Source organism: Salvelinus fontinalis, chromosome 26, assembly GCF_029448725.1.
Source record: "Salvelinus fontinalis isolate EN_2023a chromosome 26, ASM2944872v1, whole genome shotgun sequence".
NCBI lineage: Eukaryota > Metazoa > Chordata > Actinopteri > Salmoniformes > Salmonidae > Salvelinus > Salvelinus fontinalis.
In genome coordinates this window covers 12,450,410-12,522,498 of record NC_074690.1, presented here as the reverse complement: position 1 = coordinate 12,522,498, position 72,089 = coordinate 12,450,410, and the positions used below count along the sequence as shown (strand labels likewise).

The 72,089-nt window shown below is 42.6% G+C and overlaps 2 protein-coding genes across 5 annotated transcripts in view; both read left to right on the top strand.

Moving 5' to 3' along the window:
- LOC129823653 (E3 ubiquitin-protein ligase rnf152-like) overlaps positions 1 to 472 on the top strand; it is a 1,542-nt gene extending 1,070 nt beyond the window's left edge. The window contains exon 1 of the mRNA XM_055882530.1: positions 1 to 472. This exon is cut by the window's left edge and continues 1,070 nt beyond it. Within this exon, the coding sequence (XP_055738505.1) occupies positions 1 to 83 (83 nt within the window). The 3' untranslated portion in view covers positions 84 to 472.
- Positions 473 to 20,376: 19,904 nt separating this feature from the next.
- Positions 20,377 to 63,116, top strand: LOC129823652 (paired box protein Pax-3-like). 4 transcript variants are annotated; one of them, XM_055882528.1, is made up of 9 exons: positions 20,377 to 21,034; positions 21,636 to 21,871; positions 22,410 to 22,536; positions 23,041 to 23,187; positions 36,096 to 36,295; positions 37,057 to 37,222; positions 38,014 to 38,237; positions 52,408 to 52,680; positions 60,300 to 63,116. In XM_055882528.1, exons 1-9 carry the CDS (start codon positions 20,950 to 20,952, stop codon positions 60,315 to 60,317), a joined length of 1,476 nt encoding a protein of 491 aa, XP_055738503.1. In that variant the 5' UTR covers positions 20,377 to 20,949; the 3' UTR covers positions 60,318 to 63,116. The 4 variants fall into 4 exon arrangements, with proteins under 4 accessions (XP_055738503.1, XP_055738504.1, XP_055738500.1 ...); XM_055882529.1 differs by having other exon boundaries at positions 20,378 to 21,034; positions 38,017 to 38,237; XM_055882525.1 differs by having other exon boundaries at positions 20,380 to 21,034; positions 22,407 to 22,536.
- Positions 63,117 to 72,089: the final 8,973 nt, after the last annotated feature.

The window sequence follows — 72,089 nt, the reverse complement described above, 5'->3', positions numbered from 1 at the left end:
GCTGGTTGAGATATAGGCCTGACCCGGAACCCGGGCGTGCTGCCTCCTCCAATGCCAGCAGGAGACATGTAAATGTTTTATGAGATTACATTTAAAATGTGTTCACTTCGTTGTATTAATTTATTGACGTGTCAGTTATTAAGTGTAGGGTATACTATATATACTCAAGTTTGTTATACACAGTAAGTAAGCCATGATACACTCCTTTCGGTAGTCTGGTTGACATAGAAGGGGAGTGTATCACATGCTAGTGATCCCATATTATTGCACCAATTTAATTGTGTAAAATCTCTGCCCTATTTAGTGTTGCATCACATTGTGTTCCTCATCTGCCTCTGGTGGGCCTGTCATATCACCCTGCATGTAGGCTAGGTCTTGACTCATAGTCAGATTGTGTGTTCTTCTGTGTCAAATGTGTCGCCCATATTCACATTAACCAAAGAATAAAGCTAGTGAACAAGTGTCATCTGCCCTTGCTGTCCTGGCTGTTATGTATAGGTTAGTACTATTTGATGGCAGAAAGGATTTAGAGCAGTTTCTTAGTTAGCCGGACCCTGGGATGTAGTCCTTCAGATGGTTTTATATGACATTGATTCAGGCAGTGATCCTTGAGTCTTGATCTGCCAGCCCTTTCCCTCCTTTCTGATCTGACATTACTGGATAAGTGTACATGTATTTGTAGTTCATATTGATTGTTATGACTACATTGCCTCACCAGTGCCCAGTTTTTTCAAGTTATCTATCTGGATTCCGCCTATCGGATAGGATTAAATGCATAGAAATAGAATGAACAGAACTCACAAATCATTGACATGAATGGGGACTACCGTTCTTTTTTATTACATTTCTATGCATTTAATCCTATCCGATAGCCGAATTCCGCATAGATAACCTTTGAAAAACTGGGCCCAGAGGGCGCGAATCCCAGGCTCAAATCAGAATAAGGATTACCACTGGCGCCCTCCTGTGGCTCATACAGTTACACCACTTGAAAATAAAACGACTGAATTATGTGCAGCTCACTGATGCTGCATGAATCTCAATGTATTTGTCACAATCTGTGATACACTAAGCTACTATAAAAGCCTATCATGGGAAACCTTTACACTGACAGAATGTACTGTTTTAGGTTCTGGTCTTATAAAGAGAACAATGCAGGGTTTTCCACATCATCAAGCAGAGATGGTAGGCTACCCAGATCCTCTACTTGCTATCCCTTTTTATTATTCTCTTGGTGGGAATTACACTCCCTGTCAAAGTGAATATTGTTCATACTAAAACATTTTCCATGGAGGTCCCTAGATGGAGAGATGAAATAATGACATTATTCACAATTAGATCAGGGAGAGATATGGAGTTCAAATGTTGATGGGGGAAATCTACTCCCACAATGGTGAAAGGTATTAGGTTACAGGTTGAGGCACCACTGGGTAAATGGTGGGACATTTCTAATAGCACTACAACGCGATAAGTATTTTTTTGTACACATGTGCACGCACAAAAGAAGAACACACACATACACGCATTTCTGACAAATGCCAAATGGGCTGGTCCATCTTTAGCTTAGTGCGCCTGTCTAAGATATGTTTTTTGTTGTTGCACAAAATGATCATTATCTGGCTAACAGTGGGGCTCCAGGGAAAAAATGGGCCTGAGGGCCGCGAGAAAAAAATAATGACCGTTATGGGGGCCTCGAGGGAAAAATGGACCAGTGTATTAGAAATGCAAGTTCCGATTTTTTTTTGTTGTCCAAGTCCGCCCTTGCATATACACACACACACATACACACACACACACACACACACACACACACACACTGAAACAAATTAACACACCAGGCCGAGCGTCAGGATAAAGTGACTAAGAGAGCAGTTGAAATCGGTGAGAGGGTAACATTTTGGAATTATATTGAATTCTGCTTATATCGTGCTATACAACAATAAACAAATGCTGAGACTCCAAAATCATTGATTGAGTGTTTTTGAAGTGACAGGTTGTCGCGAAATCTGTAGCCTATCTCCGCTGTACTGTATCAGCACAATGGACAGCGCCCTACACATTAAAGCAAGGCCGTTTTGGTAATGAATATAAGCTACAGGATAGATAGGGTAGTTCACCTATTACAAACATCTTATGTGAATTCAGCCGCACACACAGCTGTCTTACTAAAATAATGCAAACTAAATGCTGAAAGTAATAGCCTTGTTATTCATGCATGCAAACAAACATAGTGAATAGCAGTTTGACTTAGATTAAAGAGACAACTGTGAATGAATGCGAACAGAACAAAACAGCAGTACCAAATAAGCCCAGTAAACAAAACATCTGATCCATAAAGGCATGACACGAGCTATATTTAGGCTTGTCACATTAACAGTAAACAAACCCAGTAAACAAAACATCTGATCCATAAAGGCATGACACGAGCTATATTTAGGCTTGTCACATTAACAGTAAACAAACCCAGTAAACAAAACATCTGATCCATAAAGGCATGACACGAGCTATATTTAGGCTTGTCACATTAACAGTAAACAAACACAGTAAACAAAACATCTGATCCATAAAGGCATGACACGAGCTATATTTAGGCTTGTCACATTAACAGTAAACAAACCCAGTAAACAAAACATCTGATCCATAAAGGCATGACACGAGCTATATTTAGGCTTGTCACATTAACAGTAAACAAACCCAGTAAACAAAACATCTGATCCATAAAGGCATGACACGAGCTATATTTAGGCTTGTCACATTAACAGTAAACAAACACAGTAAACAAAACATCTGATCCATAAAGGCATGACACAAGCTATATTTAGGCTTGTCACATTAACAGTAAACAAATCCAGTAAATAAAACATCTGATCCATAAAGGCATGACACGAGCTATATTTAGGCTTGTCACATTAACAGTAAACAAACACAGTAAACAAAACATCTGATCCATAAAGGCATGACACGAGCTATATTTAGGCTTGTCACATTAACAGTAAACAAACACAGTAAATAAAAGGCGACTGGAGATCTAAATAACCAAAAGATGACATCCAGCCTGCTACAGTGAGATGCAGCCACGCACAGCTGTCTTGCCAAATAAATAGGCCTATAGGCCCTCTTCAAACATGGAAAACCGCTCATGAGTACAGCAACTCATTGTGATATGCACAATACACTTCTGTGGATCAAATTCGACCCATGTAATCAATGAAGCAATACCAGACTTCAATAAACACGTTTCCAATACGTATAGTTCTATTTACAACTACTTTCAACTAAATAGAATGTATCTATTTCTATTAGGGATCATACCGATATGTAGCTACAACGCATTCGGAAAGTAGTCAGACCTCTTTAACTTTTTCACATTTTGTTACATTACAGCCTTATTCTAAAATGTATTAAATTGTTTTTCCCCCTCATCAATCTACACACAATACCCCATGAAGCCAAAACAGGTTTTTAGACATTTTTGCAAATGTATTCAAATAAAAAAAACTGAAATAGGACATTTACATACAGTACCAGTCAAAAGTTTGGACACAACTACTCATTCATACTTTGAAGAATCTCAAATATAAAATATATTTTGATTTGTTTAACACTTTTTTGGTTACTACATGATTCCCTATGCGTTATGTCATAGTTTTGATTTATTCACTATTATTCTACAAAATAGTAAAAATAAAAGAAACCCCTGTAATGAGTAGGTGTGTCAACTTTTGATTGGTACTATAAGTATTCAGACCCTTTACTCAGTACTTTGTCGAAGCACCTTTGGCAGTGATTACAGCCTTGAGTCTTCTTGTGTATGACGCTACAAGCTTGGCACATCTGTATTTGGGGAGTTTCTCCCATTCTTCTCTGCAGATCCTCTCAAGCTCTGTCAGGTTGGATGGGGAGCATCATTGCACAGCTATTTTCAGGTCTCTCTAGAGATGTTCGATCAGGTTCAGGTTCGGGCTCTGGGTGGGCCACTCAAGGACAATCAAAGACTTGTCCCGAAGCCACTCCTGCGTTGTCTTGGCTGTGTGCTTAGGGTTGTTGTCCTGTTGGAAGGTGAACCTTCACCCCAGTCGGAGGTCCTGAGTGATCTGGAAAAGGTTTTCATCAAGGATCTCTCTGTACATTCATCTTTCCCTCGATCCTGACTAGTCTCCCAGTCCCTGCCACTGAAAAACATCCCCACAGCATTTTATTTTAATTTTATTTATTTAACCTTTATTTAACTAGGAAAGTCAGTTAAGAATAAATTCTTATTTACAATGACGGCCTACCCCGGCCAAACTCGGACGACGCTGGGCCAATTGTGCGCCGCCCTATGGGACTCCCAATCACAGCCAGATGTGATACAGCCTGGATACAAACCAGGGACTGTAGTGACGCCTCTTTTACTGAGATGCAGTGCCTTAGACCGCTTCGCCACTCGAGAATAGTGGTCTGGTGCCAGGTTTCCTATAGACGTGAAGCTTGGAATTCAGGCCAAAAAGTTCAATCTTGGTTTCATCAGACCAGAGAATCTTGTTTCTCATGGTCAGAGTCCTTTAGGTGCCTTTTAGCAAACTCCAAGCAGGCTGTCATGTGCCTTTTACTGAGGAGTGGCTTCCGTCTGGGCACTCTACCATAAAGGCTTGATTGGTGGAATGCTGCAGAGATGGTTGTCACTCTGGAAGGTTCTCCCATCTCCACAGAGGAACTCTGGAGCTCTGTCAGAGTTACCATCAGGTTCTTGTTCACCTCCCTAACCAAGGCCCTTCTCCTGAAATTGCTCAGTTTGGTCAGGGGCCAGCTCTAGGAAGAACCTTGGTGGTTCCAAACTTCTTGAATTTAAGAATGATGGAGGCCACTGTGTTCTTGGGAACGTTCAATGCTGCAGAAATGTTTTGGTTCCCTTCCCCAGATCTGTGCCCCGACACAATCCTGTTTCGGAGCTCTACGGACAATTCCTTCGACCGCATGGCTTGGTTTTTGCTCTGACGTGCACTGTCAACTGTGAGACCTTATATAGACAGGTGTGTGTGCCTTTCCAAATCATGTCCAATCAATTGAATTTACCACAGGTTGACTCCAATCAAGTTGTAGAAACATCTGTGTTGGAATGTGCAATAATTTGTATATATTTTTTCCGCTTTGTCATTATGGGGTATTGTGTAGATTGATGAACATTTTTTTTATTTAATCCATTTTAGAATAAGGCTTTAATGTAACAAAATGTGGAAAAGTCAAAGGGTCTGAATACTTTCCGAATGCACCATGGGCATCATTTGGTTTTTGCATTGGGAATTATATTGAATTCTGCTTATATCAAACTATATCACAATAAGCATAACAGTTCAATTTTTTATTTCACCTTTATTTGACCAGTTAGGCCAGTTGAGAACAAGTTCTCATTTACAACTGCAACCTGGCCAAGATAAAGCAAAACAGTGCGACAGAAACAACACAACTCTGTGAAGTTACACACAAACAAATGTACAGTCAATAACACAATAGAAAAAAATAGAAAAATCTATGTACAGTGTGTGCAAACGTAGGGAGGTAGGCAATAAATAGGCCGTAGAGGCGAAATAATTACAATTTAGCATTAACACTGGAGTGATAGATGTGCAGATGATGATGTGCAAGTAGAGATACTGGGGTGCAAAAGAGCAAGAGGGTAAGTAATAATATGGGGATGAGGTAGTTGAGTGTACTATTTACAGATTGGCTGTGTACAGGTACAGTGATCAGTAAGCTGCTCTGACAGCTGATGCTTAAAGTTAGAAAGGGAGATATAAGACTCCAGCTTCAGTGATTTCGTTCCAGTCATTGGAAGCAGAGCACTGGAAGGAAAGGCAGCCAAAAGGAAGTGTTGGCTTTGGGGATGACCAGTGAAATATACCTGCTGGTGCGCGTGCTATGGGTGGGTGTTGCTATGGTGACTAGTGAGCTGAGGTAAGGCAGGGCTTTACCTAGCAAAGACTTATAGATGACCTGGAGCCGGTGGGTTTGGCAACGAATATGTAGTGAGGGCCAGCCATCGAGAGCATACAGGTTGCAGTGGTGGGTATAGTGTTGGGGGCTATTTTGTAAATGACATCGCCGAAGTCAAGGATCGGTAGGATAGTCAGTTTTACGAGGGTATGTTTGGCAGCATGAGTAAAAGGAGGCTTTGTTGCGAAATAGGAAGCCGATTCTAGACTTCATTTTGGATTGGAGATGCTTAATGTGAGTCTGGAAGGAGAGTTTACAGTTTAACCAGACACCTAGGTATTTGTAGTTGTCCACATATTCTTGGTCAGAACCGTCCAGACTAGTGGTGCTAGTCGGGCGGGAGGGTGTGGGCAGCAATCGGTTGAAGAGCATGCACTTAGTTTTACTAGCATTTAAAAGCAGTTGGAGGCCACGGAAGGAGTGTTGCATGGTGTTGAAGCTCGTTTGGAGGTTTGTTAGCACAGTGTCCAAAGAAGGGCCAGATGTATACAGAATGATGTCGTCTGCGTAGAGGTGGATCAGAGAATCACCAGCAGCAAGAGCGAAATCATTGATATATACAGAGAAAAGAGTCGGCCCGAGAATTCAACCCTGTGGCACCCCCATAGAAACTGCCAGAGGTCCGGACAACAGGCCCTCCGATTTGACACATTGAACTCTGTCTGAGAAGTAGTTGGTGAACCAGACGAGGCAGTGATTTGAGAAGCCAAGGCTATTGAGTCTGCCGATAAGAAGGCGGCGATTGACAGAGTCGAAAGCCTTGGCCAGGTCGATGAAGACGGCTGCACAGTACTGTCTTTTATCGATGGTGGTTATGATATCGTTCAGGAACTTGAGCTTGGCTGAGGTGCACCCATGGCCAGTTCGGAAACCAGATTGCATAGTGGAGAAGGTACGGTGGGATTCGAAAATGGTTGGTGATCAGTTTGTTAACTTGGCTTTCAAATATTTTAGAAAGGCAGGGCAGGATGGAAATAGGCCTTTAATAGTTTGGATCTAGAGTGTCTCCCCTTTGAAGAGGAGAGACACTCTAGACCCAAACTGTTAAAGACCTATTAAAGACCTACAGTGGGGAGAACAAGTATTTGATACACTGCCGATTTTGCAGGTTTTCCTACTTACAAAGCATGTAGAGGTCTGTCATTTTTATCATAGGTACACTTCAACTGTGAGAGACGGAATCTAAAACAAAAATCCAGAAATTCACATTGTATGATTTTTAAGTAATTAATTTGCATTTTATTGCATGACATAAGTATTTGATACATCAGAAAAGCATAACTTAATATTTGGTACAGAAACCTTTGTTTGCAATTACAGAGATCATACGTTTCCTGTAGTTCTTGACCAGGTTTGCACATACTGCAGCAGGGATTTTGGCCCACTCCTCCATACAGACCTTCTCCGGATCCTTCAGGTTTCGGGGCTGTCGCTGGGCAATACGGACTTTCAGCTCCCTCCAAAGATTTTCTATTGGGTTCAGGTCTGGAGACTGGCTAGGCCACTCCAGGACCTTGAGATGCTTCTTACGGAGCCACTCCTTAGTTGCCCTGGCTGTGTGTTTCGGGTCGTTGTCATGCTGGAAGACCCAGCCACGACCCATCTTCAATGCTCTTACTGAGGGAAGGAGGTTGTTGGCCAAGATCTCACGATACATGGCCCCATCCATCCTCCCCTCAATACGGTGCAGTCGTCCTGTCCCCTTTGCAGAAAAGCATCCCCAAAGAATGATGTTTCCACATCCATGCTTCACGGTTGGGATGGTGTTCTTGGGGTTGTACTCATTCTCCTTCTTCCTCCAAACACGGCGAGTGGAGTTTAGACCAAAAAGCTCTATTTTTGTCTCATCATACCACATGACCTTCTCCCATTCCTCCTCTGGATCATCCAGATGGTCATTGGCAAACTTCAGACGGGCCTGGACTTGCGCTGGCTTGAGCAGGGGGACCTTGCGTGGGCTGCAGGATTTTAATCCATGACTGTGTAGTGTGTTACTAATGGTTTTCTTTGAGACTGTGGTCCCAGCTCTCTTCAGGTCATTGACCAGGTCCTGCCGTGTAGTTCTGGGCTGATCCCTCACCTTCCTCATGATCATTGATGCCCCACGAGGTGAGATCTTGCATGGAGCCCCAGACCGAGGGTGATTGACCGTCATCTTGAACTTCCATTTTCTAATAATTGCGCCAACAGTTGTTGCCTTCTCACCAAGCTGCTTGCCTATTGTCCTGTAGCCCATCCCAGCCTTGTGCAGGTCTACAATTTTATCCCTCATGTCCTTACACAGGTCTCTGGTCTTGACCATTGTGGAGAGGTTGGAGTCTGTTTGATTGAGTGTGTGGACAGGTGTCTTTTAAACAGGTAACGAGTTCAAACAGGTGCAGTTAATACAGGTAATGAGTGGAGAACAGGAGGGCTTTTTAAAGAAAAACTAACAGGTCTGTGAGAGCCGGAATTCTTACTGGTTGGTAGGTGATCAAATACTTATGTCATGCAATAAAATGCAAATTAATTACTTAAAAATCATACAATGTGATTTTCTGGATTTTTGTTTTAGATTCCTGTATTTCACATTTGAAGTGTACCTATGATAAAAATGACAGACACATGCTTTGTAAGTAGGATACACTGCCGATTTTGCAGGTTATCAAATACTTGTTCTCCCCACTGTATATCCAAGACGCACTACTCTCTGTAGCGTCTTGCAGTTGGATGTCAAGCAGTTACCATACCAAGCGGTGACGCAGCCAGTCACGATGCTCTCGATGGTGCAGCTGTAAAACATTTTGAGATTTTGAGGGCCCATGTCAAATCTTTTCAGCCTCCTGAGGAGAAAGATGCTTTGTCATGCAATGTTCATGACTGTGTTGGTGTGTTTGGACCATGATAGCATGTGATTCAGTATTACAGTAGTGTAATTATTTTAAAATTAACCAGCTTACGATGGCATTTGACATCAAGATGCCAACATCAGAGCGAGGATGACCCAGGCTCCTGCAGGGTGAAAGGTCAATTGAGGGCTTATGGTTTAGTTTAGGGTATACAGGAGGAGGGCCAAGGTGCTCACACAGTAGCCCGGGGGTATGGATGGAGGGCTATGCATGGGGTTGTAGGTATTGCCATATGAGTTCACCATAGGGATGATAAACTATAAACTCACCACTGTCTCCAGTCGTCATCCATGGTCATTAATAGTACTAAAGTAAACTGCTGCATGGCCTGAGGGCTCCCATGCCCCTCTACTCATCTTTCTCTCGTCTTCTCTTTCTCCTGCTCACCAAGTCCACTTTATAGGCTCACTGTCATGCAAAATGCCCCAAGTTTGAGCTCTGGGTGTAGGGCCTCAGATCGCATGTAATTGATAACATCAAACACATTAGAGGTAACGTAGCCATTGTTGAATGAGCTTAGGCCCACAAGTCCTACCTTACCTGTAGGCTATATGGGCAACCAATTGACCAATGACCAACTGCTTCAGATACAGTGTAACCATAATAATATTTTGTCCCTGAGAAGCTATTATTTGTTTGCAGCCTTTTTGCAAATATCCATATATGGCTGCATTGAGAGCTAACGTTCTGACTGGGCTATGCCGATAGGCTATTGTTTTAACATATATTATATATTGGGGACAGTATAGCCTAAAGAAAAATTGGCTATGACAGTACTTGGTGTATATAAAATCATGTTGTTACTTTCATGTGAGAATTACCGCCCCTGTCATAGTGGCAAACATTTATCTCTGGACTTAATACATCGTTGTTTACACACAAAGTAAATGGGAAATGGCTTTCAACCATTCCTTATTTATTTGAATGACCTGAAAACAGTGTGTAAAGTCATCACAGCAACAAGTTCCAACTGTAAACGCAGGGTATTCTGTCATCATAATGTGAGAATGATAAGGTTCCCACATTATGCACCATTGACTTTAAAAGGGATCATTGTAAAGACAAACTCGAAACCTCCAATATTGACGTTTTACTGATTCATTTCTTGCTATTAAAGGGTCAGATTGAACTAGACTTTTGAACAATATATTTATATTGGGCTACAATTTCCCAAAAACATAAGTCAGCTTTCATAATTGAAAGAACTCGTCAATAAATAAATGAATCAAAATACCTTGAGATGTGGGTTTATTATATCGAAAATGACATAATTTTGAGATCAGAACCAGACCAAATTCCTGACGGTACTTTTTTGTTTCCTCCCGGCCTATCCGTGACAGATTTGTTGTTATTCATTTTTTTAAATGAATTTTGCTCTCTGATACATCACAAGGATATTTTGGTTCTGAGCCTGCACTGAATACTATGAGTTTTATTTTATACACTGAAGCATTTTAGTCTTTATTTTTCGATGCATTTTGTTGAGGAAATTTCTGACTGATCGAGGAAATTTCTGACTTAGATTTTCCCCTTCACTAATTGATTTGACACGGATATCCAGTATCCCTTTCATGATAATCAAACTTCGTATCATAACTTTGTTTTTGCACCATTCCATCTTTTATGGCGATATAGAGTTTCAGTGAGTCCTTCATGTTCCGTTGATGTATTTGTGTAGGAGGAAAGGGGGATGTATCTCACCTCGAACCCTGTGAACAAAAACATTATCAGGCTGCATGCGGGGGTTGTTGCTGTAAGAGGTAGCCACGCCATTTCTTTAGAAAACTGCAAAGAAATCCAGTTTTCAGTGATCTCACTGTAGTGCATGTTTCAAATGTCACAATATATTATTATGCATTATTATTTGTATTATGATTGGCCATTATTATTATCATTATTACTACGTTATTAACAGGCCAACATGTTTTGTTAATGCACGATTGGAAGGTTAAGTCCTAGCCCGTAAAATGATCAATAATCGTATTATCAGATATTGTGAAAATTCTATATAACGTTTACCATATTAGTACATTTGATTATCACAAATAACGCATATGCCTCCGACCATAAAACATGGCTAATTGTCACAGTTCAACAAGACCACAAAACAGTCAAATGATCTCTCATGTCTATGTGTCAATAATCGACCATTTGCAAGCATGTGTTAGTTACACCAACGTGTGGTTGAACCGTAGGTCATGCATGGTCCTAATGTTGAATTAGTCGACCATTAGGCGAAGAAGTTCCACATGTAGACTTTTGTGCTGAAACTCTGAGAAAGAGAGCAATTTCTCCATACCATATTCCCCTCGTGCGTTCAATTGTCCGCGCGTTCCTGTAGAAAGACAACATTTGGAAGAGACTTTTCAGTTCCCAAAAAGGTGAACGTAAAAGCAGGCCTTCATTAACTATGGGATACCCCATTTCCATCTCTAAGATGTCTTTTGGCTAACAGTCATTCTTCTTCTAAGATGTCTTTTGGCTAACAGTCATTCTTCTGTTTTTTTTTAGATCTTAGGTGACAAAAACGACAGCAATGGTCATGGAACAGGGCTAGAAGAAAAGCCGCAAACAACCACATTCCTAATGATTTTTAATGCCGTAGCCTATACTAGTAATGGTCAATAAGAATGTTAACGATTATTATTATTATTATTATTATGCCTGTTTATCTCCATAGTTAACATTGTGTGATATGTTTTTTAAATCATACAATGTTTTATTATTAAAGGATATTTATCAGAAATAACAAGAGCCCCAATTATAATAATAATAATGATAATAATAGGCCTAATATTCCATGTATTTCTTAATATGTAGATATATGAATAAGACATACTAATCATCTGTTGCTCTTTTTTAACACCTCAAGGACATCGCTAAAAACGACATATAACGAAGTTATTCCCATTGATAAAGAAGTGACACCATTATGCAACTACTAGGCTCTGATTGACTTTAGGCATAGGGCCTACTCATCAGAAGCATTTAGTAGTGTTCAGCTATCCCAGCAAAATCAATTAAAATCAGATCTAATGACGCTCTCCCTTGTGGAGATTCCAGCTTGGTATGGCGGCTCCTTGCTCCACAGTGACGGCCTTAATCCGGTTAGGGAGCACCTGGGACCGCGACGCTCCATAATCACCTCTTATTAATAAGGGCCGCAGTGCCAACACAGTCTCACATTCAATTCGCGCATATATGTACAAAATTTATTTCAGCAGATTTCGTGCGTTTTTGTGCATTTTTGGGGTGGTTCAATTCGTTTGAAAATACACGAATTTCTGTGCTTAATTCGTACGAAAATACACGAATTTCTGTGCTACTTAATTCGTGCGAAAAGACACGAATTTAACCAGTAGGCGACACAAGCCTTTGCAACAACCATATAGACGCGATAATTTATATTTCATTTTTGTTCTTCTTAATGGCTAATTCAACGTCATGAATATACAGAAATGTTGTCTTTGTTTAACCATGTTTTAAAATGTGTCGTTGTATGCCTATATGTACTGCTTTAGACTTGCTGAACAGAATTTTTGAGAAAAGACGCACATTTACCTGCGACTTAATTCGTGGGAAATATTGTTTTATTAATGCCAATGCTGTTTTCTGTGCTTGATTTCGCTTAATAATTTGGATACTGGTGCACTTGTAATCAGAACGCCTTTTTGTCATGTAGGCAACCATACACGATTTTCTTCATAACCCATTTCATATTTTGTGGAGCCTAAATTACACCATTTTCTTCATAATGCATGTATTACATGTTAATGTAAAATAATGAATTATGTTGGCTTACACTTATGGCCTTTCCAAGGCCTTTCCATACCTTAAGGGAACATTTTAGCACTCGCCATATGGTTAGTGAGAAACGCCACATTGCAAATGTAAGGTCCCTTACTAGACGTCCTGCAACGTTTCTAAAATTCGCGGACGGCGTCGGGCCGTGAGCGGGGGAGAGATCTTTCAGGAAGTAATCAAACTAAATCTCTCGGACGTTCGGTTTCCGTTTTATAAAAATAACACATTTTGGTCATTTTTACGCAGTCTAGGAAATTCCCACCAGAGGGAAAATAAATAATATTGCAAATGCACAAGCACATTGCAAATGCATGTGGCCTTTTCTCCTAAACGGAAAATATTTCGAAGACGTAATGGACAGTTGGCCCCGAACAAGATGGCGTCGAGGCCTCAACGCTTTTTGAGTTATGGCCATTTTTCTGGGATTAAAGGTCAAAAACGTAAAGTAGGGTTCTAATTTGACCGCTTCACGTCAAAGTACATAAGCATACGGTGTCAGGAAAAAAAGAACCAGCCATTTATCTATCGTAATTTAAGAGAAATCGTACATTGACAAATTTGTCATGTTCACAAAAAGGAGTTAAAAAAAAAAAAGTTACAGATCCAGTTGCAGTGTGTTCAGACGAACATTTTTTAAGTGGGTCTCGAAGCTCTGCCACTGCATCGCAGTGCTAGCTGCGCCACCAGAGTCTCTGGGTTCGCGCCCAGGTTCTGCCGCAGCCGGCCGCGACCGGGAGGTCCGTTGGCCTAGCGTCGTCCGGGTTAGGGAGGGTTTGGCCGGTAGGGATATCCTTGTCTCATCGCGCTCCAGCGACTCCTGTGGCGGGCCGGGGCAGTGCGCGCTAGCCAAGTGGGCCATGTGCACGGCGTTTCCTCCAACACATTGGTGCGGCTGGCTTCCGGGTTGGAGGCGCGCTGTGTTAAGAAGCAGTGCGGCTTGGTTGGGTTGTGCTTCGGAGGACGCGTGGCTTTCGACCTTCGTCTCTCCTGAGCCCATACGGGAGTTGTAGCGATGAGACAAGATAGTAATTACTAGCGATTGGATACCACGAAGAAAAGGGGATAAGTGAAGGATGGAGTGAAAAAGTACGGTGCTTAAAGACACACAAAGCCTGCAATGGCATTGCCATTATCTCCAGGCCGTGCCGAGTTCAACGAGATGCCCCGCTTGACCGTAGCTAGCTCGGTCTGAGTGCAGCGACAGGGACAAGAAGAAGGACCCAAATGACCCTTTAACCTCAATTTCATATGTTTTTGCTTTTGGGAGACAGAGAGAGAACCGTTAAGGTTAGAAGCACAATTTGACCTCAGGAACGTTCCTAAGGTCCTCCCGATCTGTGCAAGCCTAACATTGACCGTGTGGCATTAACCCTTAATAGTTAAAAAAAGGTGTTTACATCAAACAGTTTACAATGACATCTCACCCCATAGGAATACATTGCCTGCTCCCCTAAATTCAACCTGAAGCCTATGTGGGTTAATAATGCCTTATGAACCTGTCTTCGATGACAATCCATCAGGCCACTAGGAGGTCTACCTGTGTCGATTCTAAGCTTCCTGGAGCAACCGGAAGTGGTTAAATCACCCTAAAAGTGTTTGCCATACCCAACCTGCAGTTTGAGAGAAATAGTGCATTCAACCCTATGTAAATCAGTGAGTTCTTAACGTATAGACTTAAAACTCAGGATTCTGTAAAAGCCCACTCCAATGAGGATATGTGTTTACTTTCAGCTTCCTGTGCCAACCGGAAGTGCCATAATTGGTGTCAAAAGGGCTGTTTCGAAGGGTTAAAAAAGTCAAATCTTTCCAAAACTTAATATATGTGAATAGGCAACCCTCATGAACTGTAAATCAGTCATTCATCCCATCAGATTTCAAGGAAAAATGTACACACCCACACAGAAAGGATGGAGTGACACACTGAGGGGCTTAGAGGCAGACAGTGCCTGCAATAGTTACTTTTGTTTGAACTTTTAAAGAACCGTTAGACCTAGAGTTCTGAAACTTTACAAACCTGTTCTAGAGCTCAGGTCGATTAAGCACCGTGAGTTATGTGGCTCTAGAAGGTTCTCGGACCGATAAAAAGCCTCTGTGCATTTGCATTGACTTCAATTCGTTTTGAGCATTACAAAATTGTGACATTTAGAAAAGTCCCAGAGTTGCAAGACTAGGTGCATTGAAACCGGCTCGGCCCATAGAGACGGACCCCGACATTTCTGTCCGATAGCTCATTCAAGGACCCCGTAGCAAGGCATGGAAAAAAGTGGAATTTCAGCACCAATTAAGGTTTTGCTCAGGCACCGAATGACCTATCGAGCCGAAACTTGGGATTTGAGGTCGCTTCACATAGGGCTAAACATAATGTGAAAACTGGACCCGCAGCTAGAACATAACTACGTATTATTTGTTTTATTATGGTTTAAATGGAAGGCGCTGTGAATTTTGGGCCTGCTCTGAAATATGTGATAGTTGGCTTCTAAACGAGTTGGAAAAAGTGAGTTTGAAGTCAGATGGTATCAGTTTGGTGTCTGAAAATATCTAATTGGCTGATGGACACTGACTTGCTAGTTGACTTTTGTGCATTTGCAATATGTTTCAACAGTGAAAAAACACCAAAATAGCATTCTGAAATCACCACTAAAAATGACATCACCATAGCCGTGCCGAGATCAACGAGATGCCCCGCTTGACCGTAGCTTGCTCGGTCTGAGCGCAGCGACAGTGAAATGAAGATGACCCTTGACCTACATTTCAAGTCTTTTGCTTTTGGGAGACAGAGAGAGAACTGTTAAGGTTTAGAAGCACAATTTGACCTCAGGAACGTTCCTAAGGTCTCTGTGCAAGCCTAACATTGACCGTGTGGCATTAACCCTTAACAGTTAAAAGAAGGTGTTTACATCAAACAGTTTACAATGACATGTCTCCCTATAGGAACACATTGCCTGCACCCCTAAATTCAACCTGAAGCCTATGTGGGTTATGAATGTCTTATGAACCTGTCTTCAATGACAATCCATCAGGCCACTATGAGGTCTACCTGTGTCGATTCTAAGCTTCCTGGAGCAACCGGAAGTGATAAAATCACCCTAAAAGTGTTTTGCCATACCCAACCAGCAGTTTGTGATATATAGTGCATTCAACCCTGTGTAAATCAGTCAGTTCTTAACGTATAGACTTAAAACTCAGGATTCTCTAAAAGCATACCCCGATCAGGATAGGTGTTTACTTATAGCTTCCTGTGCCAACCAGAAGTGCCTTAAAATGGGGTCATAGGTGCTGTTTCGAAGGTTTAAAAAAGTCAGATCTTTCCAAAACTTTAAATGTGTGAATCGGTCAACCCTCATGAACTGTAAATCAGTAATTTCGCTAAACAGATGTCAAAGAAAAGCTCTCACACACACACACACACACACACACACACACACACACACACACACACACACACACACACACACACACACACACACACACACACACACACAGCAAGGATGGAGTGAAAAAGTATGGTGCTTAAAGACACACAGAGCCTTAAATGCTTTTAGGGGGGATCCAGACTTCCATACCCGCTCTGGGAGCGCTATACTACCGCCCCAAATCAATGGGTGCTGGCCTGAGTGATTTATGGAGGTTTTCAAAAAATATTCTGTTTTTTCTTCTGGAAAATATTTTATGTTTTTTCTTCTCGAGTCAATGGCCTGAGTGATTTATGGAGGTTTTCAAAAAATATTCTAAGTCCAAACTTTTCATGCACCTGGTATTTTTTTGGGGTTACCAGGCGTCATTTTTCAAAACGGTTGAAATTGCTTTTAGGGGGCATCCAGAGTGTCACATGACCGGATGAGTTAACTATTCTTGTTCTTCTTGTAACTTTCCGGTAGGCTAGAAGCTTTCCGGTGTTTAGCTGCTCGACACAGGTCGACGCAGGTATTGCACTTGATTTATCGTTATCGTAACCGTAGGTGCAGCCAAGTGGAAATACGAAAGCTTTCTAGCTATTTCGCACTGACGGTAATTTTAACACAAGAACGTTTCTAGTGAAAAGGTGCTTACACTCAGAGCCATGTATTTACACTCAGCCACCCTAGCCTTATTACGGGTTAACGTTTTGGTAATTTTGGTTGGCCAACAAAATGTAAGACTACAATGACTGCATACGTTTCCCCAAATGTTATATGAAAAAAAAATGTTTTGTTATTGATGGACAATGGCAAGGCTGCCATTGTATTTTCAGTTACATTCTGTTCAATAAAAATGGTTTACACGTTTATTTTTTAAGAAATACATGGAACTACAACCGAATAAAACACCATTAACCATCATGCATTGCTTACATTCATTCTATCCTGAAAAGTCTGTTCAGTAAAATCGAAAACAGTACATATAGGCATAAAACCACAATGTTTTAATAGGGATTAAATAAAGACAATATATATATAACCTCTTATGGTTAAATGGTTAAAAAAAGACAAAATATCTATATATTCATAACGTAAATACAGGCGATCGCGTCTATGGTTGTTGCAACGGCTTGAGTGTCGCCTACTGGTTAAATTCGTGTCTTTTCGCACGAATGAAGTAGCACAGAAATTCGTGTATTTTCGCACGAATTAAGCACAGAAATTCGTGTATTTTCAAACGAATTGAACCACCCCAAAAATGCACAAAAACGCACGAAATCTGCTGAAATAAATTTTGTACATATATGCGCGAATTGAATGTGAGGCTGGGCTGGCAGTGCACCCGGGCGCGCATTCAGAGATACGGAGATGGCAATTATGCCATCCAATATCCACTCTCGAATACACTTTTCTGTTTATACACAGAAGTATTTTTGTCAACAAAATTCAGCTGTGGTGAATATCAACCACAGTAATGTTGAAGGGCTCAATCTGTTGGAGTTGACCACGTTGTTATCGGCTTTTATAGAGCACAATAGTGTAATAGCTGCTGATATGCCTAAATCCCTTTAATGCAACAATTTTTTTTTTTTACAAAAAAGCTAATGTGGGATTATGAATTGTTGATCAAATTGACGATATTCCAGGCCCCAAACAGCCACGACTGCCACAAGTAGCCTGTAGGTGAAAATGCCCCCTTGAGAAATGTCACATTTCTGACAGAAAAATATTTAGATATGTGCATACTGGCTATCCTTAGGCAAACACATTTTGAACGGAAATAAGTGGGTAAAAATGTTTGTTGTTGTTGTTATTCAATAAAAGTAGAATCTTTAGAAAGGGGACGTTTTGCCCCGCTATCAGGTCAACCCCCCCCCCCCCCCCCCCTCTCTACGGCAAAGATGTTTTTTTGTAATTGACTCTTAAAAGCTAAGATATCGTATTTTTATTAAATAAATCAAATATCCGAACAAAATGGCATTGTACTATCTCACTATTAATATACCCGCTATGATGAGGTTTTGATCCACTGTCCCTCTTTTTATATTCACCCATCCTTGTCCAAATCATCCTGAAGTTTCTCAAAATGGATTGTGTAACTCAAAGAAGTTACTTACAGATGATTTGGACATGATTTGGAATATGCTAATATTAGGTACCATTGATTTACATTGATTACCTGTAAATAGATTTTTCTATTTTTCTTATCTTTTGTGTTGTTGACAGTACGTTTGTTTATGTGTAACTCTGTGTTGTTGTTTTTGTCGCACTGCTTGGCTTTATCTTGGCCAGGTCGTAGTTGTAAATGAGAACTTGTGCACAACTGGCCTACCGAAGGTCTCGATCACGACAAACCATTTCTGTATGGACCTCGCTTTGGACACGGGGGCATTGTCATGCTGAAACAGGAAAGGGCCTTCCCCAAACTGTTGTCACAAAGATGTAAGCACAGAATTGTCTAGAATGTCCTTGTATGCTGTAGCAATAAGATTTCCCTTCATTGGAACCAATGGGCCCGAACCATGAAAAACAGCCCCCTTACATTATTCCTCCTCCACCAAACTTTACAGTCAGCGCTATGCATTCGGGCAGGTAGGGTTCTCCTGGCATCTGCCAAAGCCAGATTTGTCCGTAGGACTGCCAGATGGTTGAAGTGTGATTCGACAGAACTGCTCCAGAGTCCGATGGCGGCAAGCTTTCCACCACTCCAGCTGACGCTTGGCATTGCACATGGTGATTTTAGGCTTAAATGTGGCTGCTCGGCCATGGAAACCCATTTCATGAAGCTCCCAACGAACAGTTATTGTGTTGCCGTTGCTTCCAGAGGTAGTTTTGAACTCTAATGAGTGTTGCAACAGAGGACAGACACGGCTGAGCCATTCTTACTCCTAGACGTTTCCACTTCCCAATAACAGCACTTACAGATTACCGGGGCAGCACTAACAGAGCAGAGATTTGACTTACTGACTTGTTGGAAAGGTGGTATCCTATGACGGTACCACGTTGAAAGTCACTGAGCTCTTCAGTAAGGCCATTTTACTTCCAATGTTTGTCTATGGGAATTGCTTGGCTGTGTGCTCAATTTTATACACTTGTCAGCAACCGGTGTGGCTGAAATAGCTGAATCCACACATTTTAAGGGATGTCCACATACTTTGGACATGTAGTGTATATATGCTGTATATACACAATTATAACTTCATTAGATTATGTATATAACTTTTTTTAAACGACAAAACAGATAAATTAACCTCAAAATTGTTTTTTTGGAGTGATTTAAAAAAGTTGAGATGAGACAGATGAAATGTTTAGTTGAGCAAGACAAGTGGCATCCAGGTAAAGTGGTTTCTGTGAGAATTACAGGAGGGGGACGTTTAACCCCGAGCCACCCTACATCTCTCATATACATATCCTCATACAAAACTGTATTTTCGTTCAGTTTACTGATTGGAAATGTGACCAAACAATCGGTGGTAAGGCTGTAATATTAGGCTATGTGGAATTTTGAGGCAAATAACCCGTTGTTTGCTTAGAACTCAAAGGCATCGTTTGGAATGATCTCGATACTTTTGATTGATTGGAGTGGTGAATGGAAGAAGCTTTTTGACTGACGGGACGTGTTCAATTAGCCTCCACAAAGACTGCGCTTCTGAACAGGGAACGACTGTGTGTGTGCGTGCGTGCGTGTGCGTATGCGCGCGCGTGTCTGTGATGAGAGAGAGAGGCAGAGCGCGCGCGAGAGCGAGAGATAAGGACAGGGCAACCAGTGAACAAACCCGATATTTATGTTTATTTATTAGTAATGTTTACTGTTCGTTTCTGATAGTTTATTTCACTTTTGTTTATTATCTCTTTCACTTGCTTTGGCAATGTAAACATGTGTCCATGCATACCAAAAAAGCCAATTGAATTGAGAGAGCGAGAGAAAGAGGAGGGGGGAGGGGGGGGGGCAGTTGACACTCATGAAGTTATAAATAATGTCTTCACACAATTGTACTTATTTCGCTACAGACAACTTTTACTGCACTCCCGGCGTCACACCCTGCTGGGTCGACTGAGCGGCGCTCCTTTTATTCTAATTAGTGCAGTACTGTCTAAATAGTACAATAAATTCCTGTGTTTGTAGTATCACTGTGCATAGCAGTGTGTTTGTGTAGCAGTGTGTTTGTGTATGTGATTTTAGTCACATCATAATAAATGGATAAGTGAGTGACTGTTTACTTACAGACGCAGGGGGTAGCGTTGCCTCCAGTGAAAGACGCATCTTCATCCATCGATATGGTTGGACCAGATATAATGTTATGGATGGAGGGCTGATCCTGGATCAGATCCTGTGAAACAAAAAGCTCGAGGGCACCGCAAGACTCAAAACACATCGCCTTGACTCAGTGAGGCCACTACAGAATACATTTTCCGCTATCGGCCAATCAAAAAGTCCCTTCGGCCACCAGGACTTTCGCCTCTCTAAGCCAATCAGAGGCCTGGAAAGACTGGGGTAGAAAGGAGAGAAACATCTTATAAAATGTTTCACTTCCACTCATCTTTTCAATTCACATCAAGTGTCAACAAGATCTCCAACTAAGCGTCTTCCAATTTCAACAGAGGCAAACATCGCTTTGTCAAACGTTCACTATTTTCACTCTCCATATTGGATATCGACAAATGCATATTTTTCCAAGGATTTAACTTGTGTTTTTAGTTGCATGTTGTTGTTATTTTGACGAAGCAACTTGCTATTCCCTAGGACGTGGAGGCTGTCCTGTTGCTCCATCAAAGCCAAAGTGTAGTCTATAACTTTTTGGGGGATCCCAGAATTGTTCTGAAGTTCCCGTTTTGGTGTTGATTTTGGTCCAGCGCAAAGCTTTGTTGGCGGAGGTTTAGGAGACATGACAGCTCTAGCCGGGGGCATACCGAGAATGATGCGCCCGACACACCACCAGAACTACCCGCGGGGAGGCTACTCTCTGGAAGGTAGGCAGTTGCAAATAAATATGGGTCCAAATGGAACCAAGTTCATGTTTCTTCCGTGTTGGAAGATTTAGTTTGTTTGTCATTGATTCAATCAGATAGCAAGTGTTGATATGTTGTCAACTTCGAACAGATGCAACATTGTTGTTCGTCTCTAAATCATTTTGTTTGCCTTTCAACAGACAATTAGGCTACACATGAACTAGCATTTTGACAGTGACAAACATTTTAGGCTATTGGAAAGTAGCCTATGCACTATTAGGCCATGTAGCAACCCCTGATTCCGTTGAATTGACACAGCAGCTGTTATCAAAACAACGACAATGCTCATGTTATGAATTTGATATTTATCGATTTAGGCTACATTGTGCACTATTAATTAGGTCTAGTGTAAAAACAATACCAATCAACCCTTTGCCTATATCTAGCTAGATAACAACATATTTTCTTGCAACAGGTTTCTCTTGAAAAACACAGCCTCTTTTTAATCAGGCTTAATAAAGGTTGAATTAATAAATATAGGCCTGATTGTTTGGGCTTTTTTTTCTGTTATTTTTGTTGAAGTAATTGTTATTAGTGAATGACATGCGTTCTCTCCTTCCAGTCTCTACCCCGTTAGGCCAGGGCCGGGTGAACCAACTCGGTGGAGTCTTTATTAACGGTAGACCCTTGCCCAACCACATCCGCCACAAGATCGTGGAGATGGCCCACCACGGCATCCGACCCTGTGTCATCTCCCGCCAGCTCCGAGTCTCCCACGGCTGCGTGTCCAAAATCCTTTGCCGGTATCAGGAGACCGGCTCCATCAGGCCCGGGGCCATCGGAGGCAGCAAACCGAAGGTGAGGGCCCTAGAACCGGATTGCAAGACTTGCCTGAAATAGGCAACGATAATTAATAGCAGAATATTTTAGTTTTATTGTTTCAACTTTAAACCAAGCCCATATGCTCTAACACTGTCATCATCACTAACGGCAAGAGAGAGTTAATGGGAGATGACAGGCCATAAAAGTCACGTGCTATCTAAAAGGACACGTAATAATGTAGGCCTACAGTTTGTATAATTTGTGGAATTGTCATACGCTACTAATACATTCCCAATTTGAAATAGCCTACTTTTTTTATTGATAAGGACATTTGGGCTGTGTTTTACGCGCACTTTTACACACTCTATTAACCCACCAAGTGGATGTAGAGTCAAAACCTAGGTTTTATAAACTATGTCAAGTAAACAATCAAACTCAACAGAAGCAAGCACAGGCCTATCCCTTAGGCTACTTATTTTGTATTGTGCAATGTCTAATTTATTCAGAAAGGAAACCGTATTTTGCAACAACAATATATTGAAAGAAATGTGTATGCATTCTTGGCATGAAGCAGACAACCACCCCAGACGTGGACAAGAAGATCGAGGAATACAAGAGAGTCAACCCGGGAATGTTCAGCTGGGAAATCAGGGATACATTACTCAAAGACGGCATCTGCGACAGAAACAACGTCCCCTCAGGTAGTTACATTTTTTTATTTTATTTACCAATTTGTAATACGTACAACATCACTAAAATACATATTTTACAATATATCTACACTTTTCAAATAATGCCATTCATAATAAACAAATATGGACGGTAGGATATAGGTCTACTTGACTGAAATCGTCTAAACTTTTAGCCTTTGCGTAGTAAAAAAGGCAATGTTGCAAATATTTTGTCAAGAGAGGATATACTACCCTAGGCCTAAGAAATCATAACCGCAGTTTGCTAAATAACGAAAACAGTATTTGCATGTACATGTAAACTTATCTGAAAGTTTAAAAGTATGCCATGCATTGCCCAAGAAAACATCATATGAATGCCATGTGTGAACAAATCAACCGGTGCTATAGTGGCAATATGAATGAAATGTTAGTATGTCTAATACCTGGTTTGACACAAGTTTGCTCATTATCCCGTATTCCTGCATACATTTAAAAAATAACGTAGGTCTATCATTTTACATTTTGTTTCGAAAGTGAGTTCAATCAGCCGCACCATGCGTTGTAAATTCGGGGGAGGTGCAGGAGAAGACGAGGAGGACGATGATGAAATCGAGAAGAGGGAATTGGAAGAGAACGAAAGAAGGGCGAAACACAGCATCGATGGCATCCTCGGGGATAGATGTAAGTAATGGTTTTAATTAAAAGCAGTGCAGAGCACTGGCGATGTTGATGTGGCCTAGGCGACGATGTTGAGTTCTATTGGACAAGTGTGCAATTCTGATTTAGATAGGCCTACTTATGTTTTATTTCAGAATTACTACCATCGTATACTTTTTTTCCTCTTAGTTTTCTATATTTGGTTGTGATAAAATATGTGTAGAGTTATTCTTTAGAAGTTTCTTAAAGGTTTGTTTATTTGTTGGCCTCTTGAGTCTGTTGGCGGAACATTTAGGGGAATTGAGAATGGGGAAAATTAGTATTTGTCTCTTAACGATACTGATTTACAAGATATCTGTACCATTTCAATTCAGAGGACAGACGAGACTCAGTTGGCGTAGCCTAAAGAAAGTATAATCATGAATTGGAATAGTCCTAAAATTTGATTTATGGAAATAGGAATTATATTTCATTTCCAGTTATTCAATTTAATTACGCAATTTCCCAATAATGGATTGAATAAAGTTGGAATAAATTATATACGTCCAGAAATTGTTTAGTAAATCTGTTGACCAGAATTGTATTTTACTTTGTTTTCTTCGGCTACGGTTGGTTTATAAAGCGGAATGAGTCCTGTGCATATTATATTTTTTTACTTGAACATAAAAAACGAACATTCAAAAACCAATGGCACTTGACATATAACTATTATGTACATTTTTGCAACATAGTCTATTGTTTATGAATTTGGAGTTCTGAATTGTATGCCTATAGGCTATTATTTCTAAACGAAACTTTTACAAAAGCCAAACGTTTCCATATGAAGTTGATCAAACATTTGCCCAACGGTTCCGTCCCCCATAAAAAGAGACGGTTCCTCTGCACACAATCCGGCACTTGAGGATGAACTTGGGAGACAAAGGCGCGAGAGTCCATTGAGACTCACACTTCGGCATCTCGCGCACAAAGGCCTGCTATAGCAAGCGGCTCAGTGGTGTACAAAAAGACGCCAAACCTTTTCAAAATGTGGAGAGAAAGGGAGAAAAATGCGCTGACAAAGGGCTGGGAGAAGACATTATGGACCCGCAATAAGCGATGAATAATTCAGATAACACCGATAGCAAATCCGGCCTGTTTTATAGACAGCGCACCCAGAGAAAAAAATGCCGTATTCACCTACAAAATGTTACTTTGGAGTGTTTCTCAACGTCAGGAGATGGCGTGTACCATTCCGAGTCCGAGAAAAAGAGACAGCATCTACTTTCTCCCCGTGACCTGGATTTTCCCGAACACCTGTTGATTGGTGACCTGTTGTGTTTTCGGGAATGTAGGCTCTAGGATATCATAGGCCTTTCCCATTATGCTTATAGTAGGCTAAATGGACTTGACATGCTTATTCACTTTTTTTTTTACATAGTTATACAATTCTAGAAATGTGAGCATATTATTGTTGCCTATGTAGTAGTTCATACAATGTCTGAAGTGCCCAGTGCCCATTGCCTGCTTTGTTTATATATAGATATATAAATATATCTCTATATATTTTTTAAATATATCTATTTCGTTCCACTTATAGCAAATACATCTAGGCCACATTAGATAAATAACTATCAAACATATATATATATTTTTTAAAACATCTGTACTTCCCCTCCAAGCATCCTCAAATGATTGAGCCCACATCGCTCTTTTACGCATGGTCTTACTAGTCCTTACTGCATCAGTCATCGCAGTGAAAACCTTTTCTAGTAGATTAAACTCAAACCTTTTATTTTTCTCCACTTTCATCTCCGGACAAAGCCCGCCCCCTTCCTCTTCGCCCGGGGCGCGCGCATTCATGCAATAACACCGCTTTCCTCCCTCTTTCCAGGCGAGGCATCGCGAATACAGATCAGGATAGTCAATTGACTTTATTAACCTTTAAAAGTGACTCTTCCAGTTTGGTTAAGGTCTTTCCTGCAGGGTTGGAACGAATTTGTAGGCTTGTATTTTGTTGCATTTATGGTGCTCCTTTATGATTGTGTTTCGATATCTGATATTATTCTCCCCAATTTTCTCTGTAATCTATTCGTGTTGATGCCTTGTTAAAATAGATTAGACAGCCTTGCAGATATTATGAGATAGGCCTATGAACCGGATGTAGACGTTGTAAAAAGTCAGGAACAGCAAGGCACAATAAAACGTTGCAACAAGTGATGTTCAATTGTTATTACGGGCACAATATGATTAACAGCCCATTTATTTCCAAACATGCCAAACATCTGAATGAACTAAAAGTAATTGTTTTGATGTGTTATCTATTTCAACAGAAATAGTTTAGTGTTATGGAAGGATTATTCTAGGTGTTTGCTTTCAGTACCTGGACCCCATGTTACATTATCATCCGCATTATCAACATGATCTTATCCATAATGACTACATCAACTTCTAAACTCAGTGCAAACTCAGGTGTTGATAATGCCAAAACCCTTTCCCCTCTTCTGTGTGTCTGTGGAAGTAGTTGGTCTTGTTGTTTTCTTTGTCCTTTGAAGCTCTTAATTAGAATATGAAAAGGCTGTTTTGGGTATGAGGACGGTGTCTTCTGGCCAAATATTATTAAGTAGGTGTTTGTAGAGGCGATAGTTGTGGGAGAGAAAGGACTGTTGCTCTCTGCCCCTTTCTCTTCGGCCTCCATTGTTGGCTTCCCTTAAGTGCCGAGATCAAAGCTGCTCCGTTTAGATTTATTTGACTGGTAAAAGGCCACTGCAGAGTTCTGTGGCAGGGATAAAAGTAGCTATACTGGGACTACGTAGCTTCTATATCTGCACGGTATTACAGGGAACCTAGAGCATTCTGGGAAAAGGATGCTCCCAAGCAAATTGGAAATGTTGCGCTTTTAATCAGGAAATTAATCTGATGTTGAATGATTCCAATTCCTGTTTAACTGTAATAATGACGTTTAGCGGAAATAAAATATAACTATATACAATTGATTTACTATATATAACTGCGAGTCCTTAAAATGGTTGTGTTATTATCATGATAAAAACGGTTGTACCTTCTATTAGAAGTAGCAGTGAGAGGCATTAGTACAGGAAATAGTAAATACATAGTATCTTTAACAACAAATTAATGTTGATGAAAAAAATATCTAGAAACGTATCCACCTAAATCTTGCATTAGCAAGTTCCATAAATGATACTGGCATGTAAAATGCCTCCAGAACGGAATAGATGGTTACATTTATTAATCAATAAATACCAGCACAGTAAGTGGCTCCTAATTAATGACACCGTTCCTCTGTATGACTATATCACCAATGACACTCCTTTAGCCCCATTTAGCTAATTAAAAGTAACCAATTTCATGATAGAGGAGTGGCCTTCTCTTGCAGATTCCATTTAAAACGATGGGAGAGAGAGAGGGAGAAGGAGGGAGAGGAGAAAAAAAGAAAATACAAACAGTCAAAGGGATAACTTCTCTTAAAATGGAGTCCTGCGGTGCCAAATTGAATAAGCCCAGTTCTTTCAAATCTGCCATGGTGAACGCAGTCAACATGTAATAATTGGTTTCATTGAGGCACATTCCAACAATCTGCTCCCATTCTCCTGGCTCCATTGTCTTGGGGCAGGCAAATAGCCAGGGGACAGGAGGAATCAAGTGCTGACAAAACATGAAAGATTTAGCTGCTTTTGTCAAAGAAACTGAGTAGGACTTTGTTTGTGTAAATAAAGTGGGGAAAATGGCTCCCCACTACTTTGGCATGGACTAAGAGAGAGTAGAGATTGAGAATAAGAGACAGAGAGAAGAGAGAGAGGGATACGGAGAGAGAGAGAAAGATATCGATTACGGAGAAAGTGAGACATTTTTCAACAAAGCATGAATACACCGTAATATGCGTACTTTGCAATAAATGTGGTTGATTTTTAATCATATCATTGACTGATATGATTTGTCTGAATGTATATACGCAAACCATATAAACCAATTAGAATGTTCCATAATGCCTATTCTCCCAGGGCATTTAGAAATGTCAATAGACCCATGTATATCACACAGTCAGTCAGTAATAGTACAAGCTCAGGTCAGGAATACACCGATACCCCCTCAGATAGAACAGGGAAAACCATCAGGGAAGATGAACAGGGAAAACCATCAGGGAAGATGAACAGGGAAAACCATCAGGGAAGATGAACAGGGAAAACCATCAGGGAAGATGAACAGGGAAAACCATCAGGGAAGATGAACAGGGAAAACCATCCGGGAAGATGAACAGGGAAAACCATCCGGGAAGATGAACAGGGAAAACCATCCGGGAAGATGAACAGGGAAAACCATCCGGGAAGATGAACAGGGAAAACCATCCGGGAAGATGAACAGGGAAAACCATCCGGGAAGATGAACAGGGAAAACCATCCGGGAAGATGAACAGGGAAAACCATCCGGGAAGATGAACAGGGAAAACCATCAGGGAAGATGAACAGGGAAAACCATCAGGGAAGATGAACAGGGAAAACCATCCGGGAAGATAGACATTGATTTTCTGTATTTCTTTAACGTTGTGTATTTGTCAACAGTCAATGCGTTTTTAAGGTGTTTTATTGAATTAAGCAGGGGGATGGAGAGAGATGGAGAGAGAGATGGGAGACTGTCTCCAGTCACAACAAACGAAAGCCTCATTGCAACCAATGGAATGTTTTCTACAGGCTACTTTCCATCTCTGCCTCCAGGCAGAGCAACAGAGAAATCCTAGAGTAGAGAAAAGCTGGGTTTTTGACTCTGTGTGATCCATGGCTGTCTCCCTGCCTGGGTTATAACTACTTATGTAAACCCAACTGAACTTGGCAGGTGTAACTGTACTGTAACAATATGCCAAACCAGAAATCCAAAGCCACAATACCTGGAATATAGCAACTGTTTCTAGGAGATTGATGTTGGATAGAGGGATCAGAATTCATGCCAGGGCTAAGAGTTTTTAACCTCAGTGATAGATTAATAGTGGATGTATCCTAGGGAATTTGGTGTTAGGTGTCCTACAAGCTCTCACAGTCTCACGTCAGAATTAGTCGATCATCCATGTTTCTCAAATTTCAAATTATGAAGTTGTTCCAAACGTCCAATTTCGAGGTGTTTAAGGTTAAGTTTAGGCATTAACTCAAATTCTTAAGGTTAGGCATGAACTCTGAATGGTTAAGGTTTGGGATAGGCTTAAAACTAAAATATCAAAAACAACTTCCTATTGCTGGATTTGAACATGCCACCTTTGGAATCAGAGGCAGATGCTTATGCTTATTCCCCTCTACCATCCCTGTCCACAATGGCCTTTTTCCTGTTTCCTGCAAACCATTTAAAATATTGTCAGCTGGTTAGTTAGCGACGTCCAGATTCTGCTGGCTAGCATTTTTAGAGAATGTAGCTATGCTAGTGGAAACAGATTGCATCAGTTAGTGTTGCATTCAAAAGCATCCCCCCTCCTATTCACTTTCAGATTTACTCCTCTCACCCTAGCTATACACACCACATTCACTTTAGCCTACGTCACAGCATCACTCTCAAGACTGGCTTATCTGCAAGTGAATGGCTCTATGCTTCATTAAAGCTTCTTTCTCCACTGGCACCCGCATTGTGATCGGCATGATATAACTCAAAGGACAATTAATGAATGCAGGGCAACTTTGAAGTGAGGGAGCGGGGTCCTGCCCTGGACCTGCCCCTCGTTGCTGATAGACTCCGTCACATTCTCCCCACTGCCCTGAGAGACAGTTTGAAGTGGCTGAAAGAGAAAGAGAGAAGAAGAGAGAAGAGAAGAGCGACCAATAGAAGGTTAAGGAGAGGAGTCCCTGTATAAAAAGAGCTCTCTATTTCCTTGGAAATATTAGCCAAGCAAAACTCTGTGATGGTTGAGGATAAAGGAGTTGGAAGAGAATGGAGTCGGGGGGGCCGAGGGCGAGGAGACTCCTGGTAAAAAAGGTTCGGACACAATGAGATAGTTAATTGAGTAAAGCCAGACAGCGTTGTCAATCACTTAACTTTGTTTAGCCAGGCTTTTTTGTTGTTGAATAGCAGTTTAGTTCAGCGTAGAATGGAAGGGACACGGTAGAGTAATTTCGTGTTTTTTTTTTTAGCTGTCTTCTCACGGAAAAAAAATATCTGCAGCTGTTTTTTCATCAGTATTTGTACATCTCAACTGTCTTCGACTCGATCAATCTCCCACTTCTGTGAGAGAAGCTTAGAAAAATCCCACAAATGTCAAAACGTAAAACTAAAGAAACCAGGACAGACAGACTAACAAGTAAAGGGAGAAACAGAAAGAAAGACACATCACAGCCAATAACATTTGTTATGGAAAAGAAGAGAAACTGAGGAATGTGACGGTGGTTGAACTCTCTGGCCGTTCACTGCCTATGATGTTTTGTGGAGAGGTGATGTTGGGCTGTAAAGGGGTAGGTAGCCCCCATCCGCCCCTCTCCTGTCCTCCTCCCATCTCCGGCAGTACATGTCAGTGTGGTTTTGGCAGGGTCAGAGGGCGGCTCAGGGTCACTGCCTGTTAAAACTATCTCCTCCTCAGGAAGAGAGTGTTAGAATAATGTTTAGTTCACCATGACAGCTAATGGACTCCCGTTCCGTTCCTCTGGGCTATAGAACATATTACATAGACATCCTATATTACATGGAAATCCTGCATGGATCTGTAATGCTAAAGTGAATTGGAATGATGATGGTGATTGCTTGGTGTGAAGCTGTGAGAGTAGGGCCACTAGGCCCATTATGCACCTGGGGAGCGGGTGGCTTCGGCAGCTGGGCAGTGGTGGGTCGGTGCTGGGGGGGGAGCGTGTGGCAGACTGGCCTGTTCATGTGGCCCTGCATGGATGCTGTGCCGCTGCTTTGTCCCTTCTCTGGGGGTGGCAATGCCACCGTGAAACTGTCACCTCACTCCACCCCACTGGAACTAAATAATAAGATGCCCACACTGGCTCCACATAATGCCCTGCACAGGGCCGTTTGTCACTTCAGCTATATTAGAGAGTGATACATCTTTTTAACGTCATATCGCTGACTCTCTTTGTGTGTGATCTCTGTAGCCAGCTCTCCCATATCTCCCTGTCTACCATTGTCTTCCCCTTTCTCTCTCTTGCCATCTCTCTCTCTCTCTTGCCATCTCTCTCTCATCTCTCCATATCTCTATCCCTCCTACCTCCCTTCCTCATTCCCAGGCAGCTGGCACAGACTCCTGGGGGCTCCTTAGAAAGTGAGAGCCAGGCCCCACTCCGCTCTTCCTCCCCATCCTCCCTTCTTTCTCCTCTCTTTCTCCCCACACTGTTAACTCCAGCTGGGGTCAAAAGCTCTCAGTTAACCATTATGCCCCGTGTGCATCTGCTGAGTCTGGCCTTAGCATTTCCCTGTCACGCCTCCATGGCGATGATGTACTGTTTTATTCAGTGAGTAGGCCAGTGAGTCCTACTCTCTGAAAGGGCCAGATCTACTTCCCTGGGCAAATAGCTAGTTTATTTGTCTCTTCTGCCTTTTGTTTTGGGTGCAGAGGAACACATGTCAGCAGCTCAATTACCCTCTATAGTAAGAACCCCTAGAGGATGGGCTGCCCGCCCCTACGACCGTTCTCGTCATAAACAACCCCATATGGCCCTCTCTCTAAACCCTTTCTCTCTTTAGGCTTCTCTCTTTTTCTATTTATCTCTCTCTCTCTCTCTCTCTCTCTCTCTCTCTCTCTCTCTCTCTCGCTTTCTATTTCTACGTCTTTATGCTGAGATTGCAAAAGCAGAGAGTGCACAGGTTGTATTTTAGTGTGTGTGTGTATTGCCGACTCTCTCTGTGTGTGTATCAGTCACTATGTGTGTGAGTGATGTCTCTCCTCATATTGACATCTCAGAGTAGAGTTGAATGCTTGCCAGGGTGTGTTTTGTCTTGGCCACTGCACTCTACACAGTCAACAAAGCCAGTCCCTATTGAAGGTCTGGTCTGTGTGGAGGTTTTCCTCTATTGTTAAATACAGTTCTACTGCAGGTGATCTTAATGGACAGAGACAGCTTGACGGTTCACATCTGTGTGTGTGTGCCCTGCCTGTCTGCTCCCTGGATCGATAAAGCATTAGTTTAGCTCAGGTTTGTGTGTGTGCTTTTTTGTTGTTGTGTGTGTCCTCTGTAAGTCGGTGTGTGTGCTTGCGTGTGTTTGTGCGTGCAAGTGTTAGAGCTGGTTTCTGTGTGAACAGCACATCAATGTCTGTAATAGTTTAAGTGACAAGCACTGTCTAACACCAACGACCTGTTTAAATCTCTCTGTCTGTCCTTACTGTTGAACTCTACCATCCTTATGCAACGTATCCTTTATCTACTGGCCTTATGCAACGTATCCTTTATCTACTGGCCTTATGCAATGTATCCTTTATCTACTGGCCTTATGCAATGTATCCTTTATCTACTGGCCTTATGCAACGTATCCTTTATCTACTGGCCTTATGCAATGTATCCTTTATCTACTGGCCTTGTGCAATGTATCCTTTATCTATTGGCCTTATGCAATGTATCCTTTATCTACTGGCCTTATGCAATGTATCCTTTATCTACTGGCCTTATGCAATGTATCCTTTATCTACTGGCCTTATGCAATGTATCCTTTATCTACTGGCCTTATGCAATGTATCCTTTATCTACTGGCCTTATGCAATGTATCCTTTATCTACTGGCCTTATGCAATGTATCCTTTATCTACTGGCCTTATGCAACGTATCCTTTATCTACTGGCCTTATGCAATGTATCCTTTATCTACTGGCCTTATGCAATGTATCCTTTATCTACTGGCCTTATGCAATGTATCCTTTATCTACTGGCCTTATGCAATGTATCCTTTATCTACTGGCCTTATGCAATGTATCCTTTATCTACTGGCCTTATGCAATGTATCCTTTATCTACTGGCCTTATGCAATGTATCCTTTATCTACTGGCCTTATGCAATGTATCCTTTATCTACTGGCCTTATGCAATGTATCCTTTATCTACTGGCCTTATGCAATGTATCCTTTATCTACTGGCCTTATGCAATGTATCCTTTATCTACTGGCCTTATGCAATGTATCCTTTATCTACTGGCCTTGTGCAATGTATCCTTTATCTACTGGCCTTGTGCAATGTATCCTTTATCTACTGGCCTTATGCAATGTATCCTTTATCTACTAGCCTTATGCAATGTATCCTTTATCTACTGGCCTTATGCAACGTATCCTTTATCTACTGGCCTTATGCAACGTATCCTTTATCTACTGGCCTTATGCAACGTATCCTTTATCTACTGGCCTTATGCAACGTATCCTTTATCTACTGGCCTTATGCAACGTATCCTTTATCTACTGGCCTTATGCAATGTATCCTTTATCTACTGGCCTTATGCAATGTATCCTTTATCTACTGGCCTTATGCAATGTATCCTTTATCTACTGGCCTTGTCCTGCTTTGGTTAAATGTCTATTTTACTGGGTAATTCAACAGCAAAACCAATTTCCCCCTCAGGGATAATGATCTATCTTCCCATTGTGGTCAGAGACACAGCCAAACTGTTGAGTATTTTGTATTCTCAGCACCCTGGTGCTTTAGCTCCAGCGTAACATTTGATTTGGGTGTTGAAGTGAGGAGGTCGAGGCCTCCCTTTGTGTGTTTACTATCCTCTTCTCCTGTTTGCTGATGGGAATGTGTGGGAACACTGTTGCTCCGGGTTCCTGCGCCTGCGTTCCCCTCTCATCCCGATCCTCCGCGACGTCGGAACGTGGTTGGTCTTCTCATACTCTAAAGCTGTTGTGGCGAGGGGGAGGGGGGGATGTAGAGAGAGCATGAGTAACAAGAAACAGGGAAGTGAATTGATGGAAATGGACGTGATGTAAAGGACAGTTTTAAGAATGAACGGCACAGAGCAAGGGAGTAGAGAGCATCCTCAATTTATCTCCTTCCTGTCCTGCCATCCTGGTTCCCTCTATAGCACCCCTGAACCCCTGCCCACATACACTCTTCTCCAGGTGCATTCAGCTCCCCTCTCAGTTACCCCCTCTCTCAACCCCCCAACCCCCATCCCTCCTCCAATCCCCATGCCCCTCTCGGTTTAGGTGGAAGGTGGGATAGGGGGGCGCTTCCCTGCTGTGCCCCTCCACAGCCCACAATGGCCCCTCTCTGGCCCTCTTTGTGCTCCCACCACCCCCCCTTGCTCCACCACCCCCCCTCGACTCCCTCAGCTCCCCAGCCCCCCACTCCCCTGCCGGGCAGGTGACAGGGCCCTGAATGCGGGCCTGGGCAGCCCTGATGGATCCTACAGATGGAGCGTGGAAATTGACCCAATAGAGCCCTGCCAGGCCTCTCCCCTCCGCCATACAAAGGAACCCAGGCCACATCACTCCCAAAGAGAGAGAGGGAGAGAAAGAGAGAAAAAAAAGTCCGGAGGATGACAAAAGTAACACTGTCATTTGCCATTAACGGAGTGGCCGTGATGTAGAGTTTTTGCGGCAGTTAGTAATAATAAAAACAAGGAGCGAGGAAAAAGAGAGAGAGAGAGAGAGGAATGCTCCACCCCCACCCTGCAGCTAACATGATACAGTGCCGCTGGGGTGCTTTATGAACTCTCACTCTCTCGTTGAGTCTCTCATTTTCAGCTCTAGCACTCTCGCTCTCCTTCTTTTATATCTCTCTCTTCTCTCCTTTAAATGGTAATGACTGTGAAGTTTGTTTAGTCTTTTTCTTTTTTATCTTTTGATTAATCCGTTTCTTGTTTTGTGAATGATTTGAAAGTCCAGTGGCTTTTGGGGGAGAATTTGAGATTAGAGGGTAGTATCCAAAATACTAGTTTGTAGTTTATAAGTTGTAAATGTAAAATTCATTGCTGAAAAAAATCCTTCACTATACTTTTTTCAGTTAGGCTTCATGCTGTGTTCCAAGCCTCTCTTCACCATTGCTGCCAATGTACCACAAACATCCTAGCCAGACCAGTATTCGAAATCACGGCTGAAAACTATCTGCCTTGATGGATATTTGCTCTTTACGTCCAACAACTCTCCCATGAATCTCTCTGCTCTCAATGCTCTGTCCGGTACCCCTGGTCCGAATCTATTAAAGAGCTCTTCCCTGCGTCGGAATCTTGATTTTGGCGTTCCAGAGCCGGAGCAGAATTCCCATAGCTAAAACTCTCGTGTAATGCCTGGACGGGCTTTCATTGGCAACCAGCACAAGCATTTCCTATTCGGCTCCAGGGGCTGGCGCTGAGGGGACTGGAGAGACGGGAGCCCAACTCGCCTGCCTGCCTGGCTCTCTTTTTAATTAAACCTCCTAAATCTGGAGAGGAAAGAGGAGGGGGAAGGAGAGGAGAGGAGAGGAGGAGGGGAGAGGAGGAGGGGAAAGGAGAGGAGAGGAGGAGGAGGGGAAAGGAGAGGAGAGGAGGAGGAGGGGAAAGGAGAGGAGAGGAGGAGGAGGGGAAAGGAGAGGAGAGGAGGAGGAGGGGAAAGGAGAGGAGAGGAGAGGAGGAGGGGAGAGGAGAGGAGGAGGGGAAAGGAGAGGAGAGGAGGAGGACGGGAAAGGAGAGGAGAGGAGGAGGAGGACGGGAAAGGAGAGGAGAGGAGAGGAGGAGGGGAAAGGAGAGGTGAGGAGGAGGGGAAAGGAGAGAAGGAGGGGAGGGGAGAGGAGAGGAGGGGAAAGAAAAGGAGAGGTTACCTCCATTAACCATTCTCTCTCCACTTCTCTCTGTCTCTTTCCTCCTCTCTGATGCCTCAATGAGAGACATGCAGTGGAATTGATTTGGGAAATACTATCACCAGAATATAACTTTATTTGCCTTTAGGAGCACAGACTTGTGGCTCACAGAGCTCAGTCACATCTTCTGTCTGACTTCATGATTAGATGGTCTCAGCCTAGGAGCTCAAGGGAGTGGAGTTTAACCCTTTCTATCTGTAGCCATCTGCGTTGGAAACATTGTTATAGAGAAAAAGCAACGCGTGAAATCAGAGGTCCTAGACACAGCAGATGCATGTGTGAGTGTGTGTTTACATTTTGTGTGTGTGTGTGTGTCGAGGGCATTGCATACACATACTGGTAGACAATGGGTGGCTGTCACGCTAGTTTGAGGAGCCTAATCATTATTTAATAGACGGCTAGCCTCTCCCCATGTGCTGCTTTAGTTGTTCAGTCTCTCAGCCTCAAGCCTTCATTCACCTCTCTTCTGCTGAATTAGGCCTTAAAGGCCCTGTCTCTCTGTCTGTCTCTGTCTCTGTCTCTGTCTCTGTCTCTGTCTCTGTCTCTGTCTATTCTTCTGTCAGCCCTTAACTGAGCAAACAGATTAAAGCCACAATCTGGGATAAATGTTTCATCCAAAATGGCACCCCTGTCACTTATGTTGGCAGATTAGGCAGCACATGCTTGGTGATAGGCGCCTCTCTCCCTGCTTGTCTTCCTCTATAGAATGCTATCTCCACAGTGCGCCCAGCATGAATGAGACTAGAGGCCTAGGGGATATCCTACTTTGCCCTACAGGGATACGACTCCTTTAATCCATGTTTAAGCAGACTACTGGTCTCACTGGGCTCTTTTGATCACCTTATGATCCACTGGTGCCTGTGGGGAGTTAAAAAGGGGTGTTCAGGATATATTTAAAGTGATCTCTCCCTGTGAAAGCCATAAGCTCCTAGTCATAGTTGGGGGAGATCTAGATATGTTATTCCCTGACCACAGGAGCTGCCCAGGAAAACTCTGGGCCTTAGTCATTACATTACATTGCAGGATTTATACCAAATCTTTGACACCTGTTGCTTCCGTGTGTCTCGCTAATAAAGGTGCAAGCGTTTACTTTACATTCCAAGTCTTCTGGCATTTTGTTGTTCCCTTCTTCCATAGAAAAATAACAGCCTTCCTCATTTAGTTTTTCCAAACGGCCAATCAGAATAACCATTATGTGTTGCGTGTTTGCAGCCAGCCACTCAGACGAGGGTTCGGATGTGGACTCGGAGCCGGGCCTGCCACTGAAGAGGAAACAGCGTCGCAGTAGGACCACCTTCTCAGCCGAGCAGCTGGAGGAGCTGGAGAGAGCCTTTGAACGAACGCACTACCCAGATATATACACCAGAGAAGAGCTAGCTCAGAGGGCCAAACTCACAGAGGCCAGAGTACAGGTTAGTGAAGACCAATATACACACACATATTATGGAGGTCTTTGTCCACAGTCCCATACAACCCATCCGGACATCAGTCACGAGACATCAGTCATGAGTCAGCTGTACACACGCACACACACACACACACACGCACACGCACACGCACACGCACACGCACACACACACACAGACAGAGGACCCTACTGTGTCTTCAGTTATGAGAGTTTCCTGTTTTGACCTCTTGTAAAAAAATATTCACAAAAAGAAACTAAAATAGAAGCCTGAATTAGAAAGTCTTTATTAAGATAGATAAAGGGATTTCATTGGTTTATGTGCTTGATTTACACTAGTCTCTATGTAAACCCGTGACTGAGTTAGACAAGGAGGTGATGTCACTGTGGTTTCACTGGGCTCCAGATGTTCATACTGTATCTCTATGTCTGTTCTGCTTGAGGCTACAGCGCAGATACACACACACGATACGCATACACATACTGTATGCGCACGGGCCCACACACACATACACAATGAATACTCTCACATAGGCATGCCTATTCACACTTGCACACGCACACAAATACACACACACACACACACACACACACACACATAGAAGTGTTTAAATACAAACACAATGAATCCCCCCCCCCCCCACACATATACAGAAGTGTTTAAATACACACACAATGAATACACGTTAGCATTCCCATACACACACACACAGATTTTCTATTTTTCACAATAATTGATTCTCACATCTTTTATTTGATTTTTATTAGGTGTGGTTCAGCAACAGGAGAGCCAGGTGGAGAAAACAGGCGGGAGCCAATCAGCTGATGGCATTTAATCACCTGATCCCTGGCGGTTTCCCACCTTCAGCCATGTCGAGTTTGCAGCCCTATCAGCTGTCAGACAGCCCCTACCCTCCCACCTCCATATCACAAAGTGAGCACAACTTCACCTTCTATTTCTCTCTCTGATCTTGTTTTATTCGAGCACACCAAAGTTCATCTACAAATCACATTTACATTTTAGTCATTTACAGGAGCTCTTGTCCAGAGCGGCACTTACAGTTAGTGCATTCAAGTAGGGGTGGGAGGGCCAAGAGACCAGAGGTGGCTGAACAGAGTGCTCGGGATGGGGTGTAGGGTTTGAGCATAGCCTGAAGGTAAGGAAGGGCAGTACCTCTTGCTGCTCCGTAGGCAAGTACCATGGTCTTGTAGTGGAAATGTTATTTGTCACATGCTTCGTTAATAACAGGTGTAGACTAAAAGTGAAATACTTACTTACGGGCCCTTCCCAACAATGCAGAGAGAATAAATACACAATGAGTAACAATAACTTGGTTATATACACAGGGTACCAGTTCTGAGTCGATGTGCAGGGGTACGAGGTAATTGAGGTAGATATATATACTGTAGGTAGGGATAAAGTGACTAGGCAACAGGATAGATAATAAACAGTAACAGCAGCGTGTGTGATGAGAAAAGAGTTAGTGCAAAAAGGGTCAATGCAGATAGCCCGGGCAGCTATTTGGTTAACTATTTATCAGACTTATGGATTGGGGGTAGAAGCTGTTCAGGGTCCTGTTGGTTCCAGTCTTGGTGCATCGCTACCGCTTGCCGTGCGGTAGCAGAGAGAACAGTCCATGACTTGATGTATTTGACTCAAAATCAATAGCCAAGCATTAATCCATTCCTCCTTTCTTTCTCTCTCTCTCCATCGTTCTCTCCCAGCAGTATCAGAGCAGCCCAGTACGGTCCTCAGGCCTCAGCCCCTCCCCCCCACCTCGGTGCACCAGGGTGGGCTCAGCTCCTCAGCGGGGGCCCAGGACGGTAGTTCTGCCTACTGCCTGTCTTCTGGACGCCATGGCTTCTCCGGGTACTCGGAAAGCTTCGTGCCCCCGTCCGGCCACTCCAACTCAGTTAACCCCAGCATCAGCAATGGTCTTTCACCACAGGTCAGTTCACTGTTCAGTCCCGACTGTAGCTAATAGATTAATCATTTATGACATTTAGCAGCAGACTTTATTCTCCAAAGACACTGACATTTAGCAGCATACTTTATTCTCCAAATTGACTTACATTTAGCTGCAGACTTTATTCTCCAAAGACACTTACATTTAGCAGCAGACTTTATTCTCCAAAGACACTGACATTTAGCAGCATACTTTATTCTCCAGAGACTTACATTTAGCAGCAGACTTTATTCTCCAAAGACACTGACATTTAGCAGCAGACTTTATTCTCCAAAGACACTGACATTTAGCAGCAGACTTTATTCTCCAAAGACACTGACATTTAGCAGCAGACTTTATTCTCCAAAGACACTGACATTTAGCAGCAGACTTTATTCTCCAAAGACACTGACATTTAGCAGCATACTTTATTCTCCAGAGACTTACATTTAGCAGCAGACTTTATTCTCCAAAGACACTGACATTTAGCAGCAGACTTTATTCTCCAAAGACACTGACATTTAGCAGCATACTTTATTCTCCAAAGAGACTTACATTTTGCTAGCAGCGCACATGGAAGAGCTTGCCTATGTTCCGCTCTGCAACATGTGGATTCCATAGTTTCAATAAGACATTTAGTACAGGTTTTATACCATTGGAATGGAAAAATCCTGTTTAGCGGTTGGCTCTAGATAACATTCAGAAGGTATATTTTCTCAGATGTTTTACAGATGTTTATCAAACTATCAGCAACATTTCAACAGCATGTCTTAAGCCTTTCAGTAGCATCTCAACAGTAAATCTCATCATGTTCAACAAGGTAGTCAAACAGGTGACAAACTCAAAACCGGATGTTTGTCAACAATACATGATACTAAATCCTTTCAGTTTAGCAAAAAGTCTCTTCTTATTTGAATATGGACCGCTAGCATATGAATAGACATGAGACAATTAAAGATGGAGGGAGTGTGAGAGAGGAAGATGACACAAATGAAAACTGAAAAGACAATTAAGGCCGATTACACAGTCATTAGCGTCCATGGCGGGTTCGGTATGCGGCGACGGGACCGTCCTAACAGGCGGAAAACAAGCTTTTAACTGCCACAAAGGGTGGCCAGGCCCCACGCAATGCATGCTGGGTCCTCACCCCTTGAGAGAGAGAGGTTCTCAGGCCTCCATCAGTGTCCTGCTTAGTGGTGATAAAAACGAACGCTTCAGGCACATCTTCCTCTCTTTCTATGACAAGTGAACCCTGAGTGTGTGTGTGTGCGTGTGTGCGTGTGTGCGTGTGTGCGTGTGTGCGTGTGTGCGTGTGTGCGTGTGTGCGTGTGTGTGTGTGTGTGTGTGTGTGTTTGCTTGTCATTTTCATCAGCAATGACAACCTGGTGATCTGTAAAACCATTTGGGAAATGGACGATAATTGACTACTTTAACTACTTGAACAGCATTAACCTAACCACATTGGTTCCTTCACATGCTAGTGCTAACTAGCCACAAGCCACCCCTTGGTAACACTATTCCATGTGTGATTAGCTGTGAGTAGAGTAGACTTCACACACAGAGATGCCTTCTTCTCTACTAGGAGGCCAAATCCATTAGATTACTTTTACTCTGCTTGGAGGCCAAAGGTGCTTCTCTCTCGTAGGTGTTTTCACCATCAGCCTCCCTGAGACAAACTGGGCTTTCCTTTAGCTTAGAGAGAGTGGCCATCTTAGCTTGCATAGGGAGACACGCACACATGTGCAAGCACACAGCAATAGAGGTGTGTAGGTAAAATCACTGGGGAAGCCAAGCCAGGAAAAATATGCCATATTACAACCTATGTGTATAATTGTGTTGTTTTCTCTGTAACCTGTTAATTCATATGCCTTGACACTGTGATATATAGGCCTAAGGGCGAGACAATAAGAAGACAGTGGCAGAATAAATTCAACCACACCTGTGTTTCATCACAAAACTGGAGAGCAACATCTGTCCGGTGAAGTCCACAATGCATATCGCATGTAACAAACAGTTACATGACCTACAGCATGGTCAAGTAAGTTAATGTTTCTCACATTTTCGGACTACTAAATAACTATTGATTTAGAACCAAGGAGAGTTAACGCAAGTCACAAAGAAGACAGGAGCTGCCTCCACTATTCCAGCACCATTTCAACATCATCAAATCACCTCTGCTTAGTCTAATACAGTGACAACTAAAAGATACCAAAAACAATTTAGTCCAATCAACGTAAGCTAAATATGATGTGGCTGTCCATGGTACTGATTTATGTGTGTGTGTGTGAGTGCGTGCGTGATTGCAAGTAGAACAAACATGTTGACTCACCCTACTTGTAGAGAAATGCCAATGCCATCCTCCTCTCTTTCACGTTGCCGAAACGGTCTATGACTGTCATACAGTACAAGCTTTTAGTTTTTGTTGTCCTAGGCTACCTGGTTAAAATTCTTGCTGCTAGCCTAACTTCCTTTCCTAGGCAACAGTGAGCCAGCTAGTTAACATTAGCCTACTCCATCTACCTACGTATTGAATTTCCATCCTCTCAGACCAGGGGCACAATGTATACATTTATGGTTGGATCAGAATCGCCGTTATAATCATTGACCAATACAGAGAATGAAGTAAAACCACAAGTCCAAATCCCTGTCTCCATCCTTGGCTAATTTAGGAATGGGTCAATTTTAGCTAGATAGCTAGCCATCGGAAGACAACAACACAACAAGATGCTCAATTCAAGTTTTTTCTGTAAATTACGTTTGGCTTTTGGTGTGATGTGATTGGTGTGAAGCCAAATCCAAACTGGCTTCCCTGACTGCATTACTTCTTCTTTTTAGAAGAAACATTAACGTGTTGAACATTCTAAATGGTTTGCATAGCCAACTTACACACAGCTCGGACACACACTTACCCCACCAGACATGCCACCAGGGGTCTTTTCACAGTCCCCAAATACAGAACAAAGAGTACAGTATTATATAGAGCCATTATTATATGGAACTCCATTCCATCTCATATTGCTCAAATGAACAGCAACCCTGGTTTCAAAAACAGATAAAGCAACACCTCACAGCACAACGCCTCTCCCCTATTTGACCTAGATAGTTTGTGTGTATGTATTGACATGTAGGCTACGTGTGCCGTTTTTAAATTAATGTAGTTCTATCCTTGAGCTGTTCTTGTCTATTAATGTTCTGTATTATGTCATGTTTGGTGTGGACCCACCAGCAACAGCTAATGGCGATCCTAATAAAATACCAAATACCCTTGACACTTTTTTTGGTGTGCCAGGACCATACACAGTTGAGCTCACTCAGTTTAGCTCAACGCTGATTGGCTATTATTATAATTTTTTATTATCAAGGGAGGCCAAATGCTCGCTGGCTTCCCTTGCATTCAATGCTACAGGCAGCAACGTCATACTCTTTTTGACCAGACAGCATCAGATAGATGGGCTACATGTACAGAGTGAGAGGGGCGCTGTTTTGCTCACTCAGATGCTTTCTCTGGTGAGAGACATATAACCTTTTGCGAATTGAAGGAAAATTATGAAACAGAGTGACGAAAGGTAAATTATTTTTTTCTTGGTAATTATTTTGGGGAAACCTGGCTTCCCTTGGCATCCATGAATACAAGCCACTGACACACACACACACACACACACACACACACGCACGCACCCACGCACGCACACACGCAGTCAAACGCACACACACACGCAGTCAAACGCACACGTCGGGAATGTTTGTTTCCATATGGAATTGCAATCATGGAACGTTCCAGTGTGCTAATTGATTGCAATGAAGGAATCTATCCCGTAGTAATGTGGTGTGAAATTTATGCAAATTACTCACTTTGTTGACTAATTTGTTTTAATTAATGTATTCCTCTGCAAATTCGGATGTATACTGGAATATGCTCATTTGCATTTCAGACTGGATGGTATTTATGTGAGGAATGTAAATGAATACAAGAGCGGGAATGTAAATGAATACGAGAGAGGGAATGTAAATGAATACTAGAGCGGGAATGTAAATGAATACGAGAGAGGGAATGTAAATGAATACAAGAGAGGGATTGTAAATTAATACAAGAGAGGGAATGTAAATGAATACGAGAGAGGGAATGTAAATGAATACGAGAGAGGGAATGTAAATGAATACAAGAGAGGGAATGTAAATGAATACAAGAGAGGGAATGTAAATGAATACAAGAGAGGGAATGTAAATGAATACAAGAGAGGGATTGTAAATGAATACAAGAGAGGGATTGTAAATGAATACAAGAGAGGGAATGTAAATGAATACAAGAGAGGGATTGTAAATGAATACAAGAGAGGGAATGTAAATGAATATGAGAGAGGGAATGTAAATGAATACAAGAGAGGGATTGTAAATGAATACAAGAGAGGAATGTAAATGAATACAAGAGAGGGATTGTAAATGAATACAAGAGAGGGAATGTAAATGAATACAAGAGAGGGATTGTAAATGAATACAAGAGAGGGAATGTAAGTTAATACAAGAGAGGAATGTAAATGAATACAAGAGAGTGATTGTAAGTTAATACAAGAGAGGAATGTAAATGAATACAAGAGAGTGATTGTAAGTTAATACAAGAGAGGAATGTAAATGAATACAAGAGAGTGATTGTAAGTTAATACAAGAGAGGAATGTAAATGAATACAAGAGAGTGATTGTAAGTTAATACAAGAGAGGAATGTAAATGAATACAAGAGAGTGATTGTAAGTTAATACAAGAGAGGAAATGTAAGTTAATACAAGAGAGGGAATATAAATGAATACAAGAGAGGGATTGTAAATGAATACAAGAGAGGGAATGTAAATGAATATTTTTTTTTTTACATTAACAGTGAGTGGATGAAAACCTGTAAAACCTTACAATTAGACATACCTACAAAGCTATGTAAACTATGCAGTCCTTACACAGCAAAGCCTCGCTACTGTGGATTGTTACAGTTTATTGTTCTTTTGAGTTATCTGATCGTTTATCAGTGCTGAATGGTATTTCCTGGTGGTATTGGGAGGTATTTGGAGCTTTAGTTAGTGAAAAATCAGTTCCTGTGGTGTTTTTTGTAGCTCTGTGAATGTTACACTTTGTTTATATGGTGTTTTAACAGTAGTGTATGAATATGTCGCCACTGAGTTAGTCCTATGCTATGACTAGTTCGGCCTATGCCCTGAGTGGTAGTAAAACATAAAGGTTTAGGGAACTATATGACCATTCTAGCCTAGCCCAGTGTACTGTGGGCTAGATCCCTGTCGCATGGGGTCTCAGGCGTCTGGCTAGCTGATCCGTTGCATACCAGTGGAATCCTTTCTCACCAGCGCAGCAAGCGGTCGGGCTTTGCAAGCGTTGAGGCTTAATCCCCGGAACCACCGAAAAACAGAGACACCGCCGGCGCTTCAATCACAGAGCAGAGGAGCTGGAGAAATACATAGACTGGCTGAGACACATACGTGCGTTCATACAGTCTCAGACACACAAACAAACAGGCTTTTTTGATCAGGTTGCCTTATCAAAGGGATTGTACACAGTTATCTTCCCTCTAATGCTTTATCTAATCTCCTCTCTGAGGACATATGTGTTAAATTCGCAGCAGTACAACATCCACAAGTAATTCATATCTATATGGTATTATCTTCTTTTATGTAAGCTTTATTTAACTAGGCAAGTCAGTTAAGAACACATTCTTATTTACAATGACGGCCTACCTTCCGCCCAAATTGTGTGCCGCCCTATGGGACTCCCAATCACAGCCGGATGTGATACAGCCTGGATTCGAACCAGGGACTGTAGTGACGCCTCTTGCACTGAGATGCAGTGCCTTAGACCGCTGTGCCACTCAGGAGCCCAAAAGCTGTGTGAACATGTCCACATTTTGGCTTTCCAGAAAAAAACCTTCCTGTATACTTTCTCACCCTCAACACACACGCACACGCACACGCACACGCTGTGAGATGAATGGGGTGTGTTGACCTCCATATGTTTCTCATTTGTAGTCAGTCACACATGAGCATGTTCCTCAGACGCATTAGGTTAGATTCCTCTGACAGCGCTCCTGTAAATGACATACCCTTAGACAGATAGTGTGTGTGTGGCTGTCCGGCCTTTTGTGTGTGGACGTGTTTAACTAGACCAGAAGTCCCCACAAGAATAGTCAAAAAAAATTGGGGGACCAACTGAGGACATTTTGTTGGACCCTACAGGGTCGAATGCTATTTTTAGGGGTATAGGTTTAAGGTTAGAATTAGGGTTAGGAGCTAGTGTTAGTTTTAGGGTTAGGAGCTAGGGTTAGGTTTAGGGTTAAGGTTAGATTTCCGAGTTAAGGTTAGGGTTAGGGGTTAGGGAAATAGGATTTTGAATGGGACTGAATTGTGTGTCCCCACAAATTTAGTTGTGTGTGGCTGCCAGGTGGGGAAGCAACACGATTATCCTTCAATCATTCACCATTAGTTCAGCCTCTTTTTAAACGGTCTCCTTTTTTCTCACAGTTTTCTCTCTCTCTCTCTCTCTCTCTCTCTCTCTCTCTCTCTCTCTCTCTCTCTCTCTCTCTCTCTCTCTCTTTCTCTCTTTCTCTCTTTCTCTCTTTCTCTCTTTCTCTCTTTCTCTCTTTCTCTCTTTCTCTCTTCTCTCCTATCTCTGTCTCTCTTCTCTCCTATCTCTGTCTCTCTTCTCTCCTATCTCTGTCTCTCTCTTCTCTCTCTCTTCTCCTATCTCTTCTCTCTCTCTTCTCCTATCTCTTCTCCTATCTCTTCTCCTATCTCTGTCTCTCTCTTCTCCTATCTCTGTCTCTCTCTCTTCTCCTCTCTTCTCCTATCTCTTCTCTCTCTCTCTCCTCTCCTATCTCTCTTCTCTCTCTCTTCTCCTATCTCTTCTCTCTCTTCTCTCCTCTCCTATCTCTCTTCTCCCTCTCTTCTCTCCTCTCCTATCTCTCTTCTCTCTCTCTTCTCCTATCTCTTCTCTCTCTCTCTCCTCTCCTATCTCTCTCTCTCTCTCTCTCTCATATCTCTCCTCTCCTATCTCTCTTCTCTCTCTCCTCTCCTATCTCTGTCTCTCTCTCCTATCTCTGTCTCTCTCTCTCCTATCTCTGTCTCTCTCTCTCCTATCTCTGTCTCTCTCTTCTCCTATCTCTGTCTCTCTCTTCTCCTCTCTTCTCTCTCTCTTCTCCTATCTCTTCTCTCTCTCTTCTCTCCTATCTCTCTTCTCTCTCTCCTCTCCTATCTCTCTTCTCTCTCTCCTCTCCTATCTCTCTTCTCTCTCTCCTCTCCTATCTCTCTTCTCTCTCTCTCCTCTCCTATCTCTCTTCTCTCTCTCTCCTCTCCTATCTCTCTTCTCTCTCTCTCCTCTCCTATCTCTCTTCTCTCTCTCTCCTCTCCTATCTCTCTTCTCTCTCTCTCCTCTCCTATCTCTCTTCTCTCTCTCTCCTCTCCTATCTCTCTTCTCTCTCTCCTCTCCTATCTCTCTTCTCTCTCTCCTATCTCTCTTCTTTCTCTTCTCTCTTCTCTCTTCTCTCTCCTCTCCTATCTCTCTTCTCTCCTCTCCTATCTCTTTTTTCTCGTTCTTCTCTCTCTCCTCTCTCTCTCCTATCTCTGTCTTATGTCTTCTGTCTCTCTCTCTCTCTCTCCTGTCTGTCTTCTGTCTCTCTCTCTCCTATCTCTGCCCTATCTTCTCTCTTCTCCTATCTCTTCACTCTCTCTCCCTTATCTCTCCCCTATCTTCTCTCTCTCCCTCTCATATCTCTTCTCTCTCTCATATCTCTCTAAAGGTCCCTTTCACTCCACCTATTTTCCCCTCGTTTTGACGACACCTCTTCTCACGCAAACTCTCATGCAGCTGTTCACTATGTATCACCAAGGAGACCTCTTAACCCTTGACATCAGAAACAAAAAGTGCCACACACACACACACACAAACACACACACACGCTTATTGGAAATGTGTTAAAGAATCATACTCCTTTTTCCCACGTACCCTGTGGCCTCTCCTTGTTGGCCCCACAAGGACACGGTGAATTTGGGCATCAAATGAGAAAGCTGGAGAGGGAGGAATGGAGAAGAGAGAGAGAGGGGTGGGGGTGGGTGAAAGGAAGAGAAGGAGAGAAAGAGGAATGGGTTATTCACGTCTGTTTTTCTCCTTTACTATACTGTCCAAACACACAAAAGGTCATTCATAAAAGTATACCACACTGTTGAACACACCACCTGTTTTATCTAGTACACACTGAAGACAAAAAGTTATTTACCATAGGTTTTGTATTGTGAATGTCTTTTAATATTTTTGTCATCTTTGTTTCATGGTAGGCCTACTGTCAATTGAACATAGTAATTAGGCTCCATGAACAACCTTTTCAATTCTATAGGATACAGTAAAAATTGGGGGAAAAGACTAGCTAGCACGGAATAGGAACGGAACTGTGCGCTCCCTAAAGGACGAAGGCTCCCCTGTCCGTCCGTCAGTTAGGAAACGATGTAACAAGAACCATGTGTCTGGGTGAACACAGTATAATGTGTCTCTCATGGTCACAACCAGGAGAGGAGAGGAGAGAGGATGATAGGAGAGGAGAGAGGATGATAGGAGAGGAGAGAGGATGATAGGAGAGGAGAGAGGATGATAGGAGAGGAGATGATAGGAGAGGAGAGAGGATGATAGGAGAGGAGAGAGGATGATAGGAAAGGAGAGAGGATGATAGGAGAGGAGAGAGGATGATAGGAGAGGAGAGAGGATGATAGGAGAGGAGAGAGGATGATAGGAGAGGAGAGAGGATGATAGGAGAGGAGAGAGGATGAGAGGAGAGAGGATGATAGGAGAGGATGATAAGAGAGGATGATAGGAGAGAGGATGAGAGGATAGAGGATGATAGGAGAGGAGAGGATGATAGGAGAGGAGAGTATGATAGGAGAGGAGAGAGTATGATAGGAGAGGAGAGAGGATGATAGGAGAGGAGAGAGGATGATAGGGGAGGAGAGATATTGATAGGAGAGGATAGAGGATGATAGGAGAGGAGAGGATGATAGGAGAGGAGAGTATGATAGGAGAGGAGAGAGTATGATAGGAGAGGAGAGAGGATGATAGGAGAGGAGAGAGGATGATAGGGGAGGAGAGATATTGATAGGAGAGGATAGAGGATGATATGAGAGGAGAGAGGAGAGAGGATGAGAGGAGAGGATGAGAGGAGGAGAGGATGAGATGAGGATGATATGAGAGGAGAGGATGATAAGAGAGGGTGATAGGAGAGGATAGAGGGTGATAGGAGAGGATAGAGGATGGTAGGAGAGGAGAGGAGAGGATGATAGGAGAGGAGAGATGATAATAGGAGAGGAGAGAGAAGAGGAGGAGAAGAGAGGGAGGAATAGAGAGGAGAAGATAGGAGAGGGGAGAGGTTATTATGCCTGCTAACTACTTGATTTACATTACACCAAGTTACATAGTCATGATCAGTAGGAAATAAGAATCAATAGGTATGGTTTGGTTAGTAAATGAAGAGTAGGTATAAATGTTAACCAATTTTCAACCTCATTCATTATCTCAAGTACCAAACCCGTGTCTACATATGTGAAAATGGGTTGTTTATATGATCTGTGGTTAAAAAGATAAGAAATGCTTCTCTGTGACATGATAGGGTAGGATTAAAAGTTGCAAAATAAATAATATGAGGTTGAAAAGTGGCAGAGTTGCCTCATAAAGTCTCAGAAAAGCATAGCAGGATTTTTATATAATTTATGACTTTGTTTATGGGAAGTCGGATGTATGTAACTGTATATTTTTTTATACATTTTCTTTGTGTTAAATACACGACTGCTTTCAAAGAATGTCAGAAATTCAATATGTCCTAAACAATATATTTCTGGAAAATGTATCTAATGCTTCAAGAGACTGACATTTCTCTGATGTGAACTGACAGAATTTATTTTAGGCCCAGTGGGGTTTAATAACACAACTTTCCTACTGTAGTAAATTCACCGCCAGTCAATTCCTGTTGTTCTTCCTCCATCTTGAACAGTCCTCTTGTCTTCACTGACACAGCAACTCCAATCTGTACAGTGTGACTCTGTATATACCCCAACTCGTCCTAGTTACATCTTTGCATGATCTATGCAAAAGTATGTGTAACGCATAAAGAAGTTACTTGTTACGTGTGCGTTTGTAACTGAATTAAGCCATGTAAAGGCTGTATTTATGTGCTAATTTATGCATAATCTGTATGAGACAAAGTATTATTTGATTTACTTTTGTTTTTATTCTATTCTTTTTAAAATTATATTCTACCACATTCTACTCAACGCTACTCTACTTTACTCTACTCACCCTAATCGACTCTACTCAGCCTAATCTACTCTACTCACCCTACTCTACTCACCCTACTCTACTCTACTCACCCTACTCTACTCTACTCACCCTAATCTACTCTACTCACCCTACTCTACTCACCCTAATCTACTCTACTCACCCTACTCTACTCACCCTAATCTACTCTACTCACCCGAATCTACTCTACTCTACTCACCCTACCCTACTCACTCTAATCTACTCACCCTAATCTACTCTACTCTACTCACCCTACTCACACAACTCTACTCACCCTACTCTACTCACCCTAATCTACTCTACTCTACTCACCCTACTCTACTCACCCTAATCTACTCTACTCACTCTACTCTACTTACTCTACTCACCCTACTCTACTCACCCTACTCTACTCACCCTACTCTACCCTACTCACCCTACTCTACCCTACTCACCCTACTCACTCTACTCTACTCGCCCTACTCTACTAACTCTACTCACTCTACTCTACTCCCCCAACTCTACTCTACTTATCCTACTCACCCTACTCTACTCACCCTACTCTACTCACCCTACTCTACTCACCCTACTATACTCACCCTACTCTACTCGTCTCACCCTACTTGACTCTTCTCACCCTACTCTACTCATCTCACCCTACTCTACTCTTCTCACCCTACTCTACTCACCCTACTCTACTCTACTCACCCTACTCTTCTCACCCTACTCTACTCTACTGACCCTAATCTAAACTACTCTGCTCACCCTACTCTGCTCACCCTAATCTACTCACCCTAATCTACTATACTCACCCTAGTCTACTCACCCTAATCTACTCACCCTAACCTACTCACCCTAATCTACTCTACTCACCCTAATCTACTCTACTCGACTCACCCTAATCTACTCACCTTAATCTCCTCTACTCTACTCACCTGAATCTACTCTACTCTACTCACCCTACTCTACTCACACGAATCTACTCTACTCTACTCACCCTAATCTACTCTACTCTAATCTATTCACCCTAATCTACTCTACTCTACTCACCCTACTCTACTCACCCTACTCTACTCACCCTAATCTACTCTACTCACTCTACTCTACTTACCCTACTCACCCTACTCTACTCACCCTACTCTACTCACTCTACTCTACTCACCCTACTCTACTCTACTCTACTCTACTTACCCTACTCTACTCTACTCACCCTACTCTACTCACCCTACTCTACTCACTCTACTCTACTCGTCTCACCCTACTCTACTCTTCTCACCCTACTCTACTCACCCTACTCTACTCACCCTACTCTTCTCACCCTACTCTACTCTACTGACCCTAATCTAAACTACTCTACTCACCCTACTCTACTCACCCTAATCTACTCACCCTAATCTACTCTACTCACCCTAATCTACTCACCCTAACCTACTCACACTAATCTACTCTACTCTACTCACCCTACTCTACTCACCCTACTCTTCTCACCCTAATCTACTCTACTCACCCTAATCGACTCACCCTAATCTCCTCTACTCTACTCACCCTACTCTACTCACCCGAATCTACTCTACTCTACTCACCCTACTCTACTCACCCTAATCTACTCTACTCTAATCTATTCACCCTAATCTACTCTACTCTACCCACCCTAATCTATTCTACTCACCCTACTCTACTCACCCTACTCTACTCTACTCACCCTACTCTTCTCACCCTACTCTACTCTACTCACCCTAATCTACTCTACTCAATCTACTGACTCTAATCACTCTACTCTACTCTACTCTACTCACCCTACTCTACTCACCCTACTCTACTCACCATACCCTACTCTACTAACCCTACTCTACTCACCCTACTCTACTCACCCTAATCTAGTCTACTCTAATCTATTCACCCTAATCTACTCTACTCTACCCACCCTAATCTATTCTACTCACCCTACTCTACTCACCCTACTCTTCTCACCCTACTCTACTCTACTCACCCTAATCTACTCTACTCAATCTACTGACTCTAATCACTCTACTCTACTCTACTCTACTCACCCTACTCTACTCACCATACTCTACTCACCATACTCTACTCTACTAACCCTACTCTACTCACCCTACTCTACTCACCCTACTCTACTCACCCTAATCTAGTCTACTCTACTCACCCTAATCTAATCTACTTACTCTACTCACCCTACTCTACTCACTCTACTCACCCTACTCTACTCACCCTACTCTACTCTACTCACCCTACTCTACTCTACTCACCTTACTCTACCCTACTCACCCTACTCACTCTACTCTACTCACCCTACTCTACTCTGCTCGCCCTACTCTACTCACCCTACTCTACTCTACTCACCCTACTCTACTCACCCTAATCTACTCTACTCTACTCACCCTACTCTACTCACCCTACTCTACTCACCCTAATGTACTCTACTCACTCTACTCTACTCACCCTACTCACCCTAATCTACTCTACTCTACTCACCCTACTCTACTCGCCCTACTCTACTCACTCTACTCTACTCACCCTACTCAACTCTACTCGCCCTACTCTACTCACCCTACTCTACTCTACTCACCCTACTCTACTCACCCTAATCTACTCTACTCTACTCACCCTACTCTACTCACCCTAATCTACTCTACTCACTCTACTCTACTTACTCTACTCACCCTACTCTACTCTACTCACCCTACTCTACTCTACTCACCCTACTCTACTCACCCTACTCTACTCACCCTACTCTACTCACCCTACTCTACTCACTCTACTCACTCTACTCTACTCACTCTACTCCCCCTACTCTACTCACCCTACTCTACTCTTCTCACCCTACTCTACTCACCCTACTCTACTCACCCTACTCTACTCTACTCACCCTACTCTTCTCACCCTACTCTACTCTACTGACCCTAATCTACTCTCCTCAAGCTACTCACTCTAATCACTCTACTCTACTCTACTCACACTACTCTACTCTGCTCACCCTACTCTACTCTACTCACCCTACTCTACTCTACTTACTCTACTCACCCTACTCTACTCACCCGACTCTACTCACTCTACTCTACTCACCCTACTCTACTCACCCTACTCTACTCACCCTACTCTACTCACTCTATTCTACTCACCCTACTCTACTCACCCTACTCACCCTACTCTTCTCACCCTACTCTACTCTACTCACCCTAATCTACTCTACTCTACTCTACTCACCCTAATCTACTCTACTTACCCTACTCTACTTACCCTACTCTACTCACCCTACCGTACTCTACTCTACTCACCCTACCCTACTCTACTCTACACTACCCTACTATACCCTAAGCTACACCATTCTACCCTACTCTACTCACCCTACTCTACTCTACTCACCCTACTCTACCCTACTCTACTCACCCTACTCGACACTACTCTACCCTACCCTACTCACCCTACTTTACCCTACTCTACTCTACCATACTCTACTCTACCCTACTCGCCCTACTCTACTCGGCCCTACTTTGCTCTACCCTGCTCACCCTACCTTACTCTACACTACTCTACTCTACTCACCATACTCTACATGCCCTACTCTACACTACTCTTCCCTACTCTACTCTACCCCAGTCTACTCAACTCAACTATACGCTACTCTATTCTACGCTACTCTACTCACTCTACACTGCTCTACCCCACACTATTCTACTCTACCCCAACCTACCCTACTCTGCCCTACTCTACCCTACTGTACCCTACTCTACCCTACTGTACTGTACTCTACCCTACCCTACTCTACACGACCCTAATTTACACTACTCTACTCTATTCTACTCTATCACACCTCACTACATTCCATTCTCTCTTCTGTCTCACTAGGTAATGGGGCTGTTGAACCCAGGAGGAGTGCCCCACCAGCCCAGCCACCAGAGTGACTTTGCCCTCTCTCCCCTGACCGGGGGGCTGGAGCCCGGGGTTGGCATGGCGGCCAGCTGTCACGGCTCCCAACGGGGCTTGGAGGGTATGCCAGGCCTGACCAGCATGCCCACCATGCCCAGCTCCCAGTCCTACTGCCCACCCACCTACAGCTCGCCAGCCTACGCCGTGGAACACCACCCCTCCTATCAGTATGGACAGTACGGACAGAGCAAGGTCGGTTTTTGAACTAGGAATATTAAGTACTGTTTATTGTAGAACTGGGACTGTTAGTAACATGTTTTATTGTAGCACTGGGGCTGTTAGGAATTAAATATATATATATATATATGTGTATTTGTGTGTGGTTATTTTAGACACGTTTTTGGTTTGAAAGCATTGATTGTAACTCATTCTGAAAAGAATGTCTGCTAAAATATCTTTATGAAAGACACATTAGATTAGCATTAAAGGTATACTAACTCCATTCATTTCTACATAGCCGTATACAATCTCCCATGATTAAAGACCATACTCAAGGTTTAGATTTTCACAATAATAACCATGTTAATTGCAAAGGCCAACGAATCAGGCGGTGACATTACACGTATGTCAGAGACACGGCTAGTAGTCGAAGGGGCACTTCAGTTTCCATTACTATTACCTGTGAGCATTTACCCACACCGTATATCTACATGGCCAGATACAGAAGTATGTTGGTTGGCCTCTCGCCCCCATAACCATCAGCCTGTGACCTTTCACGAACCTGTGTGATGAGCTGGACCATCAAACCCTCCGCTCGTTCACCTAGCCATGTAATGACCCCTAGGTAACAAAGATACCTCCCCAAATCAAAGGAGCGGCTTTCCCAAAGCATGTTTGACAGGCGGGGGAGGAGGAGGGAGAGTTAGTGGGGTGGGTGAGGGGAGGAGGAGGCACACTACCACATGTTGACTGGCCCGTCAGTAGCGGCATCTTGATGTCATTAATTTGGGGAGGTCCACGCTCGGGACCCATGTGCAAGCAGCTCGTGAGGGCAGGGGTAGGGGGTTGTTGGTAAGAGAGAGTTGGGTGGAAGGTAGGGTTGAGAGGGGGTCTTTTTAACGGGGAGCGAAATGGCCTTTGGCAGGCAGGGATTGGAAACATGTGTCCCTGTGGAGGTCAGATGCAGTCTGAGTTGTTATTGATCACTGGAGCAGAGCCACAGCCAGGACCAACGTAGCCAGGGCAGGCAGGCCAACTTTAACTCTCCCCAGTACAGTACTGCCCAGCCAAAGGGGAAAGCACCAGATCTGCCTCTCTTCAACTCCCTCTCGTCCTCTTTCTTACATCCTCCATTCTCTCCACCTCTCACTGCTCTCTTCAACACTTTCACCCACTATTTACCCCTCTCACCCATCAGGCATGATGTTATCATGACACAGGAGGTAGATACTGACCTGATGTTATCATGACACAGGGGGTAGATACTGACCTGATGTTATCCTGACACAGGAGGTAGATACTGACATGATGTTATCATGACACAGGAGGTAGACACTGACATTTTACCATGACACAGGAGGTAGATACTGACCTGATGTTATCCTGACACAGGAGGTAGATACTGACCTGATGTTATCCTGACACAGGAGGTAGACACTGACATGATGTTATCATGATACAGGGGGTAGATACTGACCTGATGTTATCCTGACACAGGAGGTAGATGCTGACCTGATGTTATCATGACACAGGAGGTAGATACTGACCTGATGTTATCATGACACAGGAGGTAGATACTGACCTGATGTTATCATGACACAGGAGGTAGATACTGACCTGATGTTATCATGACACAGGAGGTAGATACTGACCTGATGTTATCATGACACAGAAGGTAGATACTGACCTGATGTTATCCTGACACAGGAGGTAGACACTGACATTTTTTCATGACACAGGAGGTAGACACTGACATGATGTTATCATGATACAGGAGGTAGACACTGACATGATGTTATCATGATACAGGAGGTAGACACTGACATGATGTTATCATGATACAGGAGGTAGACACTGACATGATGTTATCATGATACAGGAGGTAGACACTGACATGATGTTATCATGATACAGGAGGTAGACACTGACATGATGTTATCATGATACAGGAGGTAGACACTGACATGATGTTATCATGATACAGGGGGTAGACACTGACATGATGTTATCATGATACAGGGGGTAGACACTGACATGATGTTATCATGATACAGGAGGTAGACACTGACATGATGTTATCATGATACAGGAGGTAGACACTGACATGATGTTATCATGATACAGGGGGTAGACACTGACATGATGTTATCATGATACAGGGGGTAGACACTGACATGATGTTATCATGATACAGGAGGTAGACACTGACATGATGTTATCATGATACAGGGGGTAGACACTGACATGATGTTATCATGATACAGGGGGTAGACACTGACATGATGTTATCATGATACAGGGGGTAGACACTGACATGATGTTATCATGATACAGGGGGTAGACACTGACATGATGTTATCATGATACAGGGGGTAGACACTGACATGATGTTATCATGATACAGGGGGTAGACACTGACATGATGTTATCAACTTCTTAGGGATCAAATCCCGTTAACGGGATTGATTTGACAACAGCCAGTGAAAGTGCAGGGCGCCAAATTCAAACAACAGAAATCTCATAATTAAAATTCCTCAAACATACAAGTATTATACACCATTTTAAAGATAAACTTCTTGTTAATCCCACCAAGAGTGTCCGATTTCAAAAAGGCTTTACGATGAAAGCATACCATGCGATTATGTTAGGTCAGCGCCTAGTCACAAAAAACATACAGCCATTTTCCAGCCAAAGAGAGGAGTCACAAAAAGCAGAAATAGAGATAAAATGAATTACTAACCTTTGATGATCTTCATCAGATGGCACTCATAGGATTTCATGTTACACAATACATGTATGTTTTGTTCGATAAAGTTCATATTTATATCCAGAAATCTCAGTTTACATTGGCACGTTATGTTCAGTAATGTTTTGCTTCCAAAACATCCGGTGATTTTTGCAGAGAGACACATCAATTTACAGAAATACTCATCATAAACGTTGATGAAAGATACAAGTGTTAAACATAGAATTAAAGATATACTTCTCCGTAATGCAACCACTGTGTCAGATTTCAAAAAAGCTTTACAGCAAAAGCATACCATGCAATAATCTGAGTACAGCGCTCAGCCACCAAAACAAGCCATACAGATACCCGCCATGTTGTGGAGTCAACAAAAGTCAGAAATAGCATTATAAATATTAACTTACCTTTGATCTTCATCGGAATGCACTCCCAGGAATCCCAGTTCCACAATAAATGTTAGTTTTTTCGATCAAGTCCATATTTATGTCCAAAAACCTCCTTTTTGTTTGCGCGTTTAGTTCACTAATCCAAATGCACAAGTCCAGACAAAAAGTCAAAAAAGTTCCATTACAGTTTGTAGAAACATGTCAAACAATGTATAGAATCAATCTTTAGGATGTTTTTATCATAAATCTTCAATAATATTCCAACCGGACAATTCCTTTATCTTTAGAAAGGAAAGGGAACGGAGCTTGTGCTCACGGCCGCGCGCGATCAACAACTCAAGGCTTTCAGCCAGACCCCTGGTTGAAACAGCTCTTATTCGCTCCCCTTTCACAATAGGAAACAACGTTCTAAAAACTGTTGACATCTAGTGGAAGCCCTGGGAAGTGCAATCTGACCAAATTTACACTGTATATTGGATAGGCAATCACTTGAAAAACTACAAACCTCAGATTTCCCACTTCCTGGTTGGATTTTTCTCAGGTTTTCGCCTGCCATATGAGTTCTGTTATACTCACAGACATAATTCAAACAGTTTTAGAAACTTCATAGTGTTTTCTCTCCTACTAATAATATGCATATCTTAGCTTCTGGGCCTGAGTAGCAGGCAGTTTACTCTGGTCACACTTTTCATCCGAACGTGAAAATACTGCCCCCTAGTCCAAAGAGGATAATTATCCTGACACAGGAGGTAGATACTGACATGATGTTGCCCTGACACAGGAGGTAGACACTGACATGATGTTACCCTGACACAGGAGGTAGACACTGACATGATGTTACCATGACACAGGAGGTAGACACGGACATGATGTTACCCTGACACAGGAGGTGGCGCCGAAGATGATGGCTGACGTTTTATATGCCCGTAACCAATTGTGCTATTTTGTTTGTTTTTTTGCTTTGTTTGTAACTTATTTTTTTTACTTATTTTGAATATAATGTTGCTTCTACCATTTCTTATGACCGAAAATAACTTCTGGACATCAGAACTGGGTTAAATCACCACAAACTGGAAGAAGCTTCTCCTTTACCGAGTCTGATGAGAAATATATACTGCTCTCCCGGGAACAGGCCCAGATCCCCGTTATTTGCGTGAAGAAAAGACGGAGGAAAAGAGGACGCAGATCAGGCTGCCTTTTGAGAATCCGTAGGCGAGCGAGTAAACTCCCACTGCCATCAATTCTACTTGCTAACATGCAATCATTGGAAAATACAATTGATGACCTACGATTAAGAATATCCTACCAACAGCACATTAAGAACTGTAATATCTTATGTTTCACCGAGTCATGGCTGAATGACGATACTGATACTATGGAGCTGGAGGGATTCTCAACGCACCAACAGAACAGAGAAGCTACGTCTGGTAAGCTTCTTGTCAATAACAGCTGGTGCGCAATGTCTAATATTAAAGAAGTTTCGAGGTAGTGCTCGCCTGAGGTAGTGTGGTCTACAGCTTATCATAAGGTACTCTATCTACCAAGAGAGATCTCATCTGCATTATTCATAGCCGTCTATTTACCACCACAGACCGATGCTGGCACTAAGACCACACTCAACCAACTCTATAAGGTCATAAGCAAACAAAAAATGCTCACCCAGAAGAGGTGCTCTTAGTGGCCAGGAACTTTAATGTAGGCAAACTTAAATCAGGTTTACCAATTTTTTACCAGCATGTCACATGTGCAACCAGAGGAGAAAAAACTAGACCACCTTTGCTCCACAAACAGAGATGCATACAAAGCCCTCTCCCGCCGTCCATTTGGCAAATCTGACCATAATACTATCCTCCTGATTCCTGCTTACAAGCAAAAACTAAAGCAGTAAGTACCAGTGACTCACTCAATACGGAAGTGATCAGATGATGCGGATGCTACACTACGGGACTGTTTTGCTTGAACAGACTGGAATATTTTCAGGGACTAATCCAATGACATTGAGAAGTATACCACCTCAGTCATCGGCTTCATCAATAAGTGCATCGACGTCGTCCCCACAGTGACCGTACGTACATATCCCAAACCAGAAGCCATGGATTACAGGCAATATCCGCATCGAGCTAAAGGCTAGAGCTGCCGCTTTCAAGGAGCGGGACACTAATCCGGACGCCTATAAGAAATCCTGCTATGCCCTCCGACAAACTCTCAAACAAGCAAAGTGTCAATACAGGATTAAGATTGAATCCTACTACACCGGCTCTGACGCTTGTTGGATTTGGCAAGGCTTGAAAACTATTATGGACTACAAAGGGAAACCCAGACGCGAGCTGCCCAGTGACGCGAGCCTACCAGACGAGCTAAATTACTTTTATGCTCGTTTCGAGGCAAGCAACACTGAAGCATGCACGAAAGCAACAGCTGTCTGGATGACTGTGTGATAACGTTCTCGGTAGCCGATGTGAGCAAGACCTCTAAACAGGTCAACATTCAAAAATCCGCGGGGCCAGATGGATTACCAGGATGTGTACTCAAAGCATGCATGGACCAACTGGCATGCGCGGACCAAGTGTCTTCACTGACATTTTCAACCTCTCCCTGACTGAGTCTGTAATACCTACATGTTTCAAGCAGACCGCCATAGTCCCTGTGCCCAAGGAAGCGAAGGTAACCTGCCAAAATTATTACTGCCCGGTAGCATTCACGTCGGTAGCCATGAAGTGCTTTGAAAGGCTGGTCATGGCTCACATCAACAGCATCCTCCCAGATACCCTAGACCCACTCCAATTCGCATACCGCGCCAACAGATCCAGAGATGACGCAATCTCAATTGCACTCCACACTGCCCTTTCCCACCTGGACAAAAGGAACACCTATGTGAGAATGCTGTTCATTGACTACAGCTCAGCGTTCAACACCACAGTGCAAACAAAGCTCATCACTAAGCTAAGGACCCTGGGACTAAACACCTCCCTCTGCAACTGGATCCTGGACTTCCTGACTGGCCGCCTCCAGGTGGTAAGGGTAGGCAACAAAACGTCTGTCACGCTGATCCTCAACACTGGGGCCCCTCAGGAGTGTGTACTTAGTCCCCTCCTGTACTCCCTGTTCACCCACGACTGCGTGGCCAATCTCGACTCCAACATCATTAAGTTTGCTGACGTCACAACAGTGGAAGGCCTGATCACCGACAATGATGAGACAGCCTATAGGGAGGAGGTCAGAGAACCGGCAGTGTGGCGCCAGGACAACAACCTCTCCCTCAATGTGAGCAAGACAAAGGAGCTGATCGTGGACTACAGGAAAAGGTGGGCCGAACAGGCCCCCATTAACATCAACAGGGCTGTAGTAGAGCGGGTCGAGAATTTCAAGTTCCTTGGTGTCCACATCACCAACGATCTATCATGGTCCAAACACACCAAGACAGTTGTGAAGAGGGCCCAACAAAACATTTTCCCCCTCAGGAGACTGAAAAGATTTGGCATGGGTCCCCAGATCCTCAAAAAGTTCTACAGCTGCACCATCGAGAGCATTCTGACCGGTTGCATCACCGCCTGGTATGGCAACTGCTCGGCATCTGACCGTAAGGCGCTACAGTGGGTAGTGCATACGGCCCAGTACATCACTGTGGCCAAGCTTCCCGCCATCCAGGAATAGGTGGTGTAAGAGGAAAGCCCATAAAATTGTCAAAGACTCCAGTCACCCAAGTTCTAGACTGTTTTCTCTGCTACCGCACGGCAAGCTGTACCGGAGCGCCAAATCGAGGACAAAAAGGCTCCTAAACAGTGTCTACCCCCAAGCCATTAGACTGCTGAACAATGAATCTAATGGCCACCGGACTATTACTTTTTAACCTTTATTTAACTAGGCAAGTCAGTTAAGAACAAATCCTTATTTACAATGACGGCTTAGGAACAGTGGGTTAACTTCCTTGTTGAGGGGCAGAAGAGCAGATTTTTACCTTGTCAGCTCAGGGATTTGATCTAGCAACCATTTGGTTACTGGGCCAAAGCTCTAACCACTAGGCTACCTGCCCCCCCATTTGTTTTGTACACTGCTGCTACTTGCTGTTTATTATCTATGCATAGTCACTTCACCCCTACCTACATGTACAAATTACCTCTAACCTGTAACTCCACACACTGACTCGGTACCGGTACCCCCTGTATATAGCCTCGTTATTGTTATGTTATTGTGCTACTTTTGTATAATTTTCTTACTTTAGGGCTTGTAAGTAAGCATTTCACAGTAAGGTCTACGCTTGTATTTGGCGTATGTGACAAATAGTTTGATTTGAGATACTGACATGAAACCCAATGGAGAACAGTTCTAAACCTTCCCCCTCTCTCTCTTTCTCGCTCTCTCTCTTGATCCTTCTTTCTCTCTCTTTCTCACTCTCTCTCTATCCTTCTTTCTCTCTCTCTCTCTATCTATCCTTCTTTCTCTCGCTCTCTCTCTATCCTTCTTTCTCTCTCTCTCGTTCTCTTTATCCTTCTCTCTCTCTCTCTCGCTCTCTCTCTCAGGTGCCTTTCATTATCTGAAACCCCAACATGGCCAGGAGTGGACGAGATCTCTGGCTAACCTGACAGTCAACTCCTGAGAAATCCCTCCTCCCCCCCTTCCTCCCCCTCTGCCTATTCCCTACCCAGCCCCTGAGGAGAAGGGACAACCCAGAGAAATGGACGGAGGAGGGTTGTTTTGGGATTCGGTTGGGATGGGGTACCCTGGTTGGGGATGTGAGGGGTGGGGGAGTCTCAATGGGATAATCAGAACCAAAGGGGGAGCCCTCTCCAGTTACCTGGCTCTCGCCCCACTCGCACTTCACGTCATGCTCTGAAAACCAAGCACGCCTTGCTCTCCATGCTTGAAGAGAAAAATAAATGGAGAGAAGGAGAAGAAGAGGAGGTGAGGCAGAGGATAAACGAAAAAAGGGTGAATAAAACAAAATTCACTCAGTCAAGATTCTGCCTTTGATTTGTAATAAGTGGGAGGGAGTGGGAGAGGACTTTGACTGCTGTTTATCTTCCATGGATGCGCCTTCAAGGCCAATATGATGGGAGGAAAATAAGGTTTTAAGGCACGATCCTGAGGCTAACGGTGATCTATCTATGGACCTGCAATAGGCACACCGCTCAATCAGCCACAATGCTTTATTTATGGCACTCACAATGTCTTAGGGAAATGTCTTATACTGTACACTGATACTATGTATTATTTCACAGGATTTGGGGAAATTAAATGGGTTCTATCAGGAGAAGAAAAACTGCCATAAATTTGATTCGTAACATGACTGTAGGGTTAAAGTAAAGTAACAGTCTGGACAGCGGACTCAGTCTTTCACCCATCTAGGTTGATAGTAGAAACACGGAGAGATAGAGACATACAGTCGTAGATGGAAGCTGCTTCAACCCAAAGAAGTGCCTCAGATGAAATTAACTGACACATCTCCTCAACTATCCTACTACATTCTTTTTGTAATCTATATTGTATTGAGAAAAACAAAGATAGCTGGGTTGCTTGCAGGGCAGTGCACAGACATTTTGGGGGGCATGTGCTCAAACAAAAAAAAGGGTGCCCCCTCAAAGAAATTCCCGCAGTAGCTGCAATTTTTACAAGAGGCAAAAGCAGCACAATCTGATGAGTAAAGTATTTTCCTAAACTATTTTGAACTGGAATTAATGCTGCACTTATTAAAATTAATGACCCACACAATTCCAGTCAAAATAGAAGATGGTAAAAAATACTGTTGCCTACCGTTACTAAATCCAAATCAACTCCATTTGTTGCCACGATCATGTATCCCAGTGTTTTTCATATTTGTTGACCCGCGACCCCCAAAAAGGAGTGGTCAGCCTACAAAACATGTAAGCCCAGGCGCATGTAAATGTAGCATGTCATTACAGCCATAAATGGTGACGCATTTTCAAAACGCAAGGCTACAGAAATAAACTGCGTTTTACAGCTGAATTTGGGGCTGAAAGTCATTCATGTTTGCAGCCAATATGTACTAGGGATATATCATGTCGATTCTCTGGAGTCCAGAGCAAGCAAAGTCAAACGGCCTACTTGTAGAGGAGGTTGCAGGATCGTATGGAAAATGATGCCACTTTGGAGGGCTACCTGCCTGCAAAGTGCTCGTTGTCAGCCCTGTAGCCCGGTTCTTCGTGACAACTATTGTAACAAATTCACCAGAAAATGTTACATCTTCATTCCATAATATTGAAGGCAGTGCGACGTTACAGCTGCTTATCTTTAGACATATAGCCAGCAGGAGCCACCCAAACTAGCTCTATCTGAAATTTGAAAATTAACAATCAAATCGCCACCTAGCCTATTGTTCTGGTAAATATGAGTCAGTAGTAGATTGCTAAACTGTATTTTATATGGATGATAAACAAAGGCCTACTCTGTATTTGCCACGTAGAACTGCAGGAAAATAAGCAAGTGTTCTGGTCATTAATCTGGATATGTGCGCCTGCCTTTGCGCGCCAATGCTGATGACTGGTCAAAAATGAGACGCACAACTTTTTGGTTCTGAAGCATAGATGAGAATTTACCACCGATTTGAGCCCACTCAGAACAACAACGACAAAAAAATGTATACAAAAATAATAATATATACCACCACTGAAAGGGCACTTTGGAGACTGGAAGGCTCAGATTACTTTTAAAGCAATAAGAATCCTAACACAAGATCCATGCATGTACAGGTAACTTCGATTTTTGCAGATGGGAGATTTGAGTATAAATCTGAGTTATATACACTCAAATTAAGATTCTGCCCATACAGATCTGGGACCAGGCTACCAGTCACACAGTCCAGTCAAGTGTTAATTGGACCTGATGAAACATACCACTCCTGTTCATTTAGTATTTATTCAGTCCACCTCTGTTAATATCTCTGGTCTTAGCGCTCAGTGGTGCTGACCCGTAAATCTTAAACAGCGATGTAAATTACAGATATAGGATCTTAAACACAGGAAATGTTAAACTTGTAGTGTATTTTTGTTTTTAAAAAGACTTCTGAAGTTTATAATTTCCACTTTGAAACTTCAGACTTGTTTTTCATTACGAAAAATGTATCAACCCCTACATAAATGTTTATTAATTATAATCCACATAATAATTCACATTTGCGGTTGCTGCAGCAGTGTTTTCCAACTGTATCAAACTGGCTCAAATTAAGATCCTACATCTGTACACCTATATTTGTCTGCCTTGTTTCTTTTGTATACATATATAATTTTCATTTATGACTGCATAAAATTATTTTTGTTGGAATATGTCTTGTGTCAAATGCAGCACTATTTACTATTTATAATAAAATCTAAAAAAATGTGTACAGGCTGAAGTGTTTTAATTGATTTCAAACCAATGTGTGTCTGTCTTTACAATCTTGATTATGTATTGACATATAATTTTTTATCTTAAGAGTAATGTAAGTCGCTCTAGATAAGATTGTCTGCTAAATTACTGAAATGTAAAAATGTAAATGGAAAATGTTAGCTATGAGTTAACTATGAGTTAGGATATGCTGTAAACCAGTTCTGAACTTGGGGCAATACACTTGATGAGAACAGATTACAAGCTCATTCAGGACATCTACATTAGTTACATCTAATTTAGATACCGTACTTGCATTAAACAAAGGGAAAGGCAGCCAAAACAGCAATGACACAGACAAGACAAGATGGCATTGTCCCAAGTGACCATCCACTGCATGACTTACTGGAAAATGACACATCTTTACCGAAATTCAGAACAAAGATAATCTTTCTTTCTTTTCAAATTTTCAATTTTTAAGGTTAAATGTTTTCCCTGCAATAGGATATGTTTGTTTTCCAAGAAAATAAGTGAAAGAATCTGTCATCCACCAACCCCATCACTGTAAGCACGCACTCATGCACTCACCAGGGTTGAGGTCAATTCAATTTCAGTTCCAGTCATTTCAGGAAGTTAACCAAATTGTGGTCTTCCTAAGAACAAGCATTCGCCATGACTGACGGTGGACCGACAGTTGGTGCTCTCATCCTCTCATGTATTCTCTCGCTGCAGCCCAGCGGCTCCCCAACACTTTAAAGACTCATTCATAAATATATCCTTTTTCATAAACACCGCTTTCAGACAAATTCCTGCTCCCCGGGGGACCCTTCACACCCGTAATGATTAAAGCAGATCTCCCTGTAAACGATCTAAACACAACACCACAAACACATTGGGACATTAGTCACTGCCACTGTCTCTCTGGGGTTCAGATTGGGGTTCAGACTGAAATTGCGTCCCAAAAGGCACCCTATTCTCTATATTGTCCACTACTTTTGATCAGGGCCCTAAGGGCTCTGGTCAAAAGTAGTGCACTAAGTAGGGAATAGGACACCATTTGTGACACACATGGGGTTCAGAGGGCTAAACGTTCTGATCCCAGCGCCCCGGCAGAAAGAAAAACACTCAGCCAGTTGTCTGACACTTCACAAGTTATGGATATCGGTGTTTTTATCACTCTCTCATTCTTCTCTTCTTCTTTCTTTCTTTTTTTCTCTTTGTGAAGGGGGGAATCTGGGGATCAGGTGTTTGCAGCTGGTAGTGTCACTCATTTTATATGGTGTGTGTGTGTGTAAGTGTGTATGTGTGTGTGTCCATGTATAAATTCATACCAGTGGCGGTCGGTGCCGTTTCTTTCTCCGTAAGCATGGTCTTATTTCCTATTGGGTGACTGTCATTCATATTCCATTCACCTAGTTCAATGTAACATCGATTGGTTTAGACTACTACACGATACTCTCATTTTCTCTATACCCATCATGAGGTTGTACAACCTAGCCTATGAATGAAAGTTTACAACATAGGTGCACAGGTGACAGACAGTGACACATTGACAGACAGTGACGCATTCAGTACTGCCCTGCACACTCTTGCCTGCATCTAGGGTGTAATCATTAGTCCAACAGTTGCAAACAAGTGTTTCTATTGGACAAGTTCAGGTATGTTTATCCCCGTTTCATTCCATTTGTTTCCTTTTAAGAAACACTTTTCAACAGAATCGGCGGAATAAATACACCCCATATCACGTAAAAACACAGTTCACTTTTATAGCAGCCACGTTGTATTCCTTCTCGCATCTATGTGCTATCCTCCTCTCACCTTTTCCTTTAGTTTGGGTACTTCAATGCACAACCCATCAGTTGTATGTGACCAGGTGAAAAAATACTTTCCAAGCCAAACCATATCATAACATCTACACACAGCCTACATAGATGTCACCATATTAGCTAAAGTAACGCCCTAGTCAACACAGCTAATAGAACTAACGCCATAGTAAACCTGCTACAATCCTGCAGCAACGTTACATTGTATAGTCAGTAAGCAGTTTAGCAGTTACACAAGCGGGCCCCAGTGGCAATAAATTAGTAAAACCAAAAGCTTACCTTGACTTGGAAGAGTTCCAGTTTTGTGTTGGATAGTCATAGCCAGCTAGCTAACATAGCATCCCTCTGTTTGAGCAGGGCATTTGAGTGGGCTAAACTAGCTAGCTGCATTGTATTGTTGAGGCTACTGTAGACCTTCATTGCAAAACAGTGTGTTTTAATCAATAATTTGGTGAGGTGAATATATTTGGTAGAATTTTATCTAAAAAGGATAACTTTCTTAATGTTTAACTTAAAAAAAAAAAATGAAATTCACTGAGGAGGATGGTCCTCCCCTTCCTCCTCTGATGAGCCTCCACTGGTTCATACATCTTCCTCTATATGTGTGCATGTGCTCCTACGTTGTGTATTTACTTGAAATAGTGTTTGTGTGATTGTGTGTTGATGTTTGCTTGTGTGTCCAAGCTCTGAGGTAAACGTTGAGAGATCAAGGCCAGATATAATTTCACTGTTTTCTAAGTCTTTCAGCAAACTCTTTTTAAAGTGCTTAACTTGTTGAACACAATGGAAGTAGGAGAAAAGCCTCATCTGAAGCAAAGTGCCACTCAAGCAGCCACACACAGGAGACAACTTAACCCTTGACCCAACACTCTTTGAAATGAGTAGACTACTTGACCAGAGCTGACAACAACCCCAGTCTCTTGCAGCCTCCAAGCCCCCCAATAGAAAGTGAAGGAAGGGGAGGAGGTGTTTCAGGAGAGAGGGAGGGAGAGAGAAAAGGAGGGAGGGAGGTGTGAAAAAGAGTTGATTTTAGAGAAGAGGGCAAAATAAAAAATATGTTTTGGGTAATGCACAGCTTTGATTCAAGGCAAAACGTTGAAAAGGATACATTGAGCTGACATGATTTGACTGCATAGACAATGGTGCATGTATGTTATTTTAGCCTGGTGACATTAACTTTATCAGTATGACATTTCAACCATGTTTATAACTTCGTTGAGAGACTGAACTCTCTCTGATATTTTGCAGAGAGTATCTTTGCCCTGTAGCTGCCATGACCTTTTACTGGTAAGGGTGGTAAGTGGTCTTTATCTCAGCAATGTCTTTTTATCCAGTGTCAGATAGTTGCTAGGTTATGGACAACATTCCTTTCCCAATGCAGCTAAGTGTCGTCCGTTCTCCCTCTCTCTCTGTCTCCATTTTTCCCTTTCTCAATCTGGCTCTACACATCTTTCTCCAATGTCTTTCTCTCTCTAGGACTCTATTTCTTCATCGTCTCTCTCATTCCACCGTTGAATACTTTTGGATACCATTTGGATACCATTTTTATTTTCTACGTCTCCTCTCCCTCCATCTGTATTTCTCTCTCTGCCTCATTCCAAACTCCTCTTTATCTCTTTCGTCATGAACCGAACCCTGCTTCTTGCCCTACTCTCCCGATGCAGGAAGATCATCCTAGAAGAACTGGAATCCAACGGTGGCAACAGTGTCCACCACCTCAACACCAACACCACATCATCATCATCCCTCCCCATGCCCATCCTGACCCCCAGCCAGCCGGCTGTGGACCCCAGAACTGCCTACGACAATGCTTACTTCTACATCCTCTTCGTCATGGGTTTCTACTCCTTCCTGGCTATCGCCCTCTTCAAGAGCTTCGTCAACAGTCCACAGAAGAAGGACCCTTATGAGGAGTTCATGGGCGAAGGAGGAGGAGGGAAGGAAAAATTGAGCACAGATGATTTTGACTTGAATTTGAACGACAATGGGGCGGTTTAACTTTGAAGAGTAGAGAAGAGGAGGAGAGCGGACTCTGAGCCCCCGAGTTGGGTTGGCTGGTGGGCTGGCTGTGAGGCAATGCTGCATGCAGATGTTTTGACAGTTGCCAAAGCCAGGAAAATGTCAATACGAACTTTTCACGGACCTGCTAGTGATTTTGCAAAACCTTTAGCTGCAAAGTTATTTTTTCTCCACCATTCAAAAATGAGAAACTGAAAGCAGGAGGGGGATCAGGGGGGAGCAGTAGGGGGGGAACATGTAGAACTGTGGGTCATCAGAATTCAGAATCTTCTCCTGTGAGGCCCTAACAGAATAAATTCCAGAGGGGCCTTTTACATGGCACACGCCACAGAACACAAGGGACGCTTAAACTGCCCAGTGCAACAGATAGTGTGTGTGTATGTGTGTGAGAACATATGTGTGTATGTAGAAAGAGACAAACCATTAAATAATTGTATATATAATCTTGAATATTATGAAGACAAACATGGGTAAAGAAACAATGTGTGGGGAATTTTATTCAACAAAATGATAAGAGGTTTGTTTGCGTTAGACAGTTATGTCATAGTTTGCTACCATTAAACAGAAATTAATATGTGCATATGAAATAAAGAACAATAAAGACATAAGGAGTGATTGCATTTGAGGTGCCAAATCATATAGGGGTCGTTCCACCTGAAAAAGCACAAGAAAGATGATTTCAACACCCAACATCTCAGATTGTTCTGAAATCGTTTCTGTTGTTAGAAACAGCTAAGACTAGCATTGCAGCAACATTATTTTGTTGAAATATAATTTAATCTCTGAGAAATTAAACTAATTGACTGCACCCAAATTAGCCATTTTAATTTACAGGATTCATATAATCTTGAATAAATATAATACGTAACATCTGATTTGGGCCAAACTTTTCTCTAACAATGAGTTAGACATGAGGAATCCAAAGAAATGGTCAAAAGCCCCCCCATGGAATCCCCCAAGCCAATCCCACCCCAACAATGAGTATCAGTTCTCTATGTTTGACAAGTAGAATGGAGCTGTGGCTCAGAGTATTGTTGCTTCATCCTATGTAATGTATTCTCTGTGATTTTGGGGATGTTGTTTTCCCCTCTTCAGAAAACTGTGTCATTGAAGTTGTTGGATTTATGTTCCATCCCACATCCTAATGTTACCAGGTTCTGACCACTAGCTGGTGCTGTTCCTGCTATTAGGTGATTACTTTTAAAGACCCCCCCATCATGTGTTAATGGGATAGATCACCCAAATGACATATTGGTTGTCTTACCCTGTCAGCCAGTGGTCACAAACCTTTTCTGAGTCAATATCACTTTCTCAAATCAAATCAAATCAAATGTGATTGGTCACATACACATGTTTAGCAGATGTTATTGCAGGTGTAGGGAAATGCTTGTGTTTCTAGCTCCAACAGTGATCTATCCCATTAACACATGATGGGGGGGGGGGGGGTCTTTAAAAGTAATCACCTAATAGCAGGAACAGCAATAGCTAACAAGTAATCTCTAACAATTTCACAACAATACATACAATACAAACACATCCAAAGTAAAGGAATGGAATTAAGAATATATAAATATTTGGACGAGCAATGTCGGAGCGGCATAGACTAAACTACAGTAGAATAGAATACAGTATATACATATGAGAAGAGTAATGCAAAATATGTAAACATTATTAAGGTGATTAGTGTTCCATTATCTATCCAAGTCTATGTATATAGGGCAGCAGCCTCTAAGGTGTTAGTGATGGCTATTTAAACTGTTTTTCAGTCTCTCGGTCCCAGCGTTGATGCACCTGTGCTGACCTCACCTTTTGGATGATAGCCGGGTGAACAGGCAGTGGCTCGGGTGGTCTTTTTGGCCTTCCTGTGACATCGGGTGCTGTAGGTGTCCTGGAGGGCAGGTAGTTTGCGTTAGGCAGACCGCACCACCCTCTGGAGAATCCTATGGTTGCGGGCGGTGCAGTTGCCATACCAGGCGGTGATACAGCCCGACAGGATGCTCTCAATTGTGAATCTGTAAATGTTTGTAAGGGTTTTAGGTGCCAAGCCAAATTTCTTCAGCCTCCTGAGGTTGAAGAGGCACTGTTGCGCCTTCTTCACCACGCTCTCTGTGTGGGTGAACCATTTCAGTTTGTCAGTGATGTGTACTCCAAGGAACTTGAAGCTTTCCTTCTCTACTCTGTATGGATAGGTAGGGGCTCCCTCTGCTGTTTCCTGAAATTCACGTTCAGCTCCTTTGTTTTGTTGATGCCAGGTTATTGTGGTGCCAGGTTATTTTCCTGTAGGCTGTCTCATAATTGTTGGTAATCAGGCCTACTACTGTTGTGTCGTCTGTAAACTTGATGATTGTGTTGGAGGCGTGCGTGGCCACGCAGTCATGGGTGAACAGGGAGTACAGGAGGGGGCTGAGCATGCACCCTTGTGGAGCCCCTGTGTTGAAGATCAGCGAAGTGGAGGTGTCTTTTCCTACTTTCACCATCTGGGGGGCGGCTCGTCAGGAAGTCCAGGACCCAGTTGCACAGGGCAGGGTTCAGACCCAGGGCCCCGAACTTAATAACCTCTACCGAGCACCTACCCCGGGTCCGGGAGCACCCCCCACCCCCCCCCACACTGATTAGCATCGCTAGCATAGCGTCACAATTAAATAGTAGCATCTAAATATCATTAAATCACAAGTCCAAGACACCTAATGAAAGATACAGATCCTGTGAATAAAGCCACCATTTCAGATTTTTATAATGTTTTACAGGGAAGACACAATATGTAAATCTATTAGCTAAACACGTTAGCAAAAGACACAATTTTTTTACTCCAACAGTTTTTTCCTGCGTCAGTAGCTATCACTAATTCGACTAAATAAAAATATATATAGCCACTAACCAAGAAACAACTTCATAAGATGACAGTCTGATAACATATTTATGGTATAGCATAGTTTTTTTTTGAAAAATGTGCATTTTTCAGGTATAAATCACAGTTCTACATTGCAGCTGCAATCTGAAATAGTGCCGACGCAGCCAGAACAATTACAGAGACCAACGTCATATAACTAATTACTTATCTTAAAACATTTCAGAAAAAATACACAGCGTACAGATATTGAAAGCCCAACATCTGGTGAATCCAAACAATATTTCAGATTTATTAAATGTTTTATAGCGAAAACAAAATGTAGCGCTAAATTAGCATAGCCACGCCAGCCAGAACCAGCTGGGCGCCCACGACCAGTTCACATGCACGACAGATATATGAAATAACATCGTAAATTGGGTCTTACTATTGATGATCTTTCATCAGAATGTTGATCAAGGTGTCCTTAGTCCTGATGAGTCGTTCAATCCATTCATAATGGCAACTTTCCCTCTTCATTTAGCATAGGTACTGGTCGAATGGCATGGATCTGTCCAAAGTAAAAAAACTCACAGAACGGAACACGGCAAAACTCCCGAAAAAATTCAAATAATCTGATTAAACTATATTGAAAAAACATACATTACGATGATATGGTCACATGTATCAAACAAACTTCGAGACGGAGATAGTTTTCATCCGTAACGGCAGCAAAACAGTAGACAATCGCACCTCCAAATCGCGCGATTCAGAGAACCGGAAGTTGTCGGTCACGCCAAAGAAATAGGTCTTATTTCACGTCAGTACAAGATAAACAAAAAATTTCTCCTCTGACGTCCTCTTGACACCCAGAGGAAGACGAATGAAGTGTGTTTCGGGTCATAGGTGGCGTGACCATATATAGGCAGAGCGTTGAAGCGAGCATACACATCTTGCATTCTTCTTCTTGGTCAGGGAAAGTGCTGTCAAATGACTTCTGTTTCACTCAGAGACAAAATTGAAACGGTTTTAGAAACTATAGATTGTTTTCTATCCAATGGTATTAATTATATAAATATAGTAAGAGCAATAATTGAATAAGAGGCAGTTTAATCTGTAGAGAAAATTATGCTAATGCGAAAACAGCACCCCCTGTATTCTCAAGAAGTTAATGATGAGCTTGGAGGGTACTATGGTGTTGAATGCTGAGCTATAGTCAATGAACAGCATTCTTACATAGGTATTCCTCTTGTCCAGATGGGATAGGGCAGTGTGCAGTGCGTTGGCGATTGCATCGTCTGTGGATCTATTGGGGTGGTAAGCAAATTGAAATGGGTCTAGGGTGTCAGGTAAGGTAGAGGTGATATGATCCTTGACTAGTCTCTCAAAGCACATTTAATTCAGTTACCATTGCTTTTTTTGGGTACAGGAACAATGGTGGACATCTTGAAGCATGTGAGGACAGCATTCAGGGATAGGGAGAGATTCAATATGTCTGTCAACTGTCAACAGAGTCGGCATTACCAAGAAGTAATACAATAAAGATGTCATTTCTAAAAGCCTATTTCACACCATAGCCTGCTGAATTTGCAAGATAACTTTTCTTTCATTTAGATTTTTACACAAATTAAAATGTGGCACTGACTCGCCCATGAATTTATGTTTCAGCATTGTGTCAATGTTTGGCGTTCGACTAGCCATGTGCAACATGCACGCGCAGTTACAAGCCTGCTACAGTTAGTGGCAGGCAGACAAGCAATATTCACCGTTGTAGTATGGATGAAGCCTGAGCTGGAATGTGAAGCTAACTGAAGCTGGTTAGCTTTAGAAAACCCTGAGTAGATGTAGCTTGCCCCTCTAGTATGACAGCAACCTATGCTTTGGTTTGGTTTACAAGGCCATTGTGTCACGTTCCTGACCTGTTTTCTCTTGTTTTGTATGTGTTTATTGGTCAGGGTGTGAGTTGGGTGGGCAGTCTATGTTTTCTGTTTCTATGTTGGTTTTGGGTTGCCTGGTATAGCTCTTAATTAGAGGCAGGTGTTTTGCGTTTTCCTCTAATTGAGAGTCATATTAAGGTAGGTTGTTCTCACTGTTTGTTTGTGGGTGATTGTCTCCTGTGTCTGTACCATACGGGACTGTTTGGCTGTTCATTCGTTTGATGTAGTCTGTTCCTGTCCGTGAGTTCTACGTGTAGTTATGTAAGTTCATGTTCAGGTTTCGTCTACGTCGTTTTCTTATTTTGTAATTTTCCAAGTGTTTTCGTATTCGTAACATCAAATTCACTGAGAATTCATTACATAGGACAAAGAAACAATTATCTG

Coding starts and splice junctions, on each gene's coding strand:
- LOC129823652 (XM_055882525.1), top strand. CDS start 20,950: ATGACAGCTCTAGCCGGGGGCATACCGAGAATGATGCGCCCGACACAC. Junction 21,872..22,406: donor TCGGAGGCAGCAAACCGAAG/GTGAGGGCCCTA, acceptor CTTGGCATGAAG/CAGACAACCACCCCAGACGT. Junction 36,296..37,056: donor TCACAGAGGCCAGAGTACAG/GTTAGTGAAGAC, acceptor GATTTTTATTAG/GTGTGGTTCAGCAACAGGAG.